General features: G+C 38.1%; 1 long non-coding RNA gene across 3 annotated transcripts; it reads right to left on the bottom strand.

Moving 5' to 3' along the window:
- Nucleotides 1-35591: 35591 nt before the first annotated feature.
- Nucleotides 35592-67955, bottom strand: LOC103100290 (uncharacterized). 3 transcript variants are annotated; one of them, XR_471330.3, is made up of 7 exons: nt 67803-67955; nt 67517-67622; nt 52649-52759; nt 41243-41312; nt 39042-39120; nt 37835-37955; nt 35592-35770 (listed from the first exon to the last, which is right to left on the bottom strand). It is a non-coding gene; the product is annotated as an uncharacterized LOC103100290 (long non-coding RNA). The 3 variants fall into 3 exon arrangements; XR_008914241.1 differs by lacking the exon at nt 67517-67622 and having other exon boundaries at nt 67803-67937; XR_008914242.1 differs by lacking the exons at nt 67517-67622; nt 67803-67955 and adding an exon at nt 58518-58536.
- Nucleotides 67956-72089: the final 4134 nt, after the last annotated feature.

Genomic DNA, 72089 nt, shown 5'->3' with positions numbered 1-72089 from the left:
AAGAAGTCCATTACATTCAACTTTACCACAGTGTATCAGTCTCTTTGTATAAGGTTCTCCTTGTTCTGTTCCTTTCACTCTGCATCAATTCCTGGAGGTCATTCCAATTCACATGAAATTGTATTCCATCACCAACAGACACCACAATTTGTTTAGTCATTCCCCAATTGAAGGGCATCCATCCCCTCATTTTCCAATTTTTTTGCCCAAAATGAGTACAGCTATCAACTAGAATTTCTGAAAAAGATGGAATCAAAAGTTGAAGAGCTTAAAATGGAATGAGAGTATTCAAGGAGGAAAAGGGAAAAGAAATTATGGAATAAAGAATTGGAAAAGGAACTAAATGCTTGACACAGAAAGTACAGAGACCTTGCCCAAAAAACATACACCCTGAATATTTTTGTTATTTTGTCATTTCCAAAGAGAATAATGAATGAAATCATGAGGATAATATCTTGATTTGTGCCTGTTAGATTTAAATGATGCAAAGTTATGCAAAGTCATCATCCTCTGTCTCTCTTCATCAAAGTCCAGTGGCAGAACAAATACCAAGTTCTAAGTGCTCCACACCTGCCTTCATTAAGATGATTTGTTCTCATCTACCCATTCCATCAAAAGAAGGCTTCACATGCTTGAGATAGACACATTTCTTATTCACTGACAAGTTTGTGGCTTGTCTTTCCTTCAGACTTGTTTAGCCCATATTCCAAGATGATTTACTGAGATATAGTCATTGCTACAACTTCTTGGAGCCACAGGTGAGAACTGGGTGAAAGATGGACACAAAGGTGGATAATCAGCCTTGAAAAGGATACAGTAAGCCGTCACACCAGAGGGGCTAGTCCTTCCTGAATACCTCATATACTTGAAAATTAGAATGAACCAAATGAAAACCAATCACTCTATGAGGCAACAAGAAATTTTCAAAGTCAAAACTTTTTTCTAGAAGAAAACAAAAGAAAATCCTATAGCAGAAAAAAAACCTGGCAAACAGATTGAAGAAGGAAAAAAAGAATTGTTATATTATAAAAATGCAATGAACCCAAACAACAAAAAGACCTTATGTATTATATTTCAAGAAATCTTAAAAGAAAACTGCCCATATCTCTTGGAACCAAAGGGAAATTAGAATGTACTAGTCACTTGCCAAAAGAAACCTCAAAAACAGTCACTACCAAGAATAAGATAACCATAATACAAAACTTCAAGATCAAATTTTTAAAAATACTTTAAGCAGCCAGAAAGAAACAATTCAAATACCAAAGAGACACAGAATCATACATGATTTTGCAGCCACCACTATAAAGAGGCAGAGAGCTTGTAATATGATATTCCAAAAGGCAAAAGGTAAGAGCATGTAAACAAGAAAATACTCAGAAAAACTGAGCATAATGGTACTTGGGGGTGGGGAATGAACCTTTAAAGAATAGAAGACTTCCAAGCATTCCTGAGGAAAAAACCAGAATTGTAGAAAAACTTTGAAGTTCAAATAGAGGAGTGAAGAATAATATAAAAAAGTAAACATGAATGAATAATGATAAAGGATGAAACAAGAATAAACTTCTTACATTCAAATATGGAAAGGCAATGCATGTGTCCCTTTTGACCTCTATCATCATCAGGGTTGATAGGAGTCCAATTAGACAAAAGCTGGGAAAGGTGGTAATGTTTTGTGTTTATGATCTTAAGAAAAGAATGGAAAGCAAAGGGAAGAGTAATAAGATAGAGGGAAGGGAAAAGAAAGGTTAAAGAAAATTATTTTACATACTGAGGGTTCCCAAATAGACATCTATATAAATAAACAAGAGAGAGGGTATGTGGAAACACCTGACACCTGAACCTAAGTCATATGAACTGGTCAAAAGGAAGAAGAAAAATACACATACATGTGCACATGCCAAAAAAGAGAGAGAGAGAAACAGAGAGAGAGAGAGAGAGAGAGAGAGAGAGAGAGAGAGAGAGAGAGAGAGAGAGAGAGGGAGAGAGAGAAGAGAGAACTGAGATCCAAAATATAGTAAAATAGGAGGTAGAAGGGAGAAAAGAATTAGAAGGAAGGTAGATTAAAGTATGGATTTGTTCTAAGCAAAGCAAAATTTAAGGATAAACAAAAGATGGCAAAAATAGGAAACTGAGGCAGTGTCAATAAAGTGGGGAAAGGATTATGTAGAAATATGATAGAACATTACTGTGCTGAACTCTTATTAGCATAACGACAAACCAGGTTTCCATTGGAATAATGATGAAACGTGCTACCTACTTCCTAATAAAGAGGTGAAGGACTGAGAATGCAGAATGAGACAAACATTTTTAAGACATGGCAAATGTGTAAACATGTTTTAATTGACTGCACAACTATGTAGGTTTTGTTTTTCTTATATTCATAATGCAAGGTGGTAGGGAAATAGTTGGGATGAGAAGTTGAGAAAGCAGATCTGGGTTGATTAAAACAAATTTTTTTAAAAAGGATTTTAAAAAATCATCTAATATGATCCACTACCACCACCACCCATATTACAAGTAAGGAAAATAGGCCCAGAGAGGTTAAGTGTTAGACCTATATATATATAGAGAGAGAGATAGAGTCAATGACTCCCAATTCAACTCTATTTCCACCATATCAGTCAATCAACAGAAACTATAATTAGGTGCTTGTTGATTTTGAGGATGTCATGTGTCTTGATTGCCCTCCCTCATGATATTGCCATCAATCTTTTTAAAATTTCTAGTTAATTTTAACAGGTATGTCATTAAATTTTAATTTTAGTAATTTAGAAATGTTTATGATTTAATAAAGGTAACAATAGTCTAAAAAGCATTCTACTTAATAGGTTCCCTAAGTTGGATGTACATGACAGAAATGTATATATGTAGCCATGTCATAAAATGTAATGTGCCTTTATGAAGGGAAAATCTGCATGAATTAAAGCATAAAACCATTAAAGACTATAACCAGCTCTCAAATATTTCTAGTCCACTCAGATTGAAATTTATTACAGTTAGTTGCTTTTTCTCCTTTTTCTTGTCATTTTCATCCTTTGGGTCAACAGAGTTCTTAAAAGTGCTTGAACAAGTACTTAATATTCCTGAACCAGTTTTCTCCTCTGGAAAATGGAAAGAATAATAATATACTACCCACATCAGCAGGCTGTTATAAAGATCAGATGAAATCATGTATGGGAAACATTTAGTCAATCTTAAAGGATAATACCAATGTTGGGTAGTATGACACAATGACAGAAGTTGTTTATATGAAGTGATGCAAAGTGAAATGAGAAGCAAGAGAATGTTATATACAGTTAACAACAACAATATATAATGATCAGTTGTGAACAATTTAACTATTATCAACAAGGCAAGGATCTAGGACAATTCCAAGGGACTCATGATGAAAAAGGATAGCCAATGCCATAGAAAGACCAGATGGAATTTGAATGCAAATTGAAATATACCATTCTTCACTTTATTTCTTCCATGAATTGTTGATTCCCTCCAAAAAATATGGTTGAGAAAACATGACCTAGAAGTCTATTCTTCCATCTATATGAAATCTTATGAGAGTTATCTCTCTCTCTCTCTCTCTCTCTCCATATATATATATATACACACACACACATATGTGTATATATATGTACTGTGAACTTTAGATTTACTCCACCCTGCTTAGTCTTTAGAATTCTAGCCACCAGGAATGTATACACCCCCACTTAAGGATTAAGTGTGGGGGAAGAGGGGAAGATGGTCTATAACACACCTGTGCTAGCAAGTGACAAATCAGAAACAACTGACAGACTCCCTGGGTTGTCCTAAGCCAAGTTTAAGCTACCAGTGGTACATGTAAAGAACTGCCTATTTATTTCATGTCAATTCCTCTCTCTCTCTCTCTCTCTCTCTCTCTCTCTCTCTCTCTCTCTCTCTCTCTCTCTCTCTCTCTCTCTCTCTCTCTCTCTCTCTCTCTCTCTCTCTCTCTCTCTCTCTCCCCCCCTCTCCCTGTCTCTCTCTCTCCCCCTCTCCCTGTCTCTCTCTCTCCCCCTCTCCCTCTCCCTGTCTCTCTCTCTCCCCCTCTCCCTGTCTCTCTCTCTCCCCCTCTCCCTGTCTCTCTCTCTCCCTGGCATTGGGTGCTCACTCAGCGATGTTGGGAGCTCTGGGCAGTATTTTGGTGTGCTTGCAGGTTTTGGTTTTCTAGTGTAGTTTAGGTGAGGCGTCTTCCCTGAGAGACCTTGGTGAGTCATAAGGCTGCTGATTCCTCCTTTCCGTGACCTCAGAAAAAGTACTATCCTCTGAGGAAGCCCCTCATCTCGGAGGATACCTCAAGATTGGAAGCTGAACCAGATTTAATCTTCTGAGAAGGCCCCTTGACTGAGGTCTCTGAACTTCTCTTGGCTTAGGCTAGGCTGGAGAAATCTTATACCCCTTTCTCTCTCTCTCTCTTCTTAAATTCTTCTTTCTACTGTAATTAAACCACCACAAAAATCTCAAAATCTCAAACTGACTTGAGTATTTTATTGGGATTGAATTTAAAAATCCCTGGTGAGCACTAAAATAATATATTCAGTCAACAACCCTAATTTTTACCCCTAACAGTCCATCTATAAAGTCCTTCTTGATGTGAAGAATAGTAGGAAACAGTTTTTCTCTCAAATAGCATTCAACAATGGATGACATACTTACCATCTCACACTTGTCTGAAAGATGTAGATTTGCTTATTGATTACAACCCCACCCCCAACATCTCGGAAGAAAAAAATGCTCTTATAGGTCCTTTACAACAATATATTTCCCATCCATATAGTAAAATCACTTATATGGCAGATGACAGGTAAATGGCCAGAGTGTTCCACTGGCAAACTGTATATGTTGAGAGAAATAAATGTACTACAACATGCCGAGTATACTTGCTATGGCAAACTTTTGGTAAAACATGGACAGAAGTCACATTGGTTGGGTGGGCATGGATGTATGGTCATCTGAATTATTAGAAGGAATTTTTGAATACATGGGATAATACATTTATTTGAATACAACTTCTTTCATTATGTCATACTACCCAACATTGGTATTATCCTTTAAGATTGACTAAATGTTTCCCATACATGATTTTATCTGATCTTTATAACAGCCTGCTGATGTGGGTAGTATATTATTATTCTTTCCATTTTCCAGAGGAGACTCTAATATATTTCAAAAACATAAAATATATTTTAGGTTAATTGTAAAAGTTTCCATCTACTAAAAGTATGAGGTGACTCACTCGGTTCCTTCAATTTACCTCCACTAATTTTGAGAAAGGAACAAACTCCATTTATCTCCCAGTTGGAAACAGACTTTTAGGCAATCTTAGTTTGTGAATAAAAATATCTCCCTGTATTTCTCTGCTACTTGACAGTTTTTGACTGTTTCTTTTCTTCTCTCAAGTCCCCAACCACAACCCTCATACATACAAACACACACACACATTTATTACAAATAATATTGCTTCATATCTCATTAGAAAACTGGGACTATCCAATGAGTTTTTCCCTTAACTACCTTGTTCATTTTTCAAAACTATCTCAACATTATCCTCCACTCTTTACTCCTTTTCTTTTGATGAGAGAATAATTTACTGGATCTAATTCCTTTATCCACCCCCCATGATTTTATTCTGTATTATCTTCATCCCTTCAGACTCAACTCCCATACAATTTTAATCTTTCCTTTTGTAAAATTAAAATTAAATATTCAAATATTCCAAGTATTATTTTATAAGATTTATTAATAATAATAACTTGAAGTAAAGGGAATTAAAGTGAGAGAGAGAAAGAGCATTTTTCCAGCTGCCACAGGGAAAAAAAGACCCTTTGGTCTTTTTCTCTTTTATTTCCCTTTTATCTCCAAATTATTGTATATACCTCTAGTTAAAGTTATAAGTTTGGTTATGCTTATATGATCCAGTGGAGCAACTAGTCCCCCAAAGGATCCCAGGGGGAATGTGTAGTTGGAATTTTCTATCCCAGGACTACATTCCCCAGAATTCCTTTCCTCTGTGTCCTTACATATGTTTTTATGTTAGGTTGTTAAAAGTTTCTGTTACCATGCCCTCTAGTTGCTCCACTGGATCATATAAACATAACCAAACTTATCACTTTAACTAGAGGTATATACAATAATTTGGAGATAAAAGGGAAATAAAAGAGAAAAAGAATAAAACCAACATTAGGTGCATAAAGCCAATTAGGGGGCAGTCCCCTTTGGCATAAGAGTGTATGTTCAAAACAAATGCATTAAACCCCCATGGTTCAATTTAGCACATCCCAAATTCACTCTGGTTCTTTTGGTACAGCTTGTGGTTCTTATAGGCATCTTCATGGCTACCTTCTCCAAACATTTCACTTTCTGGATTCTGAGAGGTAGCAAGTTTCTTACCCTAAAATTCCTCTCAAAAGAATTTAAACTTTGCATTATAGGATAATAATACATTCTCCCCTGAGAAGGATATTGACAAACACATGGATCATACAGGGATACATGGCTGAGTTATGAAGTATATTAATCAACTAGCAAAAGAAAATCAAAAACATCCAAAAAATTCAAATAAAAGAGAAAAAAGTAACTATTGGATGAAATATAAAATATCAAAGTCTTATGTCTAAAATAATCTAAGTAAAAGGAAAAATAAACTTATAACAGGTTCTTGAATCAGGGCCCAATTAAAGTGATTTAAGCAATTATTCACTTACCCAATCAATAGCCAGGACTACATAAAGTTTGTCACACTATGAAAGACAGAAAAAGGATTAGATTTTAGCAGAAAATTGGGAAATAGCATTCCCTGGTCTGATTTTACCTTTTCTCTAAGTGATACGGGAGCCAGGATGGCAGCCAAAGTGAGATGCTTGGTAGAATGTGGCTCAGGGAAGTCCTGCATCTAACATATGAGCAACAGCCACAACTTCAAGCTTCAAACAAGTTCAAGTCCTCTGTGTCTTGGTGCAATGTCTCATCAATCCCACTGAGATTGACCTTGTGCTCAAATGGCACTATGTAGGTTAGCTTTGTGCTTCTTTGGCACTATCCAGTGACCCTTTTTGTATTCCCTTCTCCTGGAATTAGACAGAATCATTAAGCAAAGTCTCATAATTTTTAACAATGAATGGTAGGTTTTTATATTCTAATGCTTTATAGATATGCAATGACATTAGGGCTAATGGAAATTTTAAACTTACTCTAGTGCAAAAAAAAAAAAACCCTTAATACTGGTAACATGTGCTTCAAATACAAAAAAAAAGAAAAAAGAAAAAAGAACTCAATGCTATATTGTAAATACAAGGAAAAACAATAATAAAAAAAGTTTTAAAAATCAAAAATATATAGCTTATGAGTGACACACTGTCAGCCAATGAGAGGTAGAATACAAAGGTTTCTCAGCAAAAATGAGAAGATTTCCTTTTTAACTTGGCCATGATCTACAGTGTGAGTGCAAATGATTTTCACAAAGTAACAGATATAAAACAGTACTATGTGGGTAATGCATATTTTAAAAAATACAAAATTTCCAAACACAAAAGCCATATCAATTTACCTAAAGGCTACTAATACAATTTTTCCAACTAGTTTATGGACTTTTATAAAGGTATTTTCTCAGGTTAAAGTATAGGATGGTACAAATAAAGACAGTGCAACAGAATATATAAACCAATAGGAAAAATACAGTAACTGAAAATGACATAGTATAACAGAACACTATAGATTCACTTAATATATAAACTTAAAAACAAAATCAAATGTTAAAACAATTAGCAAATACACTAAGTATGATAGGATACAGCCACTTATAATCAACAGAAGGTGCTCTCTTTACATGTAAGCAATGGATCCAGGAGTTCTTTTCTCCAATTTTGATAGCTGTTGTAGTAGTTAACAGAACTTGTAATGGGCTTTCCCATGCAGGCTGAGTTGCCCCAGTGTGCTGGAAGTTCTTTATGTACACCTTGTCTCATGGGTGCAAGTCATGGAGCAAGAGGTCTATAGGACCTGCTTGTATAGCAACTCCAGATCATGGAATTTTCTCAATTTGGTTTGCAAATTCCATATATATGAGGCAGTAGAAGTATTTCTACCTAATAATGATGTGTATGAAAGAGAGAGAAAGGCTTAGCCTGTAAAGGTGATGTCCAAAAAAGCATCTCAAATGGTCACCTCCTCTGGGCCTGCTTCTAAGATAAAATAGGGCCAGAGGGAGAATTTCAGGTCATTTTAAATGTCTCAGTGCACAATTTTCCAATCATAGTTTTAAGATCTCCATTCATTCTCTCAACTTGGCCTGAGCTCTGGGGATGGGATGGTACATGAAATTTAGGAGTTATCCCCAAGCATGAATAAATCTGAGACAGGATTGACTTGGTAAAGTGAGTTCCTCCATCTGAATCAATGTTTGCTGGCAGGACAAAGAGAGGAATGATCTCTTTTTAAAGCACCTTGGCAACAAAAGCCACTGTGACTCATGCTGTAGGAAATGCTTCAGGCTATCTGGTCAGCTGATTTACTATGACCAGACAAAATTTATACTGTTCAGCTTTTGGCATAGTGATAAAATCAATTTGCAGGTGTTCAAAAGGTGTGTAAGCCAGAGGATGCCCACCAAAGGCTTTGCCACAAAAGGCATGTTGATTAAATGCTTGGCAAAGGGCAATCTGTACACACTTTAGAGGCTATGGCAGTTATGCAAGGGGCTATCCATACTCTTTAACAGAGTCCACAATGCCCAGGGTACCAAAATGACTATTTTTGTGAACAGATTGGCAAATTTTATGATTAAAAACTTCTAGGGAATAGGGGTTTTCCTGCAGATGATACCCATTCTCCATTTATAAATTTGGTTTAAATTTTTGCTTCAATTAGTCCACTTCCTTTTCATTATAATAAAGGGATAGATTTAAGTCATCAGTAGTTGTCAATGTTAAAATTAACTCTATCCCTTCTAAGGCCACTAGTTTTGCAAAGGTATCTGCCTGGTCATTACCCCTAGAGACAGGATCAGAGTCATGCGTATGGGCAGAGCAATGAACTATAGCTAGGGCTTCAGGGAGTTGAAGGGCAGAAAGATGTTCATTAATAATGTCTGCATTTGCTATACATTTTCCAGCTGATGTTAAAAATCCCCTTTGAATCCAAAGCATGTCCACTGCATGACATATTCCAAATGCATATCTAGAATCTGTGTAAATTATTGCCTTCTTACCTTTGGCAATTACACAGGCATGTTTTAGACCTCTACCTTGAGTACTTATATTTGAGGGCAGTGAAGCTGGCCAAAGAGTGGCAAATTATTTGACTATAGCAGTTCCTGTGTAGCATACACAGAAAGAAAGAAGAACCATCAGTGAATAATACCAGATATGGATTGTCTAAAGGAGTGTCCAGTAGATCATTTTGAAGTTTTTCAGCTAATTTAAGTGGTGCAGGGACCAAATTTTTGTTGTGCTATAAGCTGGGTAGTGTTTTCCCCACAGCAAGGGATCCACTGCCTACAAAACCCTATTGCTCCAAGAATTTCTCTCAACTGTTTGTTGGTGGAGGATGCACTCAATTTTTAATATCCTCAATGCACTTAGGTTAAATGTAGCAGGCATCAGTAGTTAAAATAAACCATAAATATTTCACTTTGGGGAGATACCACTGAACTTTTGCCTTTGAGATCTTGTGGTCTCTCTTATGTAGCTCTAAAAGGAGATATTTGCTATCTTCTTGGCATGCTGTGGCATTTGAATTAAACAGCTATGCTTAAATTTAATAGTATCTGTATCTTTACTCAAAAATTGTGAAAACAATGTAGGGTTGTCCACAAACTCTTGGGGCAAATAAATCCAAGTCCATATGGAACCTTTACAGGTGAAGGCAAATATATTCTTGGAATTCTCATGATTTGATCTTGAGAAGAATGCTGAGCACAAGTGTACTACAGTAAAGTATGTAGCTGTGCTAGGAATATAAGAGATAATTGAGTTTGGGTTTGAAACCACAGGATGTCTTCTTATGACAGAATTATTTATATCCCTTAAATCCTGAAAAAATATACAGACAGTTTTCCCATTGGGCCCTAATTTGGGCTTTTTTACAGGTAGGATGGGTGTATTATATTCATATTTGCATGGAATTAGTATTCCTTGCTCAATTGATGAATTTATCACTAGAGTAATTGATCAATGGCCTCTTTTCATAGGGGGTACTGAGGAATACAAGGAGGTTTGCCATATTTTGTCCTAATTTGAACAGGATCAACAGATTTAAGTTAAACCAACATCAAAATATGATGTGTCCCAGAGAGACTCTGGTTTATCAGCTGGGATTTCAAAAGTTGGAGGCTCCTTCATCTCCTGACTGTCTGAAAGAAGTATAGGGAGCAAATTTAAGGATTTCTCGGGCAATTCCAGTGACATAGAGCAATCTGGAGAGCAAGTTAGACTGACTCTAAGCTTGCATAAAAGATCTCTCCCCAGGAGATTTTTAGGGGAGCTAGGCATTAGAAGGAAAAAATGTTCCACCGACAAGAGTCTTACAGACACCATTCAAGGGGAAGGCTTTGGGACCTTTAGGGGTGGCCCTGATAACCCCACTACACTTAGTGAGCCAATAGAATTATATTTAGAATCAGGTGTTCTCATCAATACATATCTGGAGGCCCCAGTGTCTAAGAGGCGATCATAATAAGTATTTCCAACTTTCAGGGTTACATGAGGTTCATCACTATGGGGGAGAGGGGGGGTAGATAGGGATAACTGGCATTAAAACATCAGAGTCTTGGAAATCAAAGTTTGTATCCTCTGATTCCAGTGCTTGTTCTCCTCCTGAAACCTTCATAAATATCTTTGGTTATTACCTTGAGCTCCTCTAGGCTGAGGGGCATTTTCACCCTAATTATAATGTGGACAAGCCCCACTTTGGATATTTTGTTGTTGGGTATCTTGGGGTAAGTTATTTGCCTTATTCAGATTACTATTTCCAGAATTGTTATTTCTAAAGTTATTGTTTCTAATTGTTTGATTCCAGTTACTACAGTTCGTTATGTCAATGATCACTATTTGGATTCCTGCAAAGGGGTAATGGTCATTGGCTGACCTTCATTCTCTTTTTCTTTTTATCAAATCTTTCAGTTAAAGATTTTAGTTCCTTCCCTAATGTTTCTTCCAAGTAATTGGTCTCCACATTTTTCTGTTCATGGCCTTTTGATAGATAAACTGTGTCTCTCCTTAATTCCTCAAGGTCCACATTAGGCCAGTTTGGGAAGTTTGTCTTAAAATAATCTTGGATCACTTTGTAACAGTTATTTACAAACTGTCTTCTAATTTGCCTGACATCCCTCTCTTTGGAAAGGTCAAGGTCTATGTATCTACCTCCTAGATCAATAAGTCTATCCATAAACTGGGAGGGAGTTTCATCATCTGATTCCTTAAGACTCTCAAACTTGGTCCATATACCTGGACTCTCAGAGCAATCTTTCATGGTTTTTAAAAATGCCTCTCTAGCGCAACATAGTTGTAAATATTCTCCTTCATCTTTTACATCCCATTTAGGATCTTGCCCAGGCCAGTGAACTACATTCCTTCTCCCAGTTTTATAATTAAGAGAAATAATTTTATTTTTCTCTCTTTCTATCAAAAAGGCTTGGAGTAAATTTTGTGTATCTACCCATGGAGAATCATATGTGGAAAAAGTGTTCTCCAGCTTCTTTATTACAACCACAGGTTCATCCTCAAAAGTAGGATATTTTGCTTGAATTTCTTAATATCTTGGGGGTGTAAAAAGTGTGTTGTTCCTTAAGGTCATCACTTCTCAATCCCTATTTAAGGTGGCCACTTCCCTTAAAGGGAAAAGAAATTTAACTGAATTAATTGCAGTCTTTATCATTTAGCTTGATGTCTATATTGATACAGAGAAAGTAAGGGGAGGGGACGGGAGGGGAGGAGCTCGTGAGATGAGAGGGCAGGGTTGGTCTGAGGATGGAAAGGGCTGAAGGCTGGGAGAAGGGACAGGGGAGGGTGGGATGCCCAGGAGCTGAACAAGGCAAGAGAGGAGGTATTCCACCTGAGGCATAGGTGGGGAGTGATCTTTCTTTTGCATCTTGAAACCAGGCAAGGATTTTTCAAAATTATCTAATCGGGACTGTATTTTATGTAGGCTGGCATTTTGTTATTCAGTGTTGAAGCCAATGAACATAAAGGTTCCCTGGAATATAAGGGAAAAGAGCCAGTCTGAACCCATAAGGTTTTCAAACTGAATAAAAGTCTCTGCAAGTATAAAGTGTTCTTTCAGATTTTGAGCCATATTTTGTAACATGTTTACTCCTTAAATAAAGCTGAATGAGGTTTGTTTACAGGAAAAATGAAGGACCCTGACTTGAAGGTTAGAAGAAGAAAAAAATCAGAGGCTTATTTCCATCACCACCACCCCCCAAAAATTGGCTTCAGGTCCACTGAGTTGGTACCCATTCAGGTGCAACGCTTTCAGCCAGGAGTGTGGAGAGAAAAAAATGCAAACCCCAGAGTGTGCTTAAAGTTTGGTTCGGTAGCCAGAAAGGAAGTAGAGCGGAATAGTGCAGGTGTGTTACTTCACACTGTATATAAGCCACCCCAGCTGCAAGCTGTAAAGTTCAAATGGCTATGGTATGGAGCTGCTACCTGGGGGTGGGGCTGGATGTAGCAATGACCAGGAGCCCAGGGTGTGAAACTGTGCAGAAAGCTGAGACCATGGAGCCTAGACCATGGAGCTGGGACCTTGAAGACACAACCAGGGTTGGGTAGTGTGGATTGGCTGTGACCCAGGGTTGGTCCATGCAGATTTGCTGCTTCACACTGTTGCTGAAAAGTGGCTAGGCTTGAAAACCCATGTGGGTGGGTGGAGGGGTTGGCCAAGGCCAGAAACAGGAGGCTATAGTATCAGACACGCAGCTAGGGGAAATATATACATTGCTTTTTACATGGAAACTCTACCCAGAGACCAGGAGACTTGGGGACTTGGCTGTGGAAGGGAGCAGTCAGGAGGCAGCTGGGAGGCAGTGGCAAGAGTGGGAGGGGAGCCAGGAGAGTAGCACACAGAGAGACCCAGCTCTCATGGTAGGTGGGGGTAAGCAGGGAGCCTGGGAAACTCCAAAGAGAGCTGGGGTGGGGGTGGGGAGCCCATGGCAGGAGAAAAGCTCAGTTTCTCTACTCACTTAAGGGTTCTGAAATCCCTTCTAGGCACCAAATAAATGTAAGATTAAAATTAAATATCCAAATACTACAAGTATTATTTTTATAAGATTTATTAATGATAATAACTTGAAGTAAAGGGAAGTAAAGTGAGAGAGAGAAAGAGCATTTTTTCTAGCCACCAGAGGAAAAAGACCCTGAGGGTGTGGTCATAGAAACTTTTAACAGCCTAACATAAAAAATGTCCCTGAGGACACAGAGGAAAGGAATTCTGGGGAATGTAGTCCTGGGATACAAAATTCCAACTATACACCTTTCCACACTCTCCTTCCCAATCACCTATAATCAATTTCCAATTTACTTTAATGTGACCTAAGGACCACTACACTGAAAAAAAAATACTTCTGTTGAGTTTTCTACCCCATTGGGCTACTCACGATCCCATCTGTCTCCAAACAAAATATTGAAAAAGCCATTTGTAGCCAAATTCCTCTACTTCCCTTCTGCCCACCCTCTTTTCAATCCCTTGTATTATGGCTTTTACCTCTACTATTCTGCTGAGGCTAATTTCTCAGAGATTACTAATAGCCAAAAGTAACACTACTTTTTATAGTCTTCTTTCTTCTTTATTTCTTTGCAGAATTCTACCCTCTTTAATATCACTTCCTCCTATCACTTCCTCCTAAATATGTTTTCCTCCCTTTGGTTCAGAAACCCCAGATTCTCCCAAGACCCATATCTTTCTCATCTCTCCTCTGTATTGCCATCTTCTCATTATCTTCTCAATTAATATGGTTTAGTGGAAGGTGTACTGGACTTGGAGTTAGAGAATGTGGGCTTGAATCTTAGTTCTTTCCCTCAGATCTTGGGCATATCACATCTCATCTTTAAGACTCAGTTCTCATCTATAAGATGAAGCCATTCGACAAGATGAAATTGAAGGTCCCTTTCAACACTAAAGGCATACTCCTGTGACTCTTACACAATGGTTGTTCCTCAAGGCTCCGCCCTTTAGTTCCTTCTCTCTTTACATTCTTTCCTTTGATAATTTCATTCAGTTCTGCAGTTTCTTTTCTTTTTTAAATCCTTACCTTCCATCTTAGAACCAATACTATGTGTTGTTCCAAGGCAGAAGAATGGTAAAGGCTAAGCCAAGAACAAGATGGAAGTTTCAGAGGATTTAATTTAGATTCTACACACATACACACACACACACACACACACACACACACACACATACTTACTAAATTACTAGTGTTGTCCAAAAGTAGAATGGGCTACTTTGAGAAGTACTTACTTGAGAAGTAATGGAAATCTCATTGCCAGGACCACAATTTGTCAGAGATGATTAGCCTTCATTTTTTAAGTGGTCCAGTGTTATTACAACAGAGTGATGTCTTGACTTGTGCATGAACTGGATTTAAATGAGGCAGAGTTGTACAAAGTTATCAATCTTATTCTCTCTTCCAGAGTCATCAAAGTCCAATGGCAAGACAATAGTCAGGATAGCTGGTGATGGCCCAGGATGCAGTGGATGATCTTGGCATCTTCAATGTCTGACTAAGTTCTAACTTCTCCAGGGCACCTTCACGGCTCTTAGAATAAGTTGTTCTTATTTGCCCATTCCATTGGAGAAAGTCTGCAAATGCTTAGAGTAGTCAATCTCTTTATGCACTGATGGGTTTGGGGGCCATCTGTTACCCTCAATGTAACTTTGCCTGTCTGCCAAGATGGTTTATGGCCACTGCGCATACTACAGCTTTTTGGAGCCACAAGTGAGAGTTGAGGCTTTCGGGGTTTTTTTTGGTTGTTGTTGTTGTTGTTGTTTGCTATTTTTACTAAAGACATATTTACCTTTAGGTACCAAAGGTAAATGAGCAACAATGAAAAGGGATTAGCAAGCCCTTATACCAGAGGTGCTAGCCCTCCCTGAATACCTATACACTCCTGGTACTAATACCTTCCTCCCAATTTATTATAATAATATTGTTATTTAAAATAAAGTTACCTTTCATTGATTTTGTATGTACTGATGTATAGATGTCTTCTCTCAGAGAATTTAAGCTCTGAGTGTAGTACTTTCATTTTATTCTTTGTAGTCCCATTGCCACACACATTGCTGAGGCAAGCACTCAATATTTGATGACTGTTTAATGTTGATTAATTGACTGGTTAATCTAGTAGTTGTTCAGGGAGAATTGGGTCAGATAGATGGCTTTAAAAGTCTCTTCCAATTCTGATATTCTGTGATGTCTCTATTGGAATATTAGTAAATCTACTCAGTACTGGTATCTTTTCCCTCTGTATTCCTGTCAGACCAATAAGCCTAATCTTCACAGGGGCTCTGGTTATGTAATGAGATCAATAGTTGCCATGTACATGGATTGGAGTGACAGAAGAGGGGCTGATGTGGGCAGTAAGAGGCAGTAAAGGAACAGGACCCTCAAACTCCAAAATCTCGCATTTCTCACCAGTTAGCACTCATTAAACATCAACTGCAAAACCTATAGTTTCAGCATTAGACAAGCATGAATTGTAGATTGTTCAATTACTCACTCTGTGTACTGGATCTGTAACATTCTATACTGGGCATCAGCTCTGTACCTACTGTTTTACTAATTACTTATATTGTTCTTAGAAATAATTAATTACTATAGAGGTCCTCTAATCCACCCCCCCATATTCCCATTCTTGTTTTTTTTTTTTTAACTCTTAACACTGTGTATTGGTTCCAAGGCAGAAGAGTGGTAAGGGCTAAGCAATGGGGGTTAAATGACTTGCCCAGGGTCATGCAGCTGGGAAGTGTCTGAAGCCAAATTTGAACCCAGGACCTCCCGTCTCTGAGTCTGGCTCTCAATCCACTGAGCTAGCCAGCTGTCCCCCATATTCTCATTCTTGAACTCCTGCATTGGAAAATGATGACAAGGTAGACAATGAGGGACCATGGGACCTGTGCATTGGAGACTCTGACATTCCAGAAGAATCTCTATGGGAAAGTAGACTCTAAACAGTCATCCTAGTGCAAATATTAAAAATATGGAAAAAGGTCCTGATCAATGACACATGTTAAACCTAGTGGAATTGCCCATCAAATATGGGAATGGGGTGGGGAGAAGGGAGGGAAAGAACATCTTGTAACCACAGAAAAATATTCTAAATCACCTAATTAAATAAAATTTAAAAAATTTTAAAAATAATCTCCCAGTCTTGTGTATGCTTCCTATTCCCTGTAGCAACAAACTCCAAAACATACCTCCACCTGATTTTGGAAAGGGAGATGCTAAGCTACTAGATCCCAATACATATGCCAACCATGATCCACAGAGTGTGGAAGCTCCACTCCTTGATGGAAGCCATCACTCTACAGTGGAGTTACTACACACTGGCAGCTCCAATGAGGCTACTCTACTAGCCCCTGGGCTTATCCATCAGCCCTAAGGCTACCTGACTCTTCTACTAGCCATAAACCACTTCTTACATCTGGATTGAATGGAGTTTAGCCTCCCATTCTTGAACTAAGACGCTGCCTCCAACCTAGGTGGGCTCCTTCCACATCAGAGTCATTGAGGTCATCAGAAAAGAGGGACAATTCACAGCTGAACCTCAATTCTTTCTATTCGGGGAGTGGAACACTTTGAAGTCCTCGAGTTCAGGTAGCCTCCAAAGTGGCTGGTGTTGCATGCTCATTAGATGTATATATGGTCACCACAAACCATATAAGAACTATTGACAGAGATGGTCACTTGTCCTGGAAGAAGGAAGGGATGTAAACATTATTTAGGACTTCAATGAACCTGGGAGTTACTCCGTCCAGAACACACTCCATTCAGCCCGACAAGCATTTATTAAGTACCTACTCTGTGTGAAGAGCTGTCCTGGGTGCTAAGGATACAAAAACAAGTTTGTTTGTTTGTTTAAGCCCTCTTTTCTAGGAGCTGACATTCTTTTCATATACACAGATAAGCACAACAAAATGTGTAGAGTTTCCGAAGGTGGAGGAATAGAACATAGGGGAGATCAGGAAAGTCCTCCATAGGATGGGATGCCTGAGCTGCACTTTGAAAGAGGACAGGAGGAGCAATTGGGTGACTCAATGGATAGAGAGTCAGGCCTGGAGATGGGAAGTCCTGGGTTCAGACATTTCCTCACTGGGTGACCCTGGGCAAGCCACTTAACCCCCATTGCCTAGTCCTTATGACTCTTCTGCCTTGGAACCAATACTTAATATTGATTCTAAGATGGAAGAGAAGGGGAAAGAAAGAAAGAAAGAAAGAAAGAAAGAAAGAAAGAAAGAAAGAAAGAAAGAAAGAAAGAAGAAAGAAAGAAAGAAAGGAAAGAAAGAAAGAAAGAAAGAAAGAAAGAAAGAAAGAAAGAAAGAAAGAAAGAAAGAAAGAAAGAAAGAAAGAAAGAAAGAAAGAAAGAAAGAAAGAAAGAAAGAAAGAAAGAAAGAAAAGAAAGAAAGAAAGAAAGAAGAAAGAAAGAAAGAAAGGAAGAAAGGAAGGAAGAAAGGAAGAAAGGAAGGAAGAAGGAAGGAAGGAAGGAAGGAAGGAAGGAAGGAAGGAAGGAAGGAAGGAAGGAAGGAAGGAAGGAAGGAAGGAAGGAAGGAAGGAAGGAAGGAAGGAAGGAAGGAAGGAAGGAAGGAAGGAAGGAAGGAAGGAAGGAAGGAAGGAAGGAAGGAAGGAAGGAAGGAAGGAGGGAGGGAAGGAAGGAAGGAAGGAAGGAAGGAAGGAAGGAAGGAGGGGAAAAAATAAGCATTTATTAAGTGCTAACTGCTATGTGGCAAACACCACACTGTGTTTCCAAATATGGAGTCTTAGCTCCTTTGAAATGTGTAAAATCAAAACTAATCATTTCAGAAAAAGTTGATATTGTAATTTGTTAAGTTAATCCCTTCTTATCTTACTGAAAAGACTTTTTTTTTTAAACCCTTACCTTCTGTCTTGGAATCAATTCGGTGTACTAATTCCAAGGCAGAAGAGCAGTAAGTGCTAGGCAATGGAGGTTAAGTGACTTGCTCAGGGTCACACAGATGGAAAGTGTCTGAGGCCAGATTTGAACCTAGGACCTCCCATCTCTAGGTCTGGCTCTCAATCTACTGAGCTACCCAGCTACCCAGTTGCCCCCTGAAAATACTTATTCTGAGTCAATGTAGGTAGCATGATATCATTCACACCTAGAAATATGTGGAAGACCTCATGATCTATCTATAAGGAATCCCTCTTCCATTTTGACTTTTTAGGATTTTTTCCATAACAAATACCATGAGTCCTGTTTGGGACTTTTCTTGATACTGAATTTTAGGAGATCATTAAACAAATTCGTAATGTGTTTGCATCTATCAAGGAATTTTGTGTCATGTTAGAGAGCCTTCAAAACTTCATTTTTTACTCTGAGAAATAAGAAACTTTGTCTAAAAATTCACTTCTTCCACTAATCCTTCAAAATTCAGTTAGATTTCAATGCTTCCTTTTACCCTATCCAATCTGGCATGAAACTCTTAGAACTAATCTTACTGGTTTTCTCCTATTTGTAGAAACAATCTTACCTCAGACCCCAAAGAAATATTTGCCCTTGAATTGTATAGGATACAAATGATTTATGATTCATCCCTATGTTGGTTTCCTGTATGTTTTTATCTAACATCTTCATGTTCAATCCATCTGCATCTACAACAATATGTTCATATTAGATCACAAATTGCAGGCATGGGCCAGGCTCTGCCACTCTGTACATCAATTTTGTGTGATTGATGCGTGTCTATATATGATAGGATGAAATGTACTTTATGGCATTTTTCGGTGATCTTAAACCTAAGATTACCGACAATATTCTCTCCCCCTATTCCTGGCTCTATTTACTCAATAAATCAACAAATGTTTATTATTATGTACATATGAGATAAGTAATATAATAATAATGTGTACACTTAGCTGTGTGACTGCATTAATTATTATTGGAGTCGTTTCAACAAATGGGAATTAAGTGCAAGACATGTTGTTAAATGATATAGATGACAATGAGTCTCCCCACCATTTGGGGGGCCCAACATGGCATCATCACCCTAATAACCCCACAAACTTCAAACTACCTACCCTGCCCTTTTCCTCTCAGCTCTATTGACAGGATGCTTCAAGGAAAGGAGAACAGTAGATGAAGAACATGTAAAACTACTCACTTTTAAAAGGAATCTATACAGGGGGAATTATGGAGAAGGATGATTCTTTGGTCTTCCTGAGCCCCAATACCTTTGTGGTAGGTCACATGAAGACTTTCAACTCTCTAACCAGAATGAATTCACCAGAGAATGATAAAATATATTTTCTATTGCCTCCAATTTAGGGCTGAGATATTGATCAATGATTATGACATAAGACTGCAATTCCTCAGAACAATTGATCATTTCATCTTTGTCCAAGTTGGGGCTGTTTTATCTGTCCAACATGGCCTTAATGATCAGACCTTAAGCCTCTAAACATTATATTTACATGATGAAAGAACTTTGGGGGAAGCAGAATTCTTTAAAAGCAGCATCCTAGTTGTTTTCATCGGTCTCAGAATACACTGCAGTCCCACGTGCAAAAAGAAAAACATTACACACTGCAAAAACCTATATACACATGAAATGATAATCACTGAAAACAAAGCCCTGAATGCCACAGAAACGCTTAATCTAATTCTGAAGGAAGCATTTGGGGATGGGGTGGGTTTTTTTTTTAATTATGCATCATAAAATCTCACTTTCAAACCAAGATCTGGAATGAATTAAATTTCTGAACAAAACAATGTCATGCTAATTATACAGCATAATACATGGTCCTCTAATGATTAAGAAGATAATATATTTCCGTTAAAGAGTGTGCCAAGCATAGTACTCTACAAAGCAAAGTAGAAAACAAAGATCTAATACAATTGCAATTGGGGAGTTTAATTTGTAATGTATAATTAATTCAACGTTTAAGCATATGGTAAGTTAAAATGATCAACATGGGCTGCAGATTATTTCAGGATTTCAGGCTGTGTCAAAGGGACAGCAAATTTTATTACCATTTTGACAAGAAAGAAGAAAGATAATGAATGTGCAGGGCACTGTAGGAGAAGATTAATTAAAGGAAGAAAAATGAATAGAGACTCTTCCTGGCCAATGACCATTTTCAATATATTACAGCAAGGGAAATATTTTTCCCCCAGAAGGATTTAGTTTCCCAAATTGGAAGTAAAAAACTGAGTGATTTTGTGGATTAATAAAAAGTCTAAAATGAAAGAAGCTCTAATGCATTGCCAGGGAAAAGAATAGAAATAAATTCCAGGATGCAAGGAAGAGTAAATAGAAAGCACTGCAGTGAACTTCCATAGAGTAAACGAGTTTCTTTGAGGATAAAACCCATATTAATTTGGTATAGAACAAAACATCATTTGTTTCAGTCTGGCAGGTCTGGGCCAAAACACATCTGATGGTCTTCACCTCCCTACACTGAATTTTTTTTTTTTTTTTTGCAAAGGGAAAAAAAAAACCCAAAACTTCCAACCTCCCTCCCTCTGCTACACTCCATCATCATCCCAGAAGCTTTGCTTTGACTTTCATCTTTTACCCTGGAGAATTTCCATGGAAATCTTACATTTCTCTAAGTTGTTGTTCAGTCATTTCAGTCCTGTGACCCCTGCTTTAGTCTTCTAAAGGAACACCAACTCCATTTCCCTTTGATACTTCCATTTTTTGTTCTTCTTCCAGAGGTTGCCTTAGTGACTATCAGAGAGACCCTCCACCACCACAGGAATGCGTTGTCCCAGCGGCTTTTCTGTCACAAATCTGTGCCCAGTACATGAAAGGTATCCTGGGAAGAGCTCAGTTGGATTGAAGGAAAAGACCTAGAATTCCATCCCTCGTTTCACCTCGTAGAACCTGGTTTTATTCAGGACTCTGCTCAACTTTCACCTTAATATTTGAAAATTGTCCTAACCCTGCCCTGCAGATCTGCTAGCAGATGCCCTTCCAAACCACCCTGAATTTTGTACGTCCTGTTTTATGCCTGTCCTGGCATGTGTTCCTGCCGTGCCCACCCAGCGGGGTTTGTATGTGTATCACCCGTGTCTAGGACAAGGCTCGGTGCATAGTTGCTGCTTAATAAACGTTTGCTGATTTATTGATTAAACAGTCAGAAATAGGGAAGAGGATATTGTCAATCGCCTTAGGCATGAGATCACCAGAAGGTACCATAAAGTACCGGCACTGATCATGGACCTGGAACACTGGCATACCCGGAGGACCACACCAATTGGATCTTGCCAAGGAAATCTACTTTTTTATCTCACTGAGACCAAATTTCCTCATTCCCTCCATATCTGCTGATAATTCTGTATTTGTGGTGGAAGTGCTAATGGACAGGTTTATGGATGGTAGAGGAGGTATAAGATCTACTCACTGATTTTATAGACAGTCACTACTCTGTCATAAAATACGATATTTTAGTACAATTTGGTTTGTGTTACAGTTTCTGACTTTCATCATAGGTATGAGTTTAGGGACTAGATCTGTGGTCTCACTGGCATAGAGAATTCCCAACTAAGGGAACTCCCTCTGCCAAGGTGGGTTGTCACCTTCTCAGCATCTTAGAGTCTTAGAGACTCTCTTAGAGATCTGTGAGATTTAATGATTTTCCTAGACTCACACAGTATGTATTAGAAACAGGATTTGAACTCAGGTCTTAATAGTTATGAATTTGGACTTCTATCTACTTAATCAAAGGTGTCAGATATGTGGCCCATAGCAGCTGCCATTCTACAAGACTTCCAAGAGTGCCTAGAACCAGATTTAAATATAATTTGGAAAAACATAGATAATATTACATTTTAAAACTAAGTCTATACTATAGCAGGTTACCTCTCACCATTTCCTTTATTATCTTCCTATTTTTCCTAATATTTTACTCTATTACCTTCTGATTTTCATCAAACTCTTTCTTGTTTGGTATAAGTTATTTCTGTTTTAAACTAGAAATCAGAGTTACTTTTGGCAAAAAGTAAAAAAGAAATAGCTGATCTTCATTATAAACAAAGATTTTCTCTTTATTCCACAATCCAGTCCCAATTCACTCATTCATTTAAATAATTCATCCCACTAAGCAGCTGAGCATCATACCCCAGAACTGCACTCTAGGTTTTTAATTGTGTTTTTTTGACCCCTCAAAAACATTCAGTAACTTTCCAAATAAGGTCCAAATCCTTTGGCACAACATTGACATCCTTCCATGCCGCAATCTACCGCTCCAATTCCATCTTCCATTTACTTTCCCTACATCCAACCCAAGATCCAGACAAACTGGTTTCACCATTCCTCCTCCATGCTTCTCTGCCTTCCTGCTCCAGCTCGTGCTTTTCCCAGGACCTGGGATGCCAATCCTTCACCTTGGTCACCTCACTGACTAGATTCTAGCCCATCTCCAATCCCAAGTCCTCCATGGGGATCCCCGACTCCTCTCTCTGACGACTCTTCCTTTTTGCTCACAGGATTTTCTCCGAGTGGGGCAGGGGCTAAAGCACTGGACTTGGAATCAGGAAGACTCATCTTTAGGAGTTCAAATCTGCTGTGTGACTCCGGACAAATCATGTAACCTTGTTTGCTTCAGTTCCTAATCTGTAAAATTAGCTGGAGAAGGAAATGGCAGACCATTCCAATATCTTTGACAAGAAAAACCCAAGTCACTTAACCCCAATTACCCAGCCTTTACTGCTCTTCTGTCTTGAAATTGATACTTTATTATTGATTATAAGACAGAAGGTGAGGGTAAAAAAATAGAAAGAAAACCCCAAATGAGGTCATAAAGAGTCAGATAAGGCTGAAGATGACTGCACAAAAAAATTAAAAAACGTGTATTTTCTCTGTACTTCTCATACTATATTATTATTTTGTCTATTATCAGAAGAGGAGGAATCCATAAAATCACCCAGGCCAATTCCTGCACTTCACAAGTGGCACAGGCTGGGCACCAGGGGGTAAAAGGATATGCCTCAGCTGGTCCTTGAACTACTCCGACTCCAAAAAAGTACATTTTGACTCTACTACGTGACTTTAATTTATTTCTTCTACTCTACTAGATCCTCTATAAACACAGACTCCAAATCTCATTCATCTTCAACTCCCCCATGGCCCCCAGCTCCATTATTTGCACATAATAAGTTCTAAAAAAGATGTTCCATGAAGGAACTGCTCTCGGCTCCCTTCCATACACATTCCTCGTTTGAAATCAATTCTGCTTGGTTTTGGACTCCCCTGAGCTGGGTTTCCCCTCCTAACTGCCCCGCACCTTCTCCTTTCCAGCTTTCTTTTGTGTAGTCTTTTCCTTCCTTAGATGCCTAGCTCTTTGAAGGCAGGGATGCTCTTTTTCCTATTTGCATCTCCAGTTTTTCGCATAACACCTGGCACATAGGAAGCACCAGGGGATGAATTTCATTACTTAACAGTCCTACAATGGAAATAATATGCAGTAAGTACTTGATATAGTATCTGGAAGAGATAGAACCAGCCTAATCCTACCCCCAGATTTTATGAATGAGTAAATTGAGGCCAACAGAGGTCGAGAGATTGTCACAAAGTCATTTTTTCAAGTCAGCAAATAGACGTGTAATCTCATTGATTAAAAAGTTCTGTTCTCTCTGTCACAGAAAAATATTACTCTAATAATGCACTTTGTTATTTAGGTTCATCTACAAGAAATAATTTTATTTCATATATATGCAAGGCTTTAAAAGTAAAAAAAAAGATGGGATGTTGTGGAACACACACACATATCCAAGGCACTCCTATCTTGGAAAAAAATGTTCACACTAACTCAGTCCTCCCATCTATCTAATCATTCTATCCTGCCCCAAGAAAATTTTAGATGACATTTACAGGAATCTTGAACAAGGAAATAATCATGCTATATTAAAACATAGTTTGGGTTAATAAGTCAGAAGAGTCACCACACAGTTCCTTTCTGCAGTTTCTTGTTAAGATCAATATCTTGACCTTATATTTCCAACGAGAATATACTGGCACCAGATGATGGAACCAATTATTCCAAGTGGGTGAGAAGGAAATCATCCTAGCAAAAGGAGAATTCCATTTATTTCATTTCCTCTATTTCAGAAGATGGCCCCTTGCCTTTGTTCTTCTCACATTTTCCAAGAAAAATTTCAAGAAACAATTTTAAGTTGGAGAAGTCATAATTCTTAATATTTCTGTTTTTTTAAACATTTTAAAATGTTTCTAGACCTCCAACAATGCAAATCAGGTTTATGCACTTTTACCATTCTATTTGACTCCTATCAATGCTGAACCATAATTCCCCCATGATGAATATACTCAAAATACTAGAGACTTCTTCCTCAGTTTCTCCCAATGTCATGAGGCTACCTGCCATTGGAACACTCTGGTTCTCTACCTATCATCCATTGCTCTTGCCATATATCCCACTTATCTCCTTTTTTTTAAGCATACAATTCCTTAACGATGTATTCGTTACTGTTCTATTCCAGAGTCCTCATTGATTATATGTTACAGTTCCCTCACATCCCACATTCCTCTCATACACAGCTTTATTTGTTGGGAAGCAGTGGTATTCCCAATCCCACTAAAATAGAACAAGACCAGTAAGAGACCAGAATTTAAAAAATAGACCTTTAAGGAAGCTAGGTGGGCTCAGTGGATAGAGAACCAGGACAGGAGATGAAGGTTCTGAGTTCAAATCTGACCTGACACTTCCTAGCTGTGTGACCCAGAGCAAGCCACTTAACCCCCATTGCTTGGCCTTTACCCCTCTTCTGCCATGAGACTGATTGATTCTAAGACATTTGATTATAGTTCCAGAGCTGGAAAGCTATAGGAGAGAAAATAGTAATATGTGCTTTGGGCAGGGGAGAAGTCAAGGCCCAGTGGTTCTGAGGGAACAGCGGCAAACAGGAAAGATAAAGACGAAATGGTCAGAACTGATGCAAAGCACAAATCGGTCTCACAAACTTCATGAAGAAGGCAGTGTTTCAGATTCCTAGTTTATAAGCACAGATGAATTGGAAGAGTAAGATGCTATTGGCAGAGACTGGGAAGGTAGGAAAGGAGAAAATTTAGGGGGAAATTGATGTGTTTGTTTTGGACATTTTGAATTTGACATCTTTCTGCAACATCCACATAAAGAAATCCAGAGTAAGCAGTAGGAAATTGAAGAGAAGAGCACAAGAAAGAATCAGAATTAAAGACAGAGCATAATTGCTGAGTGATCTAACTGGAGATGTCATTGAAGTCACGGGATCTGATGAAGTATAATTTTTTTAAATTTTTATTCAAGAGACATATACATTTTATAATGTTTTGTTCATTTGTTTTGTAAATAACTATCTCTAGTTCAACTGCGAGAGACTTGGCTATCTCAGTAATAGAAAGATCTGGGACAATTCTGAAGGAGTTCAAAAATACTATCCACCTCCAGAGAAAGAACTGCTGAAGTTAAAGTGCAGATAAAAGTATACTTTCACATTAGTTTATGATTTTATTTTGGGGTTTTGGCTTTATATGAGCATTCTCATACAATGACCAATATGGAAGTATATTTTGCATGATAATACAGATCAAATTGCTTGCCATCTCTGAAAGAAGGGAGGGAGGGAGGTAGAGAAGGAAGGAAGGAAAGAAGGAAGGAAGGAAGGAAGGAAGGAAGGAAGGAAGGAAGGAAGGAAGGAAGGAAGGAAGGAAGGAAGGAAGGAAGGAAGGAAGGAAGGAAGGAAGGAAGGAAGGAAGGAAGGAAGGAAGGAAGGAGGGAAGGAGGGAAGGAGGGAAGGAGGGAAGGAGGGAAGGAGGGAAGGAGGGAAGGAGGGAAGGAGGGAAGGAAGGAAGGAAGGAAGGAAGGAAGGAAGGAAGGAAGGAAGGAAGGAAGGAAGGAAGGAAGGAAGGAAGGAAGGAAGGAAGGAAGGAAGATGGGAAAAAAAGAAAGTAACTATCTCCCTTTCCTGTACAAGGTAGTTTTATATGGCCTTTTCTAGTCTGAAGCTCATGTTAGGGTATCCTTCATGAAAATGGGCAGGCACCAAAGATATAGTAGACTATAGAATGGGCAGGATTAGAGCTCAAATCTCTCCCATGAAGATGAAGGACCATTTGAAGGAGCTCCAATGGTTAATTCTAACTTTCCACAGGGTTGGTTGTATACAAAGCTGATCAGGTCTCAAGACAACCACACCTAGATGAAGGTGCGTGAATTACCAGAATTAAAAGAGTCTACGCGTGTAAGAGGGCCCAATGAACAGTTTTTGGAGGCTCCAATCTTCCTTTTCATTCTCAGAGATCAGGCTACTTTAATAACGTTTCCTAGGATGGATGGACATCAAGAGATCCAACTCACACCAACTTAGAATAACTCTTGGATAAGTCAGGATGATTCTAACGCTGGCCCTAAACTTCTGGACACCTCTAAGGTCAACTTGCCTGACATAACTACAGTCTTTCAGAGGAGACTTTAACTTGCTAGTCCATCTTCAAATTTCTTTGGCTACCTGAAAGGCTTCTGAAGCAAACATTATTTCCATCCTAGATTTAGAGCTGGACACCATCAGGTGAACAGCATCATTCTAAAGTTGGGAAACGAAGGTGCAGAGAATGGATTCTCCCAAGTCTCTCGGGTAGTCAGATCCCCAATCCAAGCCCAAGCCCTCCACCTCCTAATTCGTTCTACTACAGAAGGTTATTCTGGGGAGCTCTCTGTGCTAGTAACACTCGAATCCCTAGTTTGGGGGCACGCCTGGATTCCTGCTAGGGAATAACCTGCACATGTTATAATTTGCCTGGCAAAGAAAGATGAGTGGAAGTAAATATTTAGCTTAGATATGCTTCAGTGTAACTCCTGTGATTCCCCCAGAACACTGCCCAGTGGCCCAAGGATTTAGGCTTCTTGGTGGAACAGTGACCCGGTGAGCAGGAGCAAGCCTGGTTATTACCAACTCAATATTAGTCTTCCCTCATTCTGGACACTTAATTCCGAATAGCCACCAGGCGGAGCCCTTCAACAAAGCATCACTTCCCTCAATCATGACTTCTTTAGCCCTTCCTATGTTCCAAAAACCTGGCTAAAAGTGGGCTTCTCTCTAGGGCTGGGCAGCTTCCTGGCAAATCATTTCTCACTAGAGGGGAGTAAAAGAGTTTCAAGAACCAAAAAGGAAAACTAAGCCAAGCTTGCACATTCCTACACTCATCCCCCAAAGTAGAAAAATGGCCAGGACAAGAGCAAGATGGGGGAGAGGCTGCCTACACACCCAGGAAAAACAGCTTCAGAACAAATAAACATCCAAAATGAAAAGGACTCCCTCTTCCAAGCCCAGAAAAATAGAAACCAGGCCTTCTCCTTGGCCTATCTTATTACAGAGGAGATTGCATAACCAGCTGTGTTCCACCACTCCTAAGTTATGAATCATAACAGACACATTCTGTGAGAAGCCTTTGCTCTCACGGTCCATGCTCTGACACCGAGACTTGAGACTTTGACCAGATTTCACAAGGGCCTGCCTGACACAGGTGCATTGTGGAACAGCTGTGGTGGATTTCCCACTGCGGAAAGGGGGAAAAGTGGCCCCAAATTGAGCAGAATAGTTTTATGTTCACTAGCAATGATGAGTCCATGATGGGACTAAGGCTAAACTAGGCTATGAAATCATGGAAGAATCACTTTTCCTAACAGATATAAAAACAAACAATGGGGAACCCTAGAAAGAGTATTGGTTAGATGTTTTAGAAGTTGGTTAATTAGACTTTGAGCCTCATTTTCCCCATATGTAAGATAAATAGATAATTGTTAAGATCTCTTCCAACTCTAAATCTATGGCCCAATTCCCATTTAATTTTGGATCAATAAGATGGAGCAGTACCTAAAGGGAGGCCATCAGGAAGGGAGAATCCAAACTTTCTTCAAGGTTTCCTTCTAAATGGATTCTTGGGTTTTCTTCCTTAAACTAGCTTCCTGTAATTTGAATCTATATCCACAGGCTGCCATAATTTCTCTTTTTTCATGAAACACACAAAGCCCAGGGGGGCTGCCGGGTCCACAAGGGGCCCTAGCTTTGGGTTCCCCTGGTCCAGGTTCTGTCATAGGAGACTAGAACAAATTCTCACATTCTTTGCCTGTTATACCCAACTCTGGATTTCCAATGGAATATATTTTAAATAAAGCTTGGATTGGGCTCATGTCTAGGGTCTTCCTAAATGGTTATCAAGAGTGTCTCTTCCTGAAACTTAATGTACAAAGTAATTATTAAGTATAAAAAAATTATCAATTTCCTTCAGTAGAAAAGAAATACTTCAGTCCCCAAAGACTCATAAGCTAGCACTGACAAATGCTAAATATATGCCTATATAGTGTAATATATGTTCACTATATATATATATATATACATATAGATATATATCGAGAGAGAGAGAGAGAGAGAGAGAGAGAGAGAGAGAGAGAGAGAGAGAGAGAGAGATGTATCTATGAGTAATTCATTACAAAAGTAATTCATTACTGGGCTCTCAATCAAGAAGATTCATCTTCATAAAGTCAAATCTAGCCTCAAATACTTACTAGCTATAAGACCCTGGGGAAGTCACTTAACCCTGTTTGCCTCAGTTCCCTCATCTATAAAATGAGCTGGAGAAGGAAATGGCAAGCCTCTCCAGTGTCTTTGCCAAGAAAACCCCAAATGGGGTCATGGAAAGTCAGATGCAACTGAAATGACTCAACGATAATAAAAATATGATATAGAAGTAAACAGAAATAGGAAAACAATATGCACAATGACTAGAACAATCCAAAATTTCCTTTAAGGGGAATGTTATACACATGTGTGTATACATGTTTGTAGATATGTATACATATAGATATAAAAGTATGTATATAATTTCATAGATAAATATTCTTTAGGTCCTGGAAATATAACAACAAAAGTGAAACTCTTCTTGCCCTCAAGGAGCTTACAATCTAACTAAAGAAATAAAACATATATATATTATATATAAGCCAAAAAATGGTAGTAATTTCTGTAATTTCATTGATATTCCAAACTCCCAAATGAAGAAATTCCCTCTATCAGTGCAGGGGAAAGTTTTTCTGCAACTTAAGGAGAGTTGCACAGAGTACTAAGTGGTTGAGTCACTTGCCCAAGGCCACACAGCTAGGATGTTCAATGTGAGACTAATCATGGCTCTCCTGGCCCTGAGTCTAGATCTCTCTACATTACAAAATAGTTGTGTCTACAAATGATGAGATTCGGAAAGAGAATCCAAGAAAAACAGAGATGGAGAGACAGAAAGAGACAGAGAAAGACAGAAAGATAAGAACTAGAAAGAGAAAGAGACAGAGATAGAGAGAAACAGACAAAGACAGAAAGAGACAGAGATAGGACTAGAGAGACAGAAACAGAGACAGGGAACAAGAGTGGAAGTGAGAGAGGGGGAGACAAAGAGAAATAGAGATAGACAAAGAGACAGAGAAAAACTGAAAGAGACGAAGATAAAACTAGAGAAAAACAGCAACAGAGGCACTGGGAGCTAGAGAGTAGGAGTGAGAGAGCTGGGAGGGAGACAGAGAAAGAGAAAAACAGAAAGAGATATAGAACTAGAAAAAAAGAGATGGAGTGGGAAGTGAGAGAGAGGGAGAGTAACAGAGACAGACTGAGAGACAAAGAAAGACAGGAGATATAGACCTAGAGAGAGAGACAGGGAGAGGGAAATGGAGTGGGGAGTGAGTGAGAGGGAGAGACAGACAGGCAGACAGACAGAGAAACGGAGACAGACAGAGAAAGACAAAAAGAATAGAGATAGACCTAGAGAGACAGAAATAGGAAGACAAAGACAGGGAGACAGAGAGTGAGAGACTAGGTGGGAGTGAAAGAGGGAGGGAGATAGACAGAGAAAGATCTAGAATGAGAAAGAGAAGAGGAATAGAGACAGGGAGCAAGAGATGAGAGTCAGAGACAGAGATAAAGATATGGGCATAACTTATACATAAATACATCTCTATATGGCCATTTGGAAGATGCTGCTTGGGCCAGCCATAAAGACCTGGGATGAGCTGTACCACTCTCTTCTTCTGGAACTACTTTCATCTCTTGCCACTGTCATTCAAGCTGTCTTGTTAGCCTTAGTGATTAAGCTGCCCCTCATACAGAGAGGCAGGAACTTGCTGTGGGTAATGATGCTGGCCACAAAATAAGAGAACTGCTAAGATGGCACGAAACTTCCCAGGTAGCTTCGTTTATCTCAGACATTCTAATTGAGCCATCTTCATAGGTGCCATGCTACGGCATGATCATTTGGGACAGTTTCCATTTTGATGCTTTCAGCACCAAAAGTACAGTAGTCGCTGCTTTCCACTCTGGCTTAGGGGGTCGAGCTAACATATTGCTGTGGTCAGCCAGACCTATCTGGTCTCAGGTGCCTCGGGGAGGTCTTTCTCTTGATGATAGATTTGGACACCGAATTAGAAATCATGACTTTTGCACATTTCGGAGACAAGAAGTTAGCCCTGTTGTGTTTTATGATCCCACCATGTCCTTTCAGATGATCACATTAATAAATGCTGGCGGGCACAATGGAATCCATCACCACCATTCCAGCCCTCGCTGAGGATCAGGCTGCCAGCTGTTGCACAGATTTAGTGAGTAATGCAGTGAGATCATTCAGAGCCATGTAAAAAAAGTGGTATATTTAAATAATTGATATACATATCAAGCTAGCATTTATATAGTGTCTGGAAGTTTGGAAAGAGCTTTACAAATATCTCATGTTATCCTCCTGACAACCCTAGGGGCAAGGTGCTATTATTATTATTCTCAATTTACATATAAGGAAACTGAGGCTGAGATCATGATCACACAATGAGGAAGTGTCTAAGGGCAGATCTGAATTCAGGTTTTACTGGACTAGGCATCTGTAGTGGGGACTCTCTTTTTCTTCCTTTCTTTTTTTGTAGGGAGTAAGGGAGAGTTATTATTACAATCCAGGGACAGAATAGTGGGGAAAGATTAATAAAACAATTTCAATTTATTATTTAAAATTTCAATTTAGATTGGATAGGGGAGTCATAACAGCAGGTCATGATATGATTCCAAAAGAAAACAGAAATTTTCAATAAAATATTTTTAAGTGCCCGGAAGATAATGAAGTTCATCTCTTCATATTCTCTGATGTGAAGACACTATTGTATGGCAAAAATTCATTAAAGGAGAGGACTGAGATGGCTAGGATTGTGTAGGGAAAGATGTTTCCCTTTCAGCATTACCAAATTTAGGACCTTTTCCTGAAAGACTCCAATAATTCTTAGGGACTTGCAGCATATCTCAGGAAGGGAGAAAGCCCTAGATGCTTCCCCTTTATTTCAACTGGAAATCTAACATGAAATGAAGGAGTGAGATAGGATTTATTGGTGACAAGTTGTGGTACTCTCTAGTAACAGCAATATTCAAATATACATTTTGGAGATCAGCCATTCTAGGTCATCTATCCATGCAAAATGGGAAAAATCAAACTGGAAGCACCCTGTAAAATAAGGGATGTTTGACCACCTTGAACTGGACGATTCATCATATAATGATTTAGAGTGACTTATAGTGAAATAAAATCTATAACAATGGCAGAGAAATAGCAAATGTTAAGGGGAAATGATTGTTCTGTAAAAACAAAAGGTCAAAATAAAGCTTTGTTTAAAAATGAAATCTCCATTGTTAATAAGAAGTCTGATAGAAATCATTTCATTGAAATGAAATAAGTGTTTCTTGAGCCCAAGCTATGAGGGTTGAGAGCAATGGTAGGGGTCCATCTGCTTCTCTTGACTCTTCATGGCTGTCTCATAATAACACAGCACATGCATTTTGTCAGCCTATTCTTTCACCAGTTTGCTAGGCATTTAGGGGTTCCAAAGAAGAATGAGACTCAGTCCGAATGGCAAGTAGCATTTTACAAGACTGATTTAAGTAATCATGATGCCAAACTGGCACTTAATGAATTTCTACAGGGCAAACACTTTTCATATTTGAAAATGGAATCACAGCATGCACTTCATCTGGGAACCACACAGCTAAGGGAGCAGCTTTTTTTCAGCGAAGGTACCACCGAGTTACAAATATTTAGCATCATCCCAGCCACCAGCTTTGTTTATCTGTATGGAGCACACTTGGCTTTGTCCTTTAGGGGTTACAGTGAATATTCTCTGCCTGGCTCCAGTCTACCACATGGAAACTTGGGTGAATTGATGGAAAGTGCTACTTCCAGCCATTCAAAGAGACTTGTACTGTGCAATGACCAAGAGTTCTCTAACTGGCTGCTGTGTGGGAAGAAATGATGACTCTAGGGACCATTTAAAGGGAGGAGCAGCTTATGAATCTAGCCTCTTGGTACCTCTCCAAAAAGCAAGATGCAAGTGATGCAAGTGATGCGAGTGAAGGGCAAAGAAGGAAAAGATCCTTCTCCATCCCAGTGTAAAGCTGATTTTGCCAATATGGCAGCCAATGGCTAAGGATTTCATCAGGCAATTTTGTGCTTGGAGACCCTTTGCTCCCTTTGTCTCTCTTTGTTTTTTTCTTGGCCGTAGGAGAACAAGTACCCTAAGATGGAAGTCCAGGCAGCTTTGTGAACTCCAAAAGATCTATAAGTCTATGCTGGCTGCTACTACTGAGCAAATAACCTATGGCATAAAGGAGGCAACGAATGCCATTGCTTCAATTGTGCCAGTCACTACTGCTACTGCTGCAAAGTAGGGTTAAGAAGTGTAATCCCCTAATTAGCTGTGAGGCTTTTTCAGAAATGGACCCTAAGTAAAGGCTTCTTAAGGTGCTCCAGCCCCTATATTCCCAGCAGTGATTTTTCTATGATAGAAGATTTTTATAAAAACATTTTACTTTAAAAATTAGTGGAGATAACACAACTTATAAAGTTGTGTGTATATATCACATGTATAAGCTATATCAAATTGCATACTGTCTCAGAGAAGAGGGAGGATGGGAAAGAATTCAGGATTCAAAATTATAGAAAACTAATGTAAACATTGTTTTTCCATGTCATTGGGAAAGTATTAAAAATAAAAAATAGTGATTCTCTTTTCCCACTACCTAAATCTTGTAGCACACAAATCGATGCTTTTTTGAAGTAATGAGTCTAGAAAGACTTCTTGGAGGAGGCACCCAAGGTAGACCCTGGAGGGGATGTGGCAAAGTAGGGACACTAATTCATTGCTGGTGGAGTTGTGAATTAATCCAACCATTCTGGAGGGCAATTTGGAACTATGCCCAAAGGGCACTAAAAGACTGTCTGCCCTTTGATCCAGCCATAGCACTGCTGAGTTTGTACCCCAAAGAGATAATAAGGAAAAAGACTTGTACAAGAATATTCATAGCTGGGCTCTTTGTGGTGGCCAAAAATTGGAAAATGAGGGGATGCCCTTCAATTGGAGAATGGCTAAACCAATTGTGGTATATGTTGGTGATGGAATACTATTGTGCTCAAAGGTATGATAAAGTGGAGGAATTCCATGGGGACTGGAACTGATGCAGAGTGAGAGGAGCAGAACCAGGAAAACATTGTAAACAGAGACTGATACACTGTGGGACAATCAAATGTGATGGACTTCTCTACTAGCAGCAAAGCAATGTTCTAGGACTATTCTGAGGGACTTAAGACAAAAAATGCTGTTCACTTCCAAAGAAAGAACTGTGGGAACAGAAACACAGAAGAAAAACAACTGCTTGATCACATGGGTCGATGGGGATATGATTGAGGATGTAGACTCTAAATGATCACCCTAATGCAAATATCAATAATATGGAAGTAGGTCTTGATCAATGACACATGTAAAACCCAGTGGAATTGCTCATTGGCTACAGGAAGGGGGTGGGAGGAGGGAGGGAAAGAGCATGAATCATATAAGCATGGAAGAAAATTCTAAATTAATTAAATAAAAATTTTCAATTAAAATAAAAGACCATGAAATGTTTTCTTATTTCAAATATTTCTCTTTCCCTCTGTCCTTTCTCTTCTCTCTTCAGCCCTAACTCTGCTTCACTTGGCTGCCTTCTCACCAGCCCTTCGACCATGACCAATAACTATGCCCTGAACATCTTAACCCTTTATCTCTTCAATAATCTCCCAATGTAAGACCCTACTGCTTTGCATAGTGATGCTCCCTCTAGTTGGGTCTCCTTCCAGCCATGCTTCACTTCACATGGGGCCATTTTGCTAATGTATATATTCTCTAATATTTTCCTAATCCCCACAATTTCTCCTTCTTATCCTGGAACCATTAGCCAATGGGATTTGTCATGGCTCCTAAAAATGGTGGCTTCACTCATTATCTCAGTAGCTTTCCACAACAAAATGCCTTCCCTGGCTATCATTCTTTAATATTTGTTGTATTAGGATGTAATTTTCTTAAGGTCAAGGACTGTCTTTGCTTTTGTATTTGTGTGCCCCAGGGTATAAGGGGTGATCAGGGAGTTCTAGCACTTCTGAGGTAAAGGCTTGCTGAGACCCTCACAGGGCAGCTCATCCACCTTTTGGCATCTTTCACCTAACTCTTGTCTGTGGATCCAAGAAGCAGTAGCATGCATAGCAGCCACAAACTAATAAACTAGGTTAAGTGTAATCAATAGACTTCAAACTAGTCAGTGAGTTAGGGAAATGTTTACCCCAAGCATGTGAAGACTTCCCCCAGCAGAAAGGACCAATGAGAACAATTTGTTCCAAAGGGCATGAATGCTGATGTAGGAGTTATTGAGTGCTAAGAGCTTAGTTGGACATCAAAGATGCCAAGGTCATCCATTGTATCCTTAGCTTTTTTTTTAGGTCCTTACTTTCTGTCTTAGTATCATTTCTAAGGCAGAAGAGTGGCAGGGGGTGAAGTTAAGGGACTTGCCCAAGGTCATATAACTAGGAAGTCTGAGACCAGATTTGAATCTCCCAACTTCAGTCCTGACTCTCTATCCACTGTCATCCACTGCCTTGGATGACTCTGGAAGAGAGAGGGAGGTTGATGACTTTGTGCAACTCTGCCTCACTTATGTCTACTGCATAAGCAAGTCAAGACATCATTCATGATGTTACTGGTCCTCTTCCAAAGGAATAACAATAACAAACAATTTGTACCCCTAGTGCTCTGCACAATCCTGGGCACACAGTAAGCACTTAAGTTTTTTTTTTCATTTCTGTGTATGCATGTATCTCCCTCCCTCCCTCCCTCCTTCTCTCTCTCCCTCTCTCTCCCCTTCTCTTATGTCTCTGTCTCTATCTCTCTGTCTCTGTCTCTGTCCCTCTGTCTCTATGTGTCTCTCTCTTCTCCATTTTCTTCCATTTCTCCTTTCCTCTCTCCCTCCCATTATTCCTCCATCTACAAAAAATAGATAAAACTGAACAAGAAAATATATCACAAATAGCACAATGGAAAATAACATTTATATTCTTTTTACTAAGTGAAGTGATAGATCCATCATACAAAATAATGGAACCTGACCAACCAAAGAAAATGTCTCTTAATCATCTCCACATTATTTCTTCCTTGGTTTTATTGAGCTCCTTAGTCCACCTCTTCCTCTTCTTACATTGGCATTGTCAATGTAACTAGATGCTAACAAAAAGAAGCAAAAGCAAATTTTCAATCACAATACTCAACAAACCAAGATTTCATCAAGTCTTAGAAACATCTCTCTGCCAGAAGAGGTAAATATGTCATTAACCAAGAAATATGATACACATCTGGAGTATTGCCAGCTTCTTTGTGGGAACATATTAGGTTCTTTTTGCCCTTTCTACCCTCCTCCCCCTTCAGACACAACCTTATATGTTTTATTTGAAAGGTAACAGAGGGTTTAGGTAGTGGTGGCTTTATAGCTGAGAATTAAGCCATGTAAAAATGGAATGGAAACTGATTCCTTTCTTTTAATCACTGTTACTTAGAAAAGATTTTGTATGGATTTCCCTTGGAGCAAAAAATGGATTCAAGACCTTGGGTTCAGGAGAAATGTCAGAACATATTTATTGTTGTTGTATTAACAGAGACCTTGATCCATTAAACCATGGAGCAGATATCAAACAGAGCTACTTTTTATTTAACATTAACATTTTAAAATTAATATTGAATGATCATATTAGTTAATTTTAGTGATTTAAGATTTGCAAAATGCCTTACAAATGTTAGTTTATTTGATTTTCCCAGCAACTCTGTGAATGCTATTATTATCCCCATTTTATAGATGAGGAAATTGAAGCATATAGAAGTGACTTATCTAAGGTCATATAGCTAGTGAGTCTTCCTGATTCCAACTCCATCACATTATCCACTATAAATTAGCTTGGAGAAAGGAATCATCTGCTATACAAAGAACACCATAGATTCAAAATATCAGTCAAGAAGTATAGGGTTGGGAGTAGGAAAGTAGCTCAGTGGATAGAGAGCCAGGCCTGGAGATGGGAGTTCCTGGGTTTAAAATACTTCCTAGCTGTGTAACCCTGGGCAAGTCACATAATCACCATTGTCTAGCCCTTTCTGCTCTTCTGCCTTGGAATCAATACACAATATTGATTCTGAGATGGAAGGTAAGAGGGGGAAGAAGAAAAAAACAAGAATCAGAATGATGAGGGGGAGGGGAGGAGGAGGAGGAGATGGAGAAGGAGACAGAGGAGGAGGAGGAGAAGGGAGAAGGAGGAGTGGGAGGAGGAAGGGAAAGAGAAGAAAGAAAGAAAGAAAGAAAGAAAGAAAGAAAGAAAGAAAGAAAGAAAGAAAGAAAGAAAGAAAGAAAGAAAGAAAGAAAGAAAGAGAGAGAGAGAGAGAGAGAGAGAGAGAGAGAGAGAGAGAGAGAAAGAGAGAAAGAAAGAAAGAAAGAAAGAAAGAAAGAAAGAAAGAAAGAAAGAAAGAAAGAAAGAAAGAAAGAAAGAAAGAAAGAAAGAAAGAAAGAAAGAAAGAAAGAAAGAAAGAAAGAAAGAAAGAAAGAAAGAAAGAAAGAAAGAAAGAAAGAAAGAAAGAAAGAAAGAAAGAAAGAAAGAAAGAAAGAAAGAAAGAAAGAAAGAAAGAAGGAAGGAAGGAAGGAAGGAAGGAAAGAAGGAAGGAAGGAAGGAAGGAAGGAAGGAAGGAAGGAAGGAAGGAAGGAAGGAAGGAAGGAAGGAAGGAAGGAAGGAAGGAAGGAAGGAAGGAAGGAAGGAAGGAAGGAAGGAAGGAAGGAAGGAAGGAGGGAAAAACAAACAAATAAATAAGGAGAGGGAAAAAAGGGGGAGGCGTAGGAGGAGGAGGATGCCAAAGTATACAGCTACTTTGGATATTAGATCAATCCTATTAGAAAAGTAGAGCATCAAAAAAAAATTGAACTCAAGTTTCTTTCAGCTATAAATAATATTATAAAAAATCTAAATGTTAAGTATTTGGGGGATGGAAAATGGAGAATGTCACATGAGGTATAAATAACTACTAAAGCAACATCCTAAAACGAGAAGTATTTAAGAAAGCAAAAGGACATCAGGCCATCAGGCCATCTGCAGACCTCAGAGAAAGCTTCTTTTGGTTAAGGTATTATCCTGGAATATTTCACCAGCAGGAAAGATGAGAACTTCTGAGAGATCAGGATCCAGGCAGAGTGTATTATTCTAGGGGGAAAAATGTGTGCATCTGTGTGCATTCTATGAAACATAGGGTACTTACCATTTCCAAGTATTCAGGGTCTCTTCAGTCTTCTCTAGACTAAATATTTTCAGCGTGCAGAGTTTTAATCTCATTCATTTTAGTTGATATGATTGGACAATGGGGCTATTTTGGTACAGAGCTATAAATGAACACAGGAGACCAAGATGAAGATACAAGGACTAGGTCTGCAGAGTGCTATTCATAAGTAGTGGGGCACCGGTGGTTAAGGACATTGGAAATCCCAGAGATTAGGTCAAATTAGGAAGTAAAGCAAAAAAGGGAAGAGCCAAGGTGAAAGGTAGTGAATGTCCACAGAATGTGGGGATTCCTATCCACCATGCTTCCTTCTCCTTAGCTTGTAACCATGGAGTCCTCTCTTACCTCTCCTACATAATGGCAGGACCAGGAGACCAAAAGCAAAGTTCAAAATAAGTCATTTTAGAAGTCATCTACTGCTGCTGCATTGCTAATGGTTAAGTCACCACCCAATGTCAAAATCAGCACATCAGGTAACGGAAGCATTCATTTGAATTTAAGCAAAAATAATAATATGTCACTGGTGTATTTTCATCCTCATTAAAAAATATCTAGAAAGAACGATGAAGGGCTTGCTCTCCTCATACATTTGGACCTTTGAGAGGTTACTAGAATTAGAGGGGAAAGCAAAAGGTCTAAGGTTTTAAGACAGAGGTAAGGGTTTAAAAACATCAAGAAGAGCTTTGTATTCAAAAGCAGCAACATTGGAGGGAAAGGATCAATTTTTGTTAAAAGGGAAGGGGGTGTGTGAGGGAGGGGAGTTATGCATATAAATACTAAATCATATGGAGCTCCATTCTCCATTTTATTATCATACTGGGTTTTTATAGTGAAGGGAAAGAAGTAGAAAATTAAATTTACCACTCTATAGCAGTAGACCTCCCATTTTAGGAGAGAATGAGAAAGAGCAACAGAGACAGACAAAGACAGGGAGAAAAAGAAAGCAAGCAATTAGACTGTTGTCCAGATTTACAAACAGAATTATCATGTTTGTTGAAAAAACTATTATTATCTATCAGTTTGCTTTTCTAGCTACTATTTTTACTTCTGATCAGTCATAATGTCTACTATTCACAGAGATTATGGTGTGGAGGGGATTCATACATTGGGGAGGGCTTGAGATCAATAAGGATCCTGTAAACATTGAAATTCTAGGCCTCTATAATTTATATACAGATAAATTTAGTACCTTCTTCTTCAGGCATCTAATGATTCAATTTCTTACTGTTGGGTCTTGTTCGTTCTTCTCTTTGGTTCCATTAGTCATGCTTATGGGTTGGCACCAAAATGGTTGTTACATCAAGGGAATAAAATAAAAGGGAAAAGAAGTTGAGAGTAGAATTTATATTTTATAATCATAGAGGCTGCATTTTAGGAGAGGGATCAATTAGGTTGGCCAAACCAGTATATCTATTAATTCTCTCATCTAGTTCATTTTTTATCCAAACCATGGTATCTACCACTCACAAGGACTATAGTAGCAGAGGCTGATGCTTTGGGGAGCTAAATGACCTATAAGGACCTTTCAGAACTGAAATTCTAGAACTCTATGATTTCTATACAGAATAAAAATGCCTTCAGTAAGTCTTGTGACTCACTGTGGAACTCTCAGGACTCAATTTCTTCTTTTGATTTGATCTGCTCCCTTCATCATTTGTACAACTCTGATAAAAATAGTATTTCTTATTTCAATCATAGGAATCAGACATTAGAAACCTCAAAAGGTTACCAATCCATCTCCTCATTTATCCATCAAATACTGAGACATTAACTCTATGATTTAGAATTTTTATTTTCTTTACAGACTTAAAATCAATAACTGAATAAAATGGACTATTTTCTCACCATGATTTAAAGTCATCAGAGCAATAGCAACAGCCGAGTATAATGAAAAGATCCCCAGATTGGGAGACAAAAGAACTGAGTTCCCATTTCAATTTTGCTGACTAATTTTTTCAATCAAATTCAAAAAATGATCAAGCCACATCCCCACCTGCCCACCCAAAATAAAGTGCTACTATGAGTTAGGTACTGCTAACAGCCCCTGAGCTCAAAGAGTTTATGTTCTCTAGAATGCAACATGCACTTATTAAATACCTGCTCTATCCTTGACAACTCTAAGAGCCAGGGACACCAACACAAAAATAAAAACAGTCCTTATCTTCAAGACCTTTAGAGTCTGCTTTTTGTCACATAATACACGTAAGCCTCCGCTTATTAATCTATTAAATAAGATTGAACTAAGGAGAGGCTTGGCATTCTTCTAAAATGCTATGACAACGAAATGTGACTTCTTCAGAACAATTATAAATAGCAGAAATCTAGACGCTTGGTTTTGGGGGAAAACAAGGCTGCACCCTGTTTCTCTTTGGACGTTTCCGGTCCGTCCTACTTCTCTTTCTCCTCTGGAATAGAATATGAGGAAAAGTAGACAAGTAAGCTGCACTCACTTTGCTAACAGAGCGTGGATTCAGAGCATTGACTCGGAGTCCAGTGCATGGAATCCAGCCCACTCCAGCGCTCCAGTCCTCTTGCCACAGACATCCCAAAGGTGATGAGAAGTGAAGACACATCCTAGAGAGCGGGCAGGGCTGGGGTGGGGACTCAAACGTGCTCAGGGACCACTGCTTTTCTCACTGTTTTACCTCGTCATTCGTGTTGCTCAAACCGCATCATGCTTAGAGTCATGACAGAGAAGACAGCCAGGATGCTGGATGTCGGTTGGAGGCATTCCTCCTCCTCCTCCTCAAAGAGCAAGAACTGAGCAGCCAATCGGATAGCGTGTACGGTCTAACCAAGATGGAGATGCTGCTGCCCACCCGAGCAACCCGCCTGGCGATGTGCCCCTGACTTCTTTCATAACAAAAGTCCTTCCCAAATGTCACATGGCTCCTGATAAATCATGTGCATTGCAAGCCCAGCACTTTAATAAATCTGTACTGCTCTACGTCACTGGAGGAAGAGCTTTGGTAAGGGACAAGAGAGAAGACCAGGCACGTTTGGAAGATTTCTTCAGCTTGGTCCAGCGCTTCTTCAGGTCCATAAATCTATGGCTCATGAGTGCATATTCTGAAGCAGCCCTTAGCATCTCCCAACACTTCCCTTTTCCCATTACACTCTTACATGTGACACGCCATCCTATTCCATCTGACAAATAGGTGCACCAGTGGAGAATTACAGTGGTGGACTTTTCCTACCATATTGTAAAATCCATCGCAGTGTAAGGAAGAGGAGAAGGTGGGTCATCAGGGAAAAGAGGATTACAGAAATCAGAGGGATAATAAGATCATTGAGTCAGGGTGGGAAAGACTTCAGAATCATCATTCTCAATTACTTCATTATACTCCAAGTCCCAAATATAACTCTGAAAAATGCTTTTAAAAAACTGACCTGTATGTTACATAGATAACGAAGACTCCCAGGATGATAATGATCAAGGCAGTAAATGCTTGGACATAAGCTGAAAAATAATTTCAATTGATCACCATCCAAAGTAGGAAAGTAAACCTTCAAACAGAATGGGGTATCCTTAGTGTCTCACGTTTTTATTCTAATCCCCATCATGTTTTCTGTCCTGCTGTTCTTTTGGTTCTTGTCTTATCTAGGTAGTGGAGAAATAGAGTCCTAAAACTGGAGATGGGAAAACCTGAATTCAAATTCTTCCCCAGACACTTATTAGTGATGTGAGTCTGAAGCAACTCACTTACCCTCTCAGCCTGTATCCCCATCTGTAGAATGAGGATAATTGCACCTACCTTACAGGGAAGAACCAAAAGAGATAAGTCATGTATCGACATTTACAAACCTTAAAGCCCTATAGAAATTCTAGTTTTTGTTATTAATATTGTTAATTAATTAATATCTAATATTATATCTAATTATATCTAATATAATGATTATTAGTTTTAACTTCTATTAACATCTTTGGAAAACTATTTTTTTTCTACTGCTTTTCAGTAATAATGCATGACTTTAAGTCAAATAAGGAAAAAAGAACAACTGAGCATCTTAGCCAATAGTGGCCCAGAGTCAATGTAATGACCTACTCCTAGATGAGTCTTCCTTCCTCTATTCTGCCTTCAGAAGGGTTCATTTGTCTTCAGAAAACTTTTCCCTTGACGCTATCCCTTTCCCAAATGCTACACCTTCATTCTGGTTGCTTGCCATGTAATTGCGGTTCCCCTAAAGTAAGATACTACCTTTAGACTCCCTATCTCACAGGTGAGGAAAGCCCTTTCAAAAACTTATCACTAAATAAATGTGAGTTATGGTAGAGACGAATATATTATTTGTGTGATGTTGACTGAGTTTAAAATAAAAATTGTTTTTATTCTTTTCAACCAAGCAAATTCTATTTAATATGATTTTTCTCTACTCATCAGGAAGGTCCACAGTCCTAAAACAAAAAATAATGGATCCCCTTTTCTATAACACAATCCCCACAAAAAAACATCTATTTTTTAAACCCTTACCTCCATCTTAGAATCAATACTGTATATCGGTACTAAGACAGAACAGTGGTAAGAGCTAGGCAATGAGGGTTAAGTGACTTGTCCAAAGTCACACAGCTCTAAATGTTTGAGGACAGATTTGAACCCAAGACCTCCTGTCTCTAGATTTAGCTCTCAATCTACTGTGCCTCTGGGGTTTTTTTTATCATATGTTTATATATTACAGTGATAACATATTTGACTGCAAATGTATAATTGCTATGAATAATTACTTTTATATATATTATATATGTTATAAATACATATAAATATATTATTATAAATATATTTAGGGTTGTACTAGAATACAATTTACTCTGTGTATTATTCATGTTATACCACAAATAATTTTACATTTATTTATTTACATATATGTATGCATATATATACATATATACATAAATTTATATTTAATTACAAAATAAATACATTTAATAAATACATAGGGAAATAGTGATCATTAAAGGAGTAACTGATTTAATAATCAATTTCTTTTAGTCTCGCCAAAAAATAATGATCATACCTTAGCAAAACTGGGACCCCACACCAAGAAGATTGCCTAGAGGATTAATGTTTCATGTGAGGGTTGGACTAAAAGACTGATGTCATTTCTAATTCTACAATTCTATAATTGTAAGGCTCTATGGAGAAGCCAGAAAGAAACCCTTGGGCAAGGTCACATAGCAAATGATGTAAGCCAGGATTGAACAATAAAGGCAGAACAAAAACTTATATTTCCATTCCTTTCCCTTTAAGGATACTTAATGCTAATTTTGCAAGTTCTTATGATTGCAAGTTCTCATGCAAGTTCTGATTAAGGCATGATACAATCAATGCTCATTTCAAATCAGTCAATTTAAGAATTTGGTGAAAGGTTTTCATAACATAGAATTATGCACACAATGAACTCGTGATACCCTGTCACTACAATCTACGACTCATACCGCACAAATGTTCATTCTCAACCTTGAATAATAGTGATGCCAAAGAAAGGGAAAATAATTGAAGGCTACACTAGCAAACTCTTCACGGGCTTCTCCTACAAATGGGCTGGCCATTAAGAGAGGTGCTTCCACACCCAACCCACAGAATAAAACATGGTGGGTATAGAAAAAAGTAGCATTATTTTTGTATAAGAATGACAATAACTACTGGGGGGGAAACCCTAGGTTTGCTTCCCATCCCAATACTGAATATTTCAAAGAAGTAACGTGGTTTATTTTGTGGTGGTGGTTCCTATTCTCCTAGAAGTCCCTAGAACCATTCCTCTAGAGAGAGTAAGAATCAGTTTGTAACATTCCTAACATCGGCTAACGTGGCTAAGTAAAGTTCTGTTTCACCACGTACATTGTAATGTAGCAGCATCTTCCCCATCCGGGACATGTGCCAGCCATTGTGAGATGAGCCATCTGCCTGGAATCCAATGGGATTCACAGGGGAGAGAGAGCATCCACTTTCCCCTGGGAGCAGACCTCTGACTGAAGCACAGCTTGCTTATATTTCCATTGCACTTAATATTACTCTGAACCGTTATTTAGTTCTAGAAATCGACTAAAGCAATAGGGAGAAGAGAATGAAGTAACTGCAAAGCACAGCCAAAATCTCATTAGGAAAAGGAAATAGATCTGTTGCTTTCCAAATATTGAAAATTGCTTTGGCTAAAGGGGAAAAAAATGAAAAAAAAAACAGCAAGGCTGGAGTATTTTGGTCCCCAAACAGCTTCCCATAGTATCCTAGATAACTCTGGTTTGTACTCTGAAATAAGTCCTATTAATGACATTTTGGAGTACAAACAATATACCTTGTTGCTTAGCAGGTCTGAAATGTAAAACGTTCCCTTAAATAGATCAGTCGCTTATAATTTCAGAATAAAGCTGTATGTTAGTTACTTATCTCAAAGTGAAAGAATCTATTTTATCTGGAAGAAGCTGCCAATACATGATCAGTCTGATGAGTGGGCATATCTACAATGCTCAGATAATATTCTTCACTACTCAACATGTTTTCATTCACAGAGCAGAATGGGATCATTTCAGTGGCGAAACTAGATTTTGGGATGAAAGGGTTCAGGTTTAAATCTCAGCTCTGCTTCTGACTAAGTGACTTTGCATATGTCATTTAAATCCCATATGCCCTCTCCAGGTCTTAAGTCTCACCATCTATAAAATGAGGGGTTCATAGATCTAAAAGATCACAGCATAAAAAAACTTGGTGGAGCAAAGAAGAAAATATCTCTCTGATCTCTGTATAGAAGATATCATGATCTATAGAGAAGGGGTAGAGAGGGTCAGAGAAAATAAAACGGACAATTCTGATTACATAAAATTGAAAAGGTTTTATATAAACTAAACTAATGAGATTGAAATTAGATGGGAGTTAACTAAAGGGAAAAAGTCTACAGCAAGTTTATATGGTAAAAGTTTCATATCTAAGGCATTTATACAAATATAAAATTATAGAAACATTCCCCAAAGATACAAGGCAAAAGGATATGTACTGGAGTTTATCAAAGGAGGAAATCCAAGCCATAAAAAGGAATGGGAAGAGGGGAAATGCAAATTATTACAAACTTCCAAGTTCTACTTCACACCTATAAGTTTGTGAGGCGGTATCTCCAAGTTGTTTTAATTTGTATTTTTCTAATAGTGATTTCCAGCATTTTTTTCATATAACTTATTGATTGCTTTGATTTCTCATCCAAAAACTGTCTGTTCATATCCTTCGACCATTTATCATTTGGGAAATGACTAAGATTCTTATAAATTTGACACAGTTCTTTATATTTTGAGAAATGTGGTCTTTATCAGAGAAGTTTGTTAAAAAAATTTTCACAGTTGTGATAACTGTATTTCCTTTTATCTAGCTTTTCTCCCTCACTCCCTCATCTCTCTCTCTCTCTCTCTCTCTCTCTCTCTCTCTCTCTCTCTCTCTCTCTCTCTCTCTCTCTCTCTCTCTTCTTTCAAGCTGTCCCTCCTCAAAATTGTTTTCCTTCTGAACAACCTTCTCCTCCAATCCTCCAATGTGCCTTTCCTTTTTATCAGCCTTTGCTTCCATAAACCTTTCCTTTACTTATCCCCTCCTTTATACTTCCCTGTAATATAAGATAGATTTTTATACTTAACTGAGGTTATAGATTATTACCTCTTTGAGCCAATTCTGATGAGAGTAAGGTTCAAGAATAGCCTGCCAAAAATTGGAAAATGAGGGGATGCCCTTCAATTGGGGAATGGCTGAATAAATTGTGGTATATGTTAGTGATGCTATTCTATTGTGCTCAAAGGAATTCCATGGGAACTGGAAAGACCTCCAGGAAGTGATGCAGAGTGAGAGGAGCAGAACCAGGAAAACATTGTACACAGAGACTGATACACTGTGGTACAATCGAATTAATGGATTTCTCCATGAGTGGCAATGCAGTGATCCAGACCTATTTGGAGGGACTTATGAGAATGAACACTATCCACATCCAGAGGAAGAACTGGGGGGGGGGGGGGGGGGGGGAAGGACAGAAGAAAAACACCTGCTTGATCACATTGGTTGATGGGGCTATGACTGGGAAAGTAGACTCTATAAATGATCACCCTAATGCAAATATTAATAATATGGAAATGCATCTTGATCAAAGACACATGTTAAACACAGTGGAATTGCATGTCAGATACAGGAAGGGGGTTGGGGGGAGATGAGGGAAAGAACATGAGTCTTGTAACCATGGAAAATATTCCAAATCACCTAATTAAATAATTAAAAAAAAGAATAGCCTGCCAACCTTGCATCTTCCCCTACTTTGTAAAAAGTTATTTCATACCTTTTATGTGAAATAATTTATTCCATTCTATCTCTTCCTTTTTCCTTCTCTCAGCTCATGCCTCTCTCATCCCTTAATTTTATTTTTTTTAACTCATACTCATGCTCTCTATGTCTATTTCTTATAACTGTTCTAGTAATGATAAAGTACTTAGGAGTTACAAGTATCATCTTCCCATAAAGGAACATAAATAGTTTAAAACTTTTTTGAATCTCTTGTGTTTTCTTTTTCCTATTTACTTTTCATACCTCTCTTGAGTCTTATATTTGAAAATCAGATTTTCATTTTTATTAATAGAATTTATTTCTAGGTATCTCAACTTCTCTTTACCCTCCCCAGCCCATAGTAGGCATCATCCTGAAAACAGATATGCATACAAAGATGATACCTTTTGTGTTTCCATTTTTCAGTATATTTTCTGAAGATGAATATTGACAAGTTAATTTTAAAATATTAAAACTACAGCTATATATAATGTTCTCTTGGTTCTACTTGTTTCACTCTTCATTATCTCATGTACCTCTTTCTAAAATTAAAGAAAATATGCTTATAATTTCTTCTGGCACAGACTACCATATCCTACAATTTGTTTAGCCATTCCCCAACTGATGAAACCCTTTGGTTTCCATTTTTTTTGCTATCATTAAAAGAGCTGCTATATACTTCTCCATTAGTGGCGGTGTAATGTCCCTGAACAACTTGCAGGGATCCAGGAGAAAAAAACACCATTCATAAGCAAAGGATAAACTATGGGAGTGGAAACACCGAGAAAAAGCAACTGCCTGAATACAGAGGTTGAGGGGACATGACAGAGGATAGACTCCAAATGAACACTCTAATGCAAATACTATCAACAAAGCAATGGGTTCAAATCAAGAAAACATCTAATGCCCAGTGGACTTACGCGTCGGCTATGGGGGGTGGGGGGGAGGAAAAGAAAATGATCTATGTCTTTAACGAATAATGCTTGGAAATGATCAAATAAAATACATAAAAAAAAGAGCTGCTATGAATATGCTGGAGCATATAGATTCTTTTCCTTATTGATCGATCTCCTTAGGTAATAGACCCAGCAATAATATTATTGGGTCTAGAGGTATACACAGTTTTATAGGGCTCTGGGCAAAATTCCAAATTGCTCTCCAAAATAGCTAGATCAGTTCAAAGTTCTACCAACAATGTACTACTGTCCCAATTTTTCCACAACTCCTCCAATATGTGACATTCTCTTTTGTTATTTTAGTCAATCTGATAGGAGTGAGATGATACTTCAAAATTGTTTTGGTTTGCATTTCCCTAATTAATAATGGTTTAGATCTGTGTTGGTGAACCTATGGCATGCATGCTGGAAGGAGTCGCTCCCCTCCCCTTCTCCAATGTTCCTGAGGACATTTCTCACCTCATTCATCCCTCTGCCCAACAGTCCAATAGGAGAGCTTCCTTCCTCCCCTGTCTGGAGTAAGTGGGCAGCTCATATGTGGTGTGGGAGTGCAGTTTGAGCACTTGGTCTCTAAAAGGTTCACCATCACTGATTTAGAACATTTTTTCATATACTTACATATGGCTTTGATTTCTTCATCTAACGACTGTCTTCATATTTTTTTATCAATTTATGGGATTAATAAATTGTGGGATGCCTCTTATTCCTATAAATTTTACAAAGTTCTCTATATATTTTAGATAAGAGACCTCTATCCAAAAGACTTACTATGAAAACGTTTTCCCACTTTTCTGCTTTCCTTCTAATCTTGGTGATATTTGTTTTATTCATACAAAACTTTTTCAATTTAAGGTATTCAAAATTATCCATTTTACATCTTATAATGCTGTGTATCTCTTGTTTACTCATAAGTTCCTCTCTTATTCATAAATCTGATAGGTAATGTATTCCCAATTCTTCTAATTTGTTTATATCTCCTTTTATGTCTAGATCTTGTATCCATTTTGATCTTCTCTTAGTGAATGGTATAATATATTAGCCTATACTTAGTTTCTGTCAAACTACTTTCCAGTTGTCCCAGCAATTTTTAAAGAAATAGTAATTCTTTTATCCCAATAGTCTGGATCTATACCTTTGTCAAATACAAGGTTACTATAATCTTTTACTAGTATTTGTTGTATTTCTGTTCTGTTCCACTTATCTTCTATTTCTTAGCCAGTACCAGATAGGTCTGATAATTATTGCTTTATAATCCAGTTTCTTTACATTTTTTCACTAATTCTCTCATTATCCTTAACCTTTTGTTCTTCTAAATGAATCTTATTCTTTTTTCTCACTCAACAAGATAATTTTTAGGCAATTAGATTGGTATGGCATTGAATAAGTAGATTAGTTTAGGTGGGATTGTTGTTTTAATTATATTGGCTCTTCTTGGATCTAACTTTATTTCTGTAAAATGTTTTATAATTATGTTAATGAATATAAAACAATATGAAAATCAGATTTTCTATTCGGCCCTGAACTTTTCATCAGGAATTTTTAAATAATCATCTATTTCATGAAATGTAAATTTCTCCCCAGAAGGATTATTTAGTTTTGTGGCTAGGGGTTCTTAGTTGTAATCTTAACTCCTTTGCCTTGAGGTATATCATATTCCAATCCCTATGATTCTTTCATATAAAACCTGCTGAATCTTGTGTTATCCTGACTGTTGCTCTATCCACTATATTAGAATTGTTTCTTAGTGACTGTTTGTGACATTTTCTCCTTGTCATGGTAACACTGATTTTTTACTATAATATTTCTGAAGTTTTTATTTGGGGATTTATTTCAGGAGGTGATTGGTAGATTCTTTCGGTTTGTATTTTACCCCCACATTCTATAATATAAGGGCAATTTTCCTTGATAATTTCTTGAAATATGATATGAAGGATCTTTTTTTAATTATGGTTTTCAAGTAGTCAATAACTCTTAAATTATCTCTCCTGCATCTATTTTCTAGGTCTGTTGTTTTGCCAATGAGATATTTTAAATTTTTCTAATTTTCATTCTTTTGATTTTGATTTACTGTTTCTTGTCTCATGAAATTAGCAATTTCCACTTGCCCAATTTTAATTTTTAAGGATTTTTTTTCAGTGAGGTTCTGTTGCCCTTTTCCCATTTGGCCAGTTCTCCTATCTAAGAAATTTTCTTCAGTGGATTTTTATGCTTCTTTTGCCAGTTAGACTATTTTTAAGATGTTATTTTATTTAGTATTTTTTGTGCCTCCTTTCCCAAGCTGGTTGGCACAATATATTTGTGACAAAGGATAGAGCAAGACGAGATGTTATAGAATTATTTGAGAAGAGAGAGAAACACTTTCAGCTAGAGAGAGAACAGCTAGTAAGATAGTCATGGAACACATAGCATATTATATGGAGTGAAGTGGCATAAAGGGGGAAATGGAAGCTAGAGACAGACTGTGGACAACTCTAAATATTCATTTTTTTTAAATTTGCATTTTATCCTATAAGTAATAAAAACAACTGACAAGTTTTTGAGCAGGAGAGTTATGCCATCTGACCTGTATAGTAGGAAGATTATTTTTGGCACATAGAAAGCACTTGAAAATGCTTATGGATTAATTAATTGGGCTGGTATACCTGCATTATTTCAATAGCCAATATTTGAACCCAAGTCTTATAAGTTGAAATCTATTGCTCTTTATATATCTATTGTTTTATTAGTTATGTGACACCATCTCATTTTGCAGGCTTATTTCATACCATTCCCATCCACATAGGTCAGACCCGAAGCATACTATATTATTTCCCATATTTTGTACATATTTTACTCTCTAGCATCATCATGCTCTTCCTCAAGTTTTATTTCTTACAAAGTCTTTCACATTCCTACCCACTGAAATTCTCCTGATCCTTTTTTTTTTTTAATATATTTTATTTGATCATTTCCAAGCATTATTCGTTAAAGACATAGATCATTTTCTTTTCCTCCCCCCCACCCCCCATAGCCGACGCGTAAGTCCACTGGGCATTAGATGTTTTCTTGATTTGAACCCATTGCTTTGTTGATAGTATTTGCATTAGAGTGTTCATTTAAAGTCTATCCTCTGTCATGTCCCCTCAACCTCTGTATTCAGGCAGTTGCTTTTTCTCGGTGTTTCCACTCCCATAGTTTATCCTTTGCTTATGAATGGTGTTTTTTTTCTCCTGGATCCCTGAAAGTTGTTCAGGGACATTACACCGCCCCTAATGGAGAAGTCCATTACGTTCGATTATACCACAGTGTATTAGTCTCTGTGTACAATGTTCTCCTGGTTCTGCTCCTCTCGCTCTGCATCACTTCCTGGAGATTGTTCCAGTCTCCATGGAACTCCTCCACTTTGTTATTCCTTTGAGCACAATAGTATTCCATCACCAACATATACCACAGTTTGTTCAGCCATTCCCCAATTGATGGGCATCCCCTCGTTTTCCAGTTTTGGGCCACCACATTCTCCTGATCCTTTATGGCCCAGCTCCAGTGTTATCTTATCCATAAAATCTTCTTTCCTTGCCCTTTCTGTTCCCTAAGCCATTTATTTTCAAAGGATCCACCCCAATTTAAAGCTCTTACTTCTCTTGTTCTCCTATATACATAGTTTTACAGTCTTGTAGGATTTAACGCTGGATGAGACCCAAGAAGTCATCTAGTCTAACACCTTCATTTTACAGATGAACAAAAAAGATGCCAGAGTGACTCACCTAAGATTATATAGGTAGTTAGTAGTAGAGCCAATATTTGAGCCCATGTAATTCCTTCTTTATATTTCTATTGTTGTATTATTTATATACATACTCTATCCTTCTATTATAAGTTTCATAAGAGAAGAAATTATTTTGTTTCTCTTTCGATTCCCCTTAAAAGTTGACTCAGTGTAATGTAGAAAATGGGAACTTAGGAAATGTTTGTTGAACTGAGTTAATTAATTCATAGGAAATTTCATCTTTGCTGCAAATGTCATATATATTATTTATACGTACACATACTCATTCCCATAGTAGCTCCTGTCTCACAAAGCTGTGATGAGAATCACAAAATGTTAGTATTGGAAGGGACTTTAGTGGCCATCTACTCTGAAGTCCAACCCTTTTTTGAAAGAAATTCCTACTATTACACATCTACCAAGTGGTCATTCTCCCCCTTCTTAAGGAGTCTGGAAATTTATTCCATATTTAGACAGCATTGATTATTAGGAGAGCTGTGTGTGTGTGTGTGTGTGTGTGTGTGCGTGTTTATCAGCTATGTGACAGAGTAGATAGAGAGATAAAGTGCTGAACTTAAAGTCAGAAAGTCCTAATTTTCTTGAGTTCAAATCTGACCTTAGATAATATGTGACTCTGGACAGTCACTTAAACCTGTTTGCTTCAGTTCCTCATCTGAAAAATGAACAAGAGAAGGAAATGGCAAACCATTCTAGCATCTCATGAAATTAGCAATTCCCACTTACCCAATTCTAATTTTTAAGGATTTAATTCAAATGAACAAGAGAAGGAAATGACAAACCATTCTAGTATCTGCCAAGAAAACCCCAAATGGGGTCATGGAGTCAGATACAACTGAAATAACTAAACAACAATCTAGAGAGAGATATGTATATGTAAATGTACACACACTCATTTATTTGTATATATACGTATCATTCATATGTGTTTTTTCTTGTATTTTTTGTTGTTCTTTTACCCTCCTGGGGTCAAACCAAACAATTCTAATTCTCTTTCCACATGACAGATCTTTAAAGATTTTAACTTCTCCCCTGATTTCTCTGCTCCCCGCTTCCTTCAACCTATTCTCATATGACACGGACTCAGGTCCCTTAACAGGCTGATAACCACACTTCAGATGCATCCTGACTGACTAATGCCCTTAAACTGGAGTGTTCTTGAGCCAAGACCCAGCCTTCTCTCTGTGATACCAACTAGCTGCCCTATCAATGTCACATATTATTCTACTCATTAATTGTATCTGCATCTGTTGTTCATCATGCATTTCAGACAGTGACTTATCTTTTGGGTTTTCTTAATACTATACAAAATTAGAGATTTAAATAAGATAAATGGTGATGACAAATTCTCATCATCAAAGAAATTGTTTTTTGAAATATTATTTTTCAGATTAATCATCTTAGTATTTTATGAGTTGTTCCAGTTCCCTCTGTTCATACAGATGGAGAATTTTCCAAGGGGAAAATTATTCTTGACTTGGTCCATTTAAAATTGGAATTTCATACCAAAAAAAAGAAAAAAGAAAAAAAGAAACAAAATTGGGATTTCAGAGGGAGTAGATAGAGAAAAGATTCAATTATACCTTTTTCTGTCCCTGAATCACACACAAAGACCATGATGGTAGAGCATTTGAGGGCAAAGAAAGTTAGGTCTGAACACTCCTTAAATTCTCCAGGAGCTTCGCTTCCTACTTTCTGCAACGTAGCCCCTTTCCTAGGTAACAACCCCATCCTGGTCTCAATTGTTGCATTTCTAATCATGTCTGACCAATGTTTAGGCCTCTAAATTAAATACCTGGAACAGCTTTTTCGTAGCAGACTTCTTTAGAAAAACAGCAGCCTAGTTTCTTGCACTGGTCTCTGGAGACATTCAAGCTACATATGTCAAAAAGAGGAATGTCGCACACTGCAAAAAACAACATATAAATACATATTGTAATCACTGAAAACAAAGCCTTGAACTCCATAGAAGCTTTGAATTTTATTCTGGAAGAAGCCATTACTGGGAAGCTTGTGGGTTTCTGGGGGATTTTTTTGTTGTGTTAATTATGCATCATACAAATCTCACTTTGAAACCAAGATCTGGAATGAATTAAATTTCTGAAGAAAATAATGTCAAGTTAATTATACAGAATAATACACGGTCCTCTAATGATTAAGAAGATAATATATTTCAGTTAAAGAGTGTGCCAAGCATAGTACTCTACAAAGCAAAGTAGAAAACAAAGATCTAATACAATTAGATTGGGGAGTTCAAGTTGTAATGTATAATTAATTCAACGTTTAAGCATACAGTAAGTTAAAATTATCAACATGGGCTGCAGATTATTTCAGGATTTTTAGGCTGTGTCACAAGGACAGCAAGTTTTATTCCCATTTTGACAAGAAAGAAGAAAGATAATGAATGTGCAGGGCACTGTAGGAGAAGATTAATTAAAGGCAGAAAAATGAACAGAGACACTTCTTGGCAAATGCCCATTTTCAGCACATTACAACAAGAGAAACATTTTTATCCAGAAGGATTCTGTTCCCCAGATTGGGAGTCAGAAACTGAGTGATGGAGCCGATGGAGAAGTCCAAAATGAAAGAAGTCCTAAGCGAGGCAGCTGAAATACAGTCAGGGAAAAGAGTGGAAATAAATACTGCGATCCAGGGAAGAGTAAATAGAAAGCCCTGCAGGAAACTTCCACAGAGTCAAAGACTTTCTCACAATAAAACTCATATTAATTTGGTACAGAACAAAGCATTATTGTATCAGTCTGGCAGGTCTGGGCCAAAACACATCTGGCCCTCTTCACCTCCCAGCAAAAGGCAAAGAAAGCTTCCCACCTCCCTCCTTCCCTTCCTCCCTTCCACTCCCATCAGCAGCCCAGAAGTTTTCCTTTGACTTGAATCTTTTACTGTAAAAAATGTCCATAGAAATTCTATTTTCCTAGCTATGACTCATTTAATTAGTCCTCCACTCCCCAAGAGAATGCTGACTCCATTCCTCTACCTAATTCCCACCCTGTTCTCCCAGAGGTTAGCTGAGTGACCAGCAGATAAACCCTCCAGCAGAGGAGGAACCTGTCTCACTCCTTTGCAGTTCAGGATCCTCACCCAGCATCTGGAAGGAATCCTGGGAGCAGGACGTGCTAGAATTTCATCCCCCCTTCATCAGAGTGAAGGAGGAGGCTACAGGACTCAGCCTTCGTTCCTTCATTCAAGAAGCAAACAAATCTCCATATCAACTGCAGGTGATGACTGATCATTAAATTCAGGCATCACCCTTGAGCAAATGGCTCATAGTCTCTCATTTTCCTGCACAGTAATGAAATCTAAAGCTTGTTCGCCCCCCAAAATGACCATGTTAGTTCATCTACAATGAAAAAAAAAGGAATAAAAGAATTCTCAGCTATGTATAATATTTAAACATTGTTTATTTATTTTATTATATATTATTTATTTATTTTATGTTTACTACATTATTTAAATATTATATTTAAATATTTGACTGCCTCCCTTTTTAAAAATCAAGCCCCAAAATTATATTAAATAAAATAAAAATCAAACCTCATTTCCTTGTTATGTGTAGGTGTTCTCACCAAATCTCAGAAAATGCAATCCATCAGTCAATTAGCAAGCCCTTATTAAGTGCCTACTATGTGCCCAGCCCACACAAAATACATAAATGAAATCGCATCTGCCCTCAAAGACTTCTGGTAGGACCTTTAGTCATTGTGTTTGTCTTTCTCTCTCTACCCCCCTTTTTTTGCCTCCTATCTTTCCTTCTTCTGGGTTTTTTTTCTTTATCTTCTCTATCCTCTATTCTTTTCTCCTTCATATATAGATCTGGTATTATTGCATTATAAGAAAGAATAACTTTGTTTACCAATGTTTGTTTTTTCCATCCTTCCTAATCCCCAGCCATAATCCAAACACTATTAAAATACAAAAATGATCCCTTTAGAAGTATAGAAAATAAAATGGTGGTTCCTCCCCTCTGATAATACCTGCAATTTAGCTTGCCTCTATCTTATTTATGCCCTGTAGTTGGCACGTTGTCTTCTCCATATTATAATATGAACTTTTTGAGGAAAAGGATTGCTTTTTTGTCTTACTTTGTATTCATGACATTTAGCAATGCAAAAAAAAAGTATAGAAAATAACTGGAAAGGAGTGCATGAAAGGGAGGAAAGTGATGGGGAGAAGCTGGGAAGGATAGCCATTTTAGAACAAGCTAGTTAGGTCCAGCCAGTCATAGAAATGTGTCAAATTGGCAGTCACCTGAAGAGAGTGAATTCTGAGTCTCTGGAGAGAGAAAAATGAAGGGGAGAGTAAAGAAGAGGAGAGAGCCTTCTCCTTTAAGAGCAAGCAAGAAAGGGCAGCTAGCTGACTCAGTGGATTGAGAGCCAGGACCAGAATGGGGTCAAATCTGACCACAGACCCTTCCTAACTGTGACCCTGGGCAAGTCACTTAACTTCATTTGCCCAGCCCTTGCCCAGAGTTTAAAATTTTTCTTAATTAAAAAAAAAGAGCAATCAAGGTAAGAGGAGTCAAAGAAGGAAACGGACAGAGATAGAATGTACTCTAAGTAACCAAGAAAGAAGTTGAAGAAGCAGGGCTGACTGCTAAGAACCAGAAATATGAATAAAGGTGAAGTTTTTTCAATCCCTGCCTTCTCCCAGCTGGGGCAAATTTCTCCATTATATCAGGACACATATGTAGGACTTTTACAAGTCCCCTAAAAACTGTGTTGATGAACATGAGTGGATAGGCTCATTAAATTTAATTCACATTCTCCTAACTCAAATGATCTTCAAATAAACTCTTCTTGTCAACTTGCAATTGTAACATTTTATGGCTGGAGCTTTTACAGTAGCTTCCCTTTCCCAAGTGTGTCTTGGCAGATATCACAGAAAATAAAGAAACAAATGTATAGATTTTGTTGTTGTTGTTGTTGTTGAGTTGTTTCAGTCATGACTCATTCTTTCCTCTGGCAAAGATAATGAAGTGGCTTGCCATTCCCTTCTCCAGTTCATCTTACAGAAGAGGAAACTGAGGCAAACAATGTTAAGTGACTTGCCCAGGGTCACATATCTGGTAAGAGTCTGAATTTGAACTCAGATCTTTCTGGCTCTATGCCTAGAGCTCTATCCACTGTGCCACCCTAGCTATATAGATATATATTATAAATCATAAAAACTTCTGCTTTTTTGGGAAATACTTTAAAATGTCGATCTTTTCTGTCCACTTCCCATAAGCCTACCAGACAATCTCATGACCTACTTTTCCCGCCATTTTTTCTTGAGCATGGTTCTATGGATGGAACTCTGGGCTAAGACACAATTTTTTTTTTTACTAACTAGGTCTGTTTCATCACCTACAAAATAAAGAGATGATATAAGATTGCATAAGCTTAGAGTTTATGAAAATATCCCATATTTATTGAGTCTGATCCCCACAGGAACCATCAATCTCTTCTACAAAATCCCTAACAGATCAATCTTTTCCAGAGGAATCCAATGATAAGGGATTCCTTCCCCACCCCTCCCACACACACAGGGATCCTATTCCACTTGGGAATCATTATCATTATTTTCCTAAAATCAAACCAATATCTTCAGCAGCCCACTGGATCTCCAAATTGGGCTATGATTGCTATTGCATTATCTAGACCAAAACCTAGGTCAGGAGTTTGTGGCACTTGGAACAAGACGGCATCAATAAGACTTGACTATAGATCAAACCACTTGGGAACAATGAAAATGTGTAGACCTCTAGGCTCAGCCATCCCCAGCATCCCTGAACTTTTAGAAAGTACCAAAATACCTTCGAAACAACACAACACGGTTATCATTGTATTGTAACAATTGTTATACAATACAGTTATGACAATACAAATGAGGTCCAAACCAGGCATAAGTGGTCTAAATCTGATACTAAAACAAAGACACAATTTTGGAAGTAAGGCTGGAATTTCTGAATGGATAAGCAAACAAAAGTCTCCCCTAATGAGGAGATGCAGCAGTGCTTGAAATATCCAAGATACAAACCCAGGGTGGGGAAAACAAACCCAAAACATCTACAAACACAGACTGAAAGAAAAATACAACTTGGCCACGAGGCCAACTAGAATTCCAGGGAGAAATGAAGCAAGTTTTAGAAAAATGAAAAATTATATTAAATATATATAAATGAAATGAGAATGCAGGTGGGCAAAATTAGTCTGTGTGATGTGAGTTCACAAAAATAGAGGAGGTAAATTGTAATGATGTAGGACTGGGGCATTGCCACCAGAAATTACATAAGGTAGTTTTTAAGAAAGCTGGACTTATTTGACCAATGTAAATTCTTCAAGGAAATAGTAGAAACTTTGTACCATATTATTTTAAGCACCTACTGAAAACCTAAAAAATATGCTCAGGTGGAAAGAATCATTATCTTTCAAAAACCATAAAATAAATTCCAATAATACAAATTTGGTTATTCTGGTGGTTGGTTAATTGTTTTTAATCATGTCCAACTCTCTGTGAGCCCGTTTATGGTTTTCTTGGCAAAGATACTGGAGTAGTTTTCCATTTTCTTCTCTAACCCATTTTACAGAGGAGGAAACTGAGATGAACAGAGTTAGATGACTAAGCTCACTTTCACACAACTAGGAAGTAAATAATACAAATATTGACCATAAAAAAGCCTTGAGAATTCAATAAATAAACTGTACCATGACTGATGCATTATCAGAGACAAAACTGTCACCCACAATTACCCAGACATAATAACTTAAGAACGATATTTTTAAAGGTCTCCATACCAAATATTCATCATCTTCAAACTACATGGAAAGAAAATCTTTCAAAGTAAAGAGAACTACCAGAAGAAATCCAAGCCAATAGGACAAAGTACCTATGATCCTAGGCATATAGTTATTGGCATTGTCTCAAAGATGCATTTAATGAGACTCTACAAGGTATTCTTACATACCAACATTGTTATTCAATTCTAGAAAGTAATTTCATGGACCAGAGTAATAGTATTCCATAGAACTTTAAACAACAAAGAATAATAGCAGGATAATAAATCATCCCAAGATCATTTCTATCTGAACTCCACTGAATAAGATGAAAATAATATCATAATGGACTTCTTATTACTTTAAGATTTGCAAAGTACTTTATGTACATTATCTCTTTTTAGCTTAACCTTCCTAGCTTTTTGTCATCTGCAGAATTAATGATCTCGCATGCCATTTATGTCTTCATCCACATAATCTATAAAAAGTCTCTTCACTTAAGAAAACCATAAAATTGCCAGTGATCTACCACTCACTGTAAAAATGTTGAGCAGAATATGAATAAATACAGCATCCCTGTTGATTCCTCTAGCAACTTCCCTCCAGGTTGACATTAATTCAATTAATTATTAATCTTTAGTTCCATATAGTCAATTAATTCAAAACCTATCCAACCATGATACCTATCTATCCCATCCCCAAAATATCATGACTAAATGTTAAGGATGCCTTTGGTGTTGCCTTTTCCTCTTCACTCTCTCACTGTTCTCTTATGTAGCCTATTACCAGATCCCATCCATTTTATGCATGAAATAACACTATTTCTCAGATCTATCCTTTCCTCTTTTATTTCCCCTCCTACCACCACTGTGCAGTTCAGACTCTTCTTACCACATTCTAAATTCCTGCAATAACCCTCATAAAGATTTCCACCCTGCCTTCTCCTCCCTTCTGATCTATCCACCTTTTACATTCCTGCCAAATTAATCTTTCTCAGTACACAGATCTGGGAAGATGTCACTCACCTATTGAAAACATCACAATGGCCCTCTCATTACCTCAAGAGGAAGACTCAGACTTCTCCTTCTAGCCATCAAAGTCCTCAACAATTTTGTGCCATCCTCTCTTTCCAGTCTTATTGCATGCCCCGACTCTCCCTATTCCCAGCTCCTCTGCGTTTCGTTATTTTGGATTTTCACTTCTCTTCTTTTTCTCACGCTATCCTCCATATCTCTCTATAGCTCGTGCTATATCTATATATTTATTGATTCAACAACTCTTTCAGTCCTGTCTATTGAATTGCTACCCTTCCCTTAAAGCCCACACTTGTTCCATCAACCAATCAAAAAGTATTTATTAAATACTACTAACGAGGTACCTGTATTGTGTAAAATCTGGGCTGTAAGGGAAAAAGTTAAAATAACTGAATACTCAAAGAGCTCACGTTCCCAGGGATATAAGTATGCACCTGAGAGCCACATCAGGTACATGCCTACTTATATGTGTGTGTGTATGTGCACACCAAACACAAGCACATCTCTATATATACTATATATATGTACTTTAACATATATAAATATGTTACAAAGATATATTTATGTATAAACATTACTATGGCTTTCTGATTATCTAAAGAGTAAGGTTCAAACTTTTTTCTATGCACACAGATATATAGATATAGATATAGATATAGATATATTAGTTGTCCTTATTCAGTCTTTTCAGTCATATCTGACTCTTCATGACCCCATTTGAGGTTTTCTTGTCAGAGATACTGACGTGATTTGCCATTTCCTTCTCCAGTTCATTTTACAAATGAGGAAACAAACAAGTAGGATAAGTGACTCACCCAGGATCAGATAGTATAAATGTCTCTGGTTAGATTAGAACTCAGGACCTCCTGGCTAAAGGCAAGGCACCCTATCCTTGGGCCACCTAGCTATATACACATCCATACAGACAAACACACTTGATATGCAAACATTACACAGAATGCAGATAGAAGGTCCACTTACTGGGGAGGGGCTTTAATAGCTGGGGTGGGGAGTCCCCGGCACACAGGGGCATCTTGTTGCAGAGTGGAATAAACCTTATAAAGTCCAGGTTCTCCCTTCTCTAAAGGAAGGCATTGAGAGGAGTTTGGTACGCCCTCCTGTCCCCCTCCAGTCAGAGGGAAGAGGAGCCTGATGGAGGTGGTATCAATCAGGGCTTGAGTTAATATTAGATTTAATATTCTAATGATGAGCTAATAATTTTAACAATTAATTAAATAAGTATATTTAAATAATTATAATATGTTATATTAATGTGAATGTTAATATAAATATAAATATATATTAATTATTATAAATATTAAATATTAAAATGAGTTAATAATATTAGAAGCAATGAACTTGTCCTTGGAGGACCGGGCAGGGTAGCAAGTGCATGAGAGTTAGATTTGTCCTATTCTAATACTTAATCAGAACATGGGGGTTGATCTTAGGTTCTCAAAGGCTCAAGCTCCTATGTTCCTACCAAGTTGGAGAGGCTTTAAAGGTGAGAATTTATTTTTCAGATATTCTATTATTGTTATTCTAGAGGAAAAGCCCTGAATCAATTCTTGTATATTTGGAAGAATGACTGTGTATTTCTGTGTCTGCAGTCTGAGTCAGAGACTCCATTCAGTCTACTGCTTTCTGTATTTTCTTTACCCTTAGGAATACCAAAGGAACCTTTTCCTTTTTAACTGAGTTTGGCTCATAAAAGAAGGGGAAAAGGTTCTTTTCTGGCAAACCACTCATCCGTCCACCTGTGGGAAAGGGGAGACATCGATGGTTTGATAGAGAACGTCTTAATTAATGGTCTACCAATTATAAACGTTTTGGTATATTCAAGGGAAGGATGGAATAATGAGGTCTAAACCCATTTATTAAGCTTCCTGACCCAGCTTCCAGGCCAGTGGCCATTAGAGAGGGCCATGGACCGATAGATAACTTTTTTGCTTATGATGCTGCTCTAATTTTCAGTAAGCAGATAGAGTCATTAAACTGATATTTCTCACCCCAAATCAGTCTCTTGAGATAATTGTAATCATAATATAAGTATATAGTTGGTATAGATTGTGTATTTCTCTTCTGAAAGCTAATTAAAGTTTTATTTTTTAATTTAACTATTTTTAATTATTTTTAATTTTATTTTTTAAACTTAACTTTAATTAAGTCTAATTAAGGGTTGGATAGAAGCAGCTCTCCTACCAAAAGAGTGAAGCAAAATATTACTGGTGTATTCAGCCTTGTGAGCTGCGTCAGAAATCTGACATATTTCCTTATCTGGACAGTTGCTAATATTCCAATAAGACCATTTCTGCTACCTCCCTTTTTATCCTTATCCAAAGGCTTCTTCCTACCCCCAGACTTCTTCCCTTAGTTTCACTCTTTTCCACATAGGCATATTTCTCCTTGAGATACATATGCTACCTTTTCTAACTGATATATTCATCTTATTGCTTCTGACAAAACTTGGGATTTGGGGAGTGTAGGGAGCTCCAGGTAAGGAATGTTTCTACCAGTGAAGAGCTGCACCTTCTCTGCAACTTCAGAGTCTTTGAGAGGGACATTGACTTAGCCAGGGTCACTCAGCAGCCTTATGTCAAAGGTAGGACTTGAAAGCTGGCATTCCAGAGGCTGAGGCATCTTGCTATCCGCAGTGCCATCATTCATTTCAAATCTATTCCTTGTAAACAAGATGGAATGAGAGCTGGATTTGGAGCCAAAGAAATGGGTTTCAAATCCTTTCTCTGCTACTTTCCCATATTTTGTACACTTGTATAAAGAAATCTGAGATCAGAGGTTTTATTGTTTATTCTTAGACCATTTTTCTTCCTGTGAATTTGGCTTAATCACTGCTGCTATGCTTCCTTTGCTATGACTGCTCTCTATAATGTCTAAGGAAATAGATATACAGGTAGCTTGCTTTCTCCTTCTTCATTTTTAATCTAAAGCCTTCAGACTAGATTTGCAAGACTCCGGGCCAATACCCTTTTTGCTGGTCTTTATTAGGTATATTCTGTATCTGGTCTTGAGTCTTAATCCTGAATTTTAAATTTTGATCCACCATCTGAATCCCATTCTCAGACACATTTTCTTAAGCAGCTACTCATTCCCCAAATCTGCCTTTTTCTCCTAAAGCTCTTTCTTTCATGCAGAAGCACTAATGAAAATACTGCCTATAACCCCAAGATGGAGCTCATTTAAGTGTCTTCCAGGTATGGAGAGAACTATTATCTTTAGTATTTTACCCCAAGACTTCATCCTTAAGGAGGTTTTCTGAATTTCTTTCAGAATGGTAATTAATGCCCATTTAAATTTCAAGAATGAATGATCTGAGCAAGTCTTGAAGGATTCTCAGTGACATTCCAGGTGCTCCTTCTGGGAAGAAAATAGACCTGCTGTCATCTGGTCAATAAATGTCTCTCAGCTCCATTTGGCAGAAAATCAAAACCATCACAATTCAGCTTTTCCCATGAACTTCTATCTAAGATAAAAGATTCAAACTTATTGGTGAATAATCCCAGGCATAGGAAGACTTCCCACAGCAGAATGGGCAGGTGAGAACACTGAGCTCCAACAGCCACAAAAGTGACCCAAGGCAGGGATCATGGAGTGCCTAGAGCTTGTCAATGTCATCGATTGCATCAGGGTTCATTGCTGATCATCCCAACTTCTGTCTTGCCATTAGGCTTTTTTTTTTTAAACCCTTACCTTCTGTCTTGGAGTCAATACTGTGTATTGGTTCCAAGGCAGAAGAGTGATAAGGGCTAGGCAATGAGGGTTAAGTGACTTGCCCAGGGTCACACAGCTGGGAAGAGTCTGAAGCCAGGTTTGAACCCAGAACCTCCCATCCCTAGCCTGGCTCTTCATCCACTGAGCCACCCCGCTGCCCCCTGTCATTAGACTTTGATGACTCTGGCAGAGAGAATGAGGCCAACGACTCTGAACAACTCTGCCTCTCCTAAATTCAATTCCTATGCAAGTCAAGACATCGCCCCATGATATCACCAGTCCTCTTTGAAAACAAAGGATGAACAACACCACGCTAAGTGTGGGCTGATCACTCTATTCTAGAAGGGAAGAAAAAAGGCTCAAGAGAATCTTTTCTGATTTTTAGTTTATCAAAGTGGGTGAAGTATTCAACTAAAAAAAAAAAAACCCTGGAAGAAAAACTTTAATGTGAAACAGAAAAGAGATGTAGAGACAGAAGATGCTGAAATACCCTGGGAAGCTGGAGGGCCACTAGGGGGCGACCTCATTGTGGGCTGGGTGCCCATCAGGATGCCTTCCAGGCCATCTTCAAGGACTGCTCTTTCAGGAGAGCCTCCGATCTGCCACTTAGCTCGAAGGCTTCTTCCGGTTCTCTTCTGTGTAGAATTCTTCCATCCTCCAACTTCTCAGTCTCTTCCCCTGACCCCAACCTCCAGCAGTCGTTTTCTCTTCTCTTACGTAGTTACCAACTCTCAGCTTGTGTTCTTGCCCCTTATCCAGTGATAGACGCCCTACGAATCCGGGAGGCTTCAGGGGCTGCGCGCTGGGTCTTCTTTCACTTAGACATTTTTCTCGAAGACTTCGAAGACACTTGAAGTTATTACTAATGGCCACCAGGGAGAGCCCTTTAACAATTCATAACTTTCGGTACTCCCTAAAGTGCGGGAAACCAAAAAGGGCAAATGGATGAGCTTGTGGGAGCCAGCGGGACATCCGAAATCTGAATTTTACATTTTAATAGCTGCTCATTAGAAAGCAAAGGCAAGCTCCGGAGCACAAGTCCGCATTCCTGGACTTATCTTCCAAGGAAAAGTGACCAGGATGAGAACAAGGGAGAAGAAAAGCTATCTCTGCATCCAAGAAAAGCAGAATCAGAAATCAAATTAATATGGAAAAAAAAGAAGAAAGAAAATTCCCCCCTCTCTCCACCACAGGAAACAGATTGTAAGTGGTTTCCCTTGGGCCTGTCTCATTACAGATGAATGGATATAACTCGGTATCCTCTACCACTCCTGGGTATGTTCATGAATTCGTTAAAAACAAAAACACTTTATATATATATATATATATATATGGTATAGATCTATATATATACAAGGAAACCATCTGATAATCAATAGGATAATGAAGATATAATTAATATATATAGTTCCTGTCCTAGAATTGTTTATATTCTAGCTGGGGTGATATAGCACGCCTCCAAATAAATATAATACCAATGAGAATAGAGAAGTGCTGCTGCGTACTTGAAGTCAGTCATTAAAGGTTATTCTCCCATGTCTTTTTCATCTCTTTCTTAAGCTCCAATCCAGAATCACTGCCTAACTTTTGGATATTTCCACTTGGATATCAAAAAGTCATCAACCAGATTGTTATCTTTCCCCCTAAACATAGGGGTTTTAACCTGGGATCCACAGGACCTTCAAGAGACCCATGCATATATTTCAGGGGATCCACGAATTGGGATGGGGAGAAAATGAAATCTTTATTTTTTTCATTAACCTCTAACTGAAATTTAGCATTTCCTTAAATTATTTTCAAACATTCTTCTGGGGATATATCCATAGGCTTTGCTAGGCTACTAAGAGGACCCAAGACTCAAAATAAGCAAATTCCCTGAACCTACCTCTCTTCTTCATTCCCCTATTTCTGTTGAAGGGACCATCATTCTTCTAATCAAACACTCCTAACATTGCTGACCTCCTTGACTCTTCTTTCTCCTTCACCTATATCCAATCAGTTGTTGTCTTGCTGTCTCATCTCCAACCTGTTTCTGCTACTTGCTTGGCCACCATTCCAGTTCACAGCCTAATCATCTTCTTTTTGGATTACTGATGTAGCCTCCTAATTGTTCTCTCTGTCTCCAAACTCAGCTGCCAATTTGATATTCCTAAAGCACAGAGTTGGCTCTATCAGTCCTCCAGAACTCCCTATTAATTCTAGGATAAAATATAAGCACTTCTTCTTGGCAATTAAAGCCCTTAACAATCTAACTCTAACCTCTCTTTCCAGGCTTATTTCATATTACACTCCCTAACATGTGCTATTTCCCTCCCCACAAACTGGCTTTCTGGCCATTTCCCACACATAACATTTCATATTCCATGGGAATTTTTTGCAAAAATTTCATTGCTATCCCCAGTGGTATACTTAACCATTTGGCTTTGGGAGGAGATGAGAATGGAGAAATGTACCTAAAACTTGCTTTTAAGTTTAATTTGTATTATTAACATTTTATCCATCATTTTCTTAAGTTTAGACAATCAATAAAATCAAGCCCTGATTTGTAATATTTGCCAGTTTTTGAAATGTAAATGTTTATGCTGAAAATGTTGATAATTGAGCTGTTACCAGCATACCTCCATGCCTAGAACATACTCTATCTTCATCTCTGCCTCTTAAAATCAGATAAGGTGTCACTTCCCACATTAGTCCTTTCCCCAACCCCCCCAGGTATGACTATTTTTATCTAGTCGCCTTGCCCTATTCATATCCAACATGCAATTCATTTTATGTTTTCTTAAGATTTACTTAAGTATAAGTTGTATACTTATGCTAAAGCATAAGCTTCTTGAAGGCAGAGTTTGTTTGTTTAGTCTTTGTTTTTTGTCCCTGTAATCTAAAATAATGCCTTGTACACAGTAAGTGCTAAATAACTGCTAGCTGAATTAAACTGTATCAGACATGTGAATCAAAAAAGAATAATGTGGCAAAAATACAGTATCAAATAAGAATAAAATACACAAGAAATTTTAGAATGATACTAAAATAATACATCAAAAATAGAATGAGGACATACTAGGGCAATGACAAGAAATAAAGAATACAAAATGACTGGGAAGATTAAAGCATGGTATCCTGGAAAGATGGCAGTAGCTCTTGAAACAATTTACAAGTCAAGAAGAGGAGCAAGTTTATAGAGAAAGATAAAATGTTCACTTTTGAGGACAATGAGTCCACAGTCGGACAAGTCATTACTTTGAGTCTGAGGGTTTTCGCCTATAAATTGAAGGATCTGGACTGAATAATCTCTCTTTTGTGATTATATAAAAGTTTAAAGTCATAGAAGGACATTTTAGCAAAGGTATCCAATGGATAGCTGAGAATTAAAGTCTAGAGCTCAGACGAAATATTATGTCTGGAAACTCAACTTTGGGAATCATCTGCACAAAGATGATAGTAGAAGCCAGAAGATTAGAGAAAGAAGGGAAGGAGGAAGGGAGGAAAGAAGGGAAGGAGGGAGGGAGGGAGGAAGGGAGGAAGGGAGGAAGGGAGGAAGGGAGGGAGGGAGGGAGGGAGGGAGGGAGGGAGGAAGGAAGGAAGGAAGGAAGGAAGAAGGAAGGAAGGAAGGAAGGAAGGAAGGAAGGAAGGAAGGAAGGAAGGAAGGAAGGAAGGAAGGAAGGAAGGAAGGAAGGAAGGAAGGAAGGAAGGAAGGAAGGAAGGAAGGAAGGAGAAAAGGGAAACTGAATTTTAAAAAATTCTTCACTCACTATGTACTAAGCACTGAGGGAAAAAAATAGAGTGAGTGAGGCAGTCTCTACTCTCAGTGAACTTACACTCTAATGGGAGAGACAAACACATCAAAGGCAGATGGAAACTCAGAAATCCTAGAGATACATCATCAGGACAGATGGCAAGGCCTGATGGTCCCTAGGTTATATAATCAGGTCAGACAGAAGTGTTGGGGAGATGCAAAGAACAGAGATAGGGCAGATGATCAGTTCTAGATTTTCAGAAGGCAGAGGGAGATGATGAGCAAAATCACAAAAAAGCTGGAAAGACTTATATGAAGTGATGCAAGGTGAAGTGAGCAGAACTGGCTCACAGTGACAAGGATAGTGTATAATGATCAACTATGAATGGCTTCACTATTTATCAATGATGCAAGGACCTGGGACAACTCCAAGGGACTCATGATGAAAAAGAATACATTATCAGCATAGAAAGAACTAACAGTCTGAATGCAGATTGAAACAAACCATTTTCACTTTATTTCTTCCATGAATTGTTCTCTAGTGTAAATATTTTGCAACATAAAAAATAAGTATACATGTTTACAAACTACATCATAATACCTGGCCTTAGGGAGATGGGAGGGCTGAAAGGGAGAGATATAATATGGAACACAAAAGGGCAGAAAATGACTGTTAAAAATTATGTTGACATATAATTTGGAAATAAATTTAAAATTATAAAAATATATTTTAAATCCTTTCCTTCTATCTTAGAATCAACACTCTATATTGGTTCTTGGGCGGAAAATTAGTAAGGACTAGGTAATAGAGGTTAAGTGACTTGTCCAGGATCATTTAGCTAGAAGTGTTTGAGGTCAGATTTAAATCAAAGACTCCCATCTCTGGGCTGTGTGCTTTATCCACTGAGCTGCCTAGCTGCCCCTATAAAAATAATTTTTAAAAAAAGGCAGAGAGAAGGCAAGGGGTAAGATTTGGTTGTCTTCTATTTCATCAAGATGAACAAGAGTTGCTGACGGTAATGCCGCATCAAAGCCATGTGTGTAACCAAGAAGCCTGGGCTTGGGAGGAAAGGAAGGGGAAAGGCATGCCTCTCCAACACCTGGTCAGATTTCCCGTTTTCTGGAGTCCCAGATAGACTCTGGAACAGCTCAGGGCTGAAGAAGGGGTTGAGAGGGAGAGCCATAATGAGAAGACAAAGACCTTCCTAGGGGTGATTTTTATCATCCCCTCCAGAGAGGTCATAGATAAGCTTAAAACTTCAGGTGGGAATTGTATGGAGGAAAGGAAAAGAAATGTTGTCACATGTCTTGAAGCTATCCCTGTACAAAGATAACCTTTTCAGCTCATTGTATTTGGTGGAAAATAGTCATCTTGAAGACCTTCCTTACTTTACCTGCAAATTTACCCAGAAGTTGATGTGATCTCCTTTGGGGCATATTTTCTATATTTCAACATACAAATGCAGAAACATACAATGCAGAAGAGCTCGGCAGATGGACCTAGAAGACAGAAGACATGAAGCAAACACAATAATGAACTCAGGGAGAACCCAAGAGCATGAAGCCTGGAAACCAGCCCATGAGAATTCAGAAAGCCATCACGGTCCCAGAAAATGATCAGAAGCAGCAGCCAGGGTTGAGAAGTTCTTCTGGCCATCATAACCACGTTGTGGTACCTACCTGTCGCACTTGTCACAACCCACTGACTGCTCTTCCCAACTAAGGTCCAGCTTAATGATAGATAACCCTGGTGCTTCTCTGCCCTCCACCACGCCGTCTAAAGGAGCTGTGGCTCTAGAACTGGTGTTCTCCTGGCTATGACATCACTCAGAACCACGAGCCATCATAGAGGAGATGGCACCGCCTCCTCCCTTAAGAACCTACACAGTAAAGGAGGAAGACATCACATTAGTATTATACACTGTTAAGAAACTGGAGAGGTTTTTGTTTTGTTTAATGCATTTAAAAACAGACATCTAAGAAGGGTCCATGAGCTTTACCAATCTAAGTTAGTCCAACCGTCTCATTGTATAGATGAGGAAGCCGCGTCCCAGAAGGGTTAAGTGGCTTGCTTGGGGTGACACAAGTAGCAAACGGGAGAGCTACGATTTGAGCTTAGTGTCTCGCTAGAGAAATAATGTTTTGTTTTGTTTTTTTTCCCATTCCAACCATACTTTTTATTGATCTGTTTGTGAAACCAACTCATTAATTTGTTCATGTATCCATCCCTTTGACATTTTTGGAGGCCTCCTGAATTATGCTGGCCATAATTCAATATTATCTTTTATTACATCTTCCCCATCACTTTCTTAAGTCTAGACAATCAACGAAACAGTGAATCATGCTTTGATTTGTATTGTGTGCTAACTTTTGAGTTGTAAATGTTCCACTGAAAATGGAACCATTGCCTCTCTCACCCAGAAGGCTCCATTGGTGCCTAACATGCACAAAGCATTATGGATGACATAAAGAAGAAAACACTTTGATTCTACTCCCAAAAGCCTTATAGTCCACAGGGCAGATTAGACATATATGTAAACATATGGTTGGTGGAGATAAGTGTCATGAGAGATGTGTAAACAAATTCCTATGGGAATATAAATGTTCAGAGTATGGAAAAATAAGGTGCCATTTGAGTTGAATTTCAAAGAAGAGACAGAATTTCAATAGCCAGAGAAGGGAGAAGGGAAAAGAAGGTATTGTAGTAGAAAATTTGGAAGTGAGAAAGTACACTGTGTATTTGAGAAATACAGATGGATCAATTTAATTCAATTCAATAAATATTTATTATATGACTACTACCTAAAAAGCATTATACTAGATATTAGGGATATAAAACAAGACATAAATTCTGCCCCCCAAGTAGTTTATAATCTTTTTTTTTAAACCCTTACCTTCTGTTGGTTCTAAGGCAGAAGAGTGGAAAGGGCTTGGCAATGGGGGTTAAGTGACTTGCCCAGGGTCACACACCTAGGAAGTATCTGAAGTCAGATTTGAACCCAGGACTTTCCATCTCTGGCTCTGGCTCTCAATCCACTGAGCTACCCAGCCAGGAGTTTATAATCTAATATGCAAAAGTATAAATGTATACAGATTACCAGAGAAATAGAGAAAAAGGTAAGAAATATACTGAACTAATAGATACTATGCAGAGAATAAGTGCAAAGGAGAGAGTCATACCACCTCTACGAAAATTTTGAGTTGGCAAAAAATCCTATCAGTCAAAAAAAGAAGGAAAGCTTTTATAGAGGAGGGGTATTTATTTGGGACCCAAAAGAGGAAAAGAATTTCTAAAGGTGTTAGAGATGGGAATTTCAGTTTGGCTAAAATTGGGAATCTTTGAAGGGTATCAATATAGGAAAAGATTGAAAAAGAGAGGTGGTAAAAAGATTTGAAGGGGCTTGAATGCTATGATAATGGATTATAGATTAGAGAAGTGAGACCCAAAGAGATGTAAGTGATTTACCTAAAGTGACAAAGATAGATGCTACAAAGACAAATGAAAATTCCTTTTTGGTATTGTTGTCCTCTTCTGAGTTTATATTTTGGTTTTCCCTTTCATAAAGTAACTTTCTAAGATCAGGGGTGGGGTTTTTGCCTTTTGCTCATTTTTTAGTTGTTTTCTCCCCCATTATCTTATCTATCTGTTGATGTACTTCTTTGTTTCTAGGGTAGAGGGCCACTCTTATTTCTCATAGTATGTTGAGGAGGTAGTGCTTCAGGTTTGCTTTTAAGGGGGTTCACAGATGTTTTGTACAATTATATTCAGCACCTCATGCAACCAGTTGACCTGCTGTTTGTTTTGTGGACTGGGCTGGTCCCCACTCTATTGTTTCCCTGTCACTGTGAAGTGGCTTGAGTTAGAAATTTTCCCTTGCTCTGGGCTCCACTTCCTCAAGTATTCTGCTGCCACATGGGAATGAGTAGGTTCCCAAAGTTCCAGTTCCTCCTCTCTGCCTTCTTATAGCCTTAGAGCTCTACTACCATGTGAGAGTTTGTAGATTTTGTCTTCTCTGCCTTCTTTATCTATGTAGTTGCTTGAGCAGGGTTCTTTCCCAAGCTTGGAGCAATGTGCCCTCTACCCCAGGAACAGAGAAGAACAATATCAAAAAGAAAATAAGTGAAGCCTCAAAGGAAAGTGTGAAAGAATATTAGAAACCCTGGAATAACTTGAAAAGAAAATTTAAAAATATAATAAGAAAAATGACAGAAATAATCAACAGCTGGGGAAATTTTACTGAAGAAATCAACTTCCTAAAAGCCTAAATAGGCCAAAAGGAAAGGGGCACAAAAACCATTGAATAAAATAACTTCCACGGGAATAGAATTAACCAAATAGAAATGGAAGCAAAAAAAGCCTGAAGAAAACAGCCCTTTAAAGAACAGGATTGGCCAAATAGAAAAGGAAACTAAAAAACTCAAGAAAGAAAATAACAACAACAAAAAATATAATTAGCTACATTTTAGTTGGGTCATTTATATCACAGTCTACATTTAGTGGAGGATTCTCAAAATGGTATGCAGACTTGAAATCATATCCTTCCCAAAGCCTGGGAATGTTTACTCAAGTTAAAAAAAAAACAACTTAGTAGAGTAATAATAATAGGCTACAAATATCTGGAGGGCTTTCATGGAGATAAAATTCTTCTTGGCCTTGGAGGGCAGGAATAAGATCAGCATTGGCAATCTCTAATGGGAGAAGTTTGTCTCAATAGAAGAAAAAATCTTAATCTTTAGAATTATCCCACAATGGAATGAGATGCCTTGGAGAAAAGACAGGATAACAAGCTCCTAGTCCCTGGATATTTGAAAGAAGGCAAGATGACCACTTTGTGTGTTGGTCGGGAATAGTACCACAGGCATTAGGACCTGCCCTCTCTGGTGTCAGGGGTCTTTTTGGCTGGGTGGAGTAGCGATGGCCTGAATGATGGGTAGACAGTAAAAAGTTTCAACCTGCAGCACAGGTGTCACAAGGACAGTTCCACTTGGCTCAAGGTTGTCTTTATTTTTATACCCCCAGTGGTTACATATCTCCTTGGCACACAGTTTTGTTTTTCAGCATACATGTTCCTTACAGATAATTAGGTGTCATACATTAACTTTTAACAAATCATTTAATTAACATTCTATCACTATCCTATATACTATGTTGCTATACATTCTGACAACAAATGCAAAGCTTTCACAAAAGATAAATGTTTTCTCGTCACAGGCAGGATAGCCAGAGGTCAATTCTTCATTAACCTGTGAGATGCTCAGACTTGTGAACAAGATAAGAAAAATCAGTCATTACTTATTACTTTTAACAAATAGATAATCAATCAGGATTTCTTAGGAGATGATCAACAAGTTGCCAAGTTGAAGGGTCAAAGGGTAAGAAAAACATAACCCAGTTTTAGGTATTTTTTAATATCAGGCTATCATTTTTCTAATGTTTCACTAAGGAATCTAAGCTTCAGTTAGTACAACAAATCAGTGAAGTATATCATACAAATCTGTGCCTGAGAGGTAATTAATATACCTGTTGTCCCTGGCTTATAGTGGGGGGGGAGAGAATTTAACTGCAGTTTTGTTAGAAGTATAACCTAGGAAAAAGGGGGGTTTCTCACCTAAGTGGGCACATAGGAATTTTTATGTTGAATTCTGTAAGTGTGATCTTTTGGTGATAATCTAGGGGAATAAAGTGGGACATCTGTATTAATTCTGTAGGTATTTTGCTCTCATCTATTTCCCCCTGGGGAACAATTCCACTAACAAGGGATGTTAGTGAGAGAAGTCACACGGGGGGTGGGGGGGTGAGAGGGTCTGAGTGGATGTTTCTATCCTTCCTGTGGGCCACTTTGCAACCCCCAGTTTCCATGTGTGACCATGTCAAACAGTGTAGCTTTGATAGCTCCTGGAAGAATAAGGTGTTATAGGGAAGAATCATACTTTAGGATTTCATGCCTTTTTCTAGAAGATCTCTAA

The sequence above is a fragment of the Monodelphis domestica genome, chromosome 8 (genome assembly GCF_027887165.1).
Source record: "Monodelphis domestica isolate mMonDom1 chromosome 8, mMonDom1.pri, whole genome shotgun sequence".
NCBI lineage: Eukaryota > Metazoa > Chordata > Mammalia > Didelphimorphia > Didelphidae > Monodelphis > Monodelphis domestica.
This window is presented reverse-complemented; position numbering and strand designations above follow the sequence as displayed.